Source organism: Odocoileus virginianus, chromosome 19, assembly GCF_023699985.2.
Source record: "Odocoileus virginianus isolate 20LAN1187 ecotype Illinois chromosome 19, Ovbor_1.2, whole genome shotgun sequence".
Taxonomy (NCBI): domain Eukaryota; kingdom Metazoa; phylum Chordata; class Mammalia; order Artiodactyla; family Cervidae; genus Odocoileus; species Odocoileus virginianus.
The window spans coordinates 36,067,135-36,130,488 of NC_069692.1; the positions used below are offsets into that span (position 1 = coordinate 36,067,135).

Here is a 63,354-nt window from a genome sequence, read left to right on the forward strand (position 1 = left end):
GCGCAGCCCACGCATGCTGTTATGGTAGATAAGAGAATTTAGGATGCTCAGAGCTGTCTGTACTCAGCAATAGGTTAAAGTAAAGCCTTCTGCACTTTTGAGAGACACAGAGAATGCACTCTGGAGTTTAAGCAAAGTAAGCACAATTACATTTCCAACTGTAAGCACATGATCCAAAACTTGCTGGCCGGCTGACTCCATATTTGGCAGGCGTATTTGGGACGGTCTGGCTTGACATAAAAGCTACTCTGCATGCAAAATCTATTTTGAGGAAAGAGGAAACTTCAAGTAAAGAATTATTATCCAGGGCACCTGAAGATTAAGTGTCTGAAGACACCCTTGTGAATTCTGGTTGGGACAAGTGCATCCTACAGATCAGTAGTCTCTGGACAAAGGAAACAGTGATGTCAAAATAGAAAATTCAGAGCTTGAAGTTGCAGGTGCTGATTTTCAGTCTAGCTGCTTCTCACATGGGCAACTTCATTTCACACAGTCAAGATGAGAAGCAAAAAGGATTTACATATTTATCATGGTTACTGATAACATAAAATATTATAATAACTCTTTCACAACTAACATTTAATTCAGTGAGTATTTATTGCTCTTCTACCAAGTGCCAGACATTTTGTTAAGCTCTGGTTTATAAATGATGAATAAAAGCGTTATCTAGGGGCAGAGCAAGGGTAGAAAGTAAGGTGACAGTAACTGATATTTAATTTTTTAGTAAGTGAAATGATTTAGGTAGATGTGAAGCAGCTTGCATCTATTTCATTTAATATTCAGAGCAGCCTTTTGAAGTTTATATTACAGATCCCCAATTCAAGATGGGAAAATCGAGACTCAGAGAGGTTAGTAGCTACCGAGTGTCACACACCAAGGGAAGTGGCAGGGCTGAGACCTCTACCTGGTAGGTCTGGCTCCAAAGACCATCATCTTTTAGTTAGATTTTCTCCCATTTCTGACTGTAATGTAAGTCGTTATTTAAACTGCTCACAAAATTGGAAAAGAAGTTGAGGAAAATGGTGAATTTTTTTCTAAGGGATATCAGTGAAGATTTGACATAGGCAATAACTTTGGATGTTGGAGGGTGATTAACATTTTGACAGGCAGGAGACTCCTAGGCATAGGAAGCATAAAGGAATGAAGCTTGTGGAGAATGACAAAAGCTTGCAAGGGAAAATTTTTAAATTGTGGCTTTTCTTATGAGAATTAGGTATAAGGGATTGGGGAGTGGGTGGGATCCAAGGCAGATTAAAAAAAATAGCTTTATAAGATGTACTTTAGATATCAGATAATTCACTGATTTCAAGGATACAATTTAATATTTTTTTAGTAATTTTACCAAGTGGTGGTGCCACCACCATCATAAATCAGTTTTAGAATATGTTCATTCCCCTCAACAAAGATCCCTCATGCCCTTCTCCCTGCCTTAGGAAAACATGGCTCTACTTTCTGTCTATAAATTTGCATTTCTGACATTTTGTATAAATGAAATCATACATATATTATCTTTTTTGTCTGGTTTCTTTCACTTAGAATGACGTTTTCAAAGTACATGTTGTGGCATGTGTCAGCACTTCATTCTTTTTTTATGGTTGACTAACATTCCATTGGGGAAAAAAACATTCCATTGAATGGTTATGCTGTGCTTGTTTATCCATTCATAAATGGAATGCTTGGGTTGTTCCACTTCTTTGGCTATCAGGAATAATGCTACTAAGCACATTTATGTGGATGTATGTTTTCATAGCTCTCAGGTAGATAACTGGAAGTAGAATTGCTGGGCTGTTAGATAGTTTTATATTTAACCCTTTGAGAAACTGACAAGCTATTTTCCAAAGTGGCTGCATCACTTTACATTCCTGCCAGCAGTGTATGAGTGTTCCTATTTCTCTACATCGTAACAGCACTTGTTGTTGCCTGACTTACAGATCACAGTCCTTCTAGTCCTTGTGAAATGGTACCTTGTGGTTTTCATTTGCATTTTCTTAATGACTAATGGTGTTGAGTGTCTTTACATGTGCCCAAGACATAACATCTCAAGACTCTGTTTGGATGATACATTTAACTAAGATGCAGAACATAGTAAGTGGAATTTGTAGGAAGAATAATCAAGTTGTGAGCTGTTCATGTGATACTGAGTTGCGGATATTCAGAGGCAGAGGAAAACTCAGGCCTGGAACTCAGAAGAGAATTGAAGGCAGGACATGTATAGTTGGGCTCAGTTACACAGAAAAGGCAATTGAAGTCAAGAAACTATGAGTTCATTGACAGAGAAAATGTAGGAATATCTTTTTTAAAGAAATGGATAAAGGGAGGTCTGACTTTAGGAGACATAAGAGAGACAAGTACCATGGATGCCACTGGAAGACAACTTTTAAATTTTGCTGATGTTCATATTTTATTGTACTTCCTTGCAGTGTTTTTCTTCACACATAAATTAATAAATTTAGTAACATGGACATATCATACATATTTAATAATATTTTATTTATACTCAACCTTGAGTCATGAACGTTTTCATGTCACTAGTCTTATTTTTTAATGGCTAATTTAAAGTATTTAATTATAAATAGATACCATAATTAATTTATTCTTATTTTGGACCTTATTAAAGAATGCTGAAGTAAACCTTTCAGTACAAAATATTTGTGTGGTTCTCCAATGATTTTCCCAGTATAAATTCTTAGAAATTGGAACTTCTTGTTAAAAGCATATAAAAAAATTAAGACTCTTTTATATACATTACCAAATTTCTTTCCAGAAGTACCTCTCTCCCCCCCCAGCAGTGTACAAAAATAATGAGCCAAATGTATCAAATATGAAGAGAGTATCTTATAGATGTAAGGAAAATATTTAACATTATTATTCTTTTAGGAGATCTGTTTCCAAGATTGCCATGAGCACCTATTGATGGCAACTAACTGGAGAATTTTGTTTTTAATTTTTAAAATTATTTAAGGTGTATTACATGGTAATTGGATAGATACATATAAAAATCAGCATCTCTCTATATCCACACACACACACACACACACACACACACACACACACACACACATATATAGTGAAAAGATTACTATAGTCAGATTTTGAAGGAACAATGGAAGACCAATAATAGTAAATACCTCACAACAGCATTGGAACTGTGAATATTATTGACTTTGGTGACTGTGTATCTGTTGGTAGTATTTGAGAGTAATTTTCCCTTGAGAGAGGTTATGCATGCATGCTAAGTTGCTTCAGTTGTGTCCGAGTCCTTGTGACCCTATGGACTATAGCCCGCCAGGCTCCTCTGTCCATGAGATTCTCCAGGCAAGAATGCTGGAGTGGGTTGCCATGCCCTCCTCCAGGGGATCTTCCCCATCCAGGGATCGAACCCGTGTCTCTTACGTCACCTGCATTGGCAGGTGGGTTCTTTACTACTAGAGCCACCTAGGTGACAGATATCAAATTGTAGTTCTCATGTCAAATTTTATCAAATTTTCTTTTCCTTTGTCCATTTACATTGCTTTCTTCAAATGCCTTGTGGTTTTGAAAATGTTTTATTATACTATAGGGAAAAATGTCTTTAAAATAAATTAAATTTTCTATTTTTTTTAGGAATGTTAATTTTTTATCACCACTCTTTTTTTCTTCATTTCTTCTTTATTCATACTCCCTCATTTATTTCCTTGGGTTAGAGTTCTCAGATAAATAGTTTCATAAATGATGCTACAGAGGCAAATCAGGAGTAGGTTGTCACTTGTATAAATAAAGAATAAACCTTCGGGATTCGGTGTGTGGACTTCCATAAATGTCAAACCTAATTTTTGTTTTTAGATGTAATGGGAATAGCATTTAATGTCACTGTTTGAGTCATTGGATGGATGTCTGTTGAGCTCATTAACGTTCCTCATTCAGAGAACCCTTTATGGACATCCACTCCATAAGTTTATTACCATTCGTGGGAAAATATTTGACCCAAATACTCTTTGCTTCTCTGTGGCATGGATCATAATTCTATCACAGTGAGCTGTTTCCTTTCTCAACCACAGAGATGTACAATCCAGGCATTCTGAGTACGCATAAACTCTGTTATTTCCTGTATAAACTGAAACTTGAGCTTGAATTATTTTTATTCCTTTCCCCTCTTTTTTGATTATCAATTTGAGGAATATCTCCTCCAACCCCACATTTAACAGGTGTGTGTGAGTGTGCTCGGTCGTATCTGACTCTTTGCGACCCAATTGACTGTAGCCTGCCAGGCTCCTCTGTCCATGGGATTCTCCAGGCAAGATACTGGACTGGGTTGCCATTTCCTTCTCCAGGGATCTTCCGGATCTAGGGGTCAAACCCACCTCTCCTGCTTTGGCAGGCAGGTTCTTTACTGCTGAGTCAGCAGGGAAGTGTGATCCATCTCCTTTTCTTCTTAGAAAGAGGACCACAAAGTTCCCCAAACATTTCTTTACAGTTGTTCCAGCTGACTTTTGGAATGTTTCTGGTAAGACAGTGAAGATCTAAAGATCTGATAGTTCGGGGGGAAGAGCTTCATGATAAAAGTACATCCCTTCAAGTATAAGTTCTACTAATATTCTCACCATTTCATTGAAGAAACACCATTCCAAGACGTAAATGTTTATTGAGGATCCATAAGAATTTCATCATATTTCAAAGCTCTATGGCTTAAAAAAATGCACTAGAAATGGTGAGAGATATTTTTCTAAATGTTTTTTTGTGGAATACATTCTGACATTAAATGAATCATCTAATGTAACCAGAGAGAATTTAATGGATGCTTGTAGTATGGATTAGCTGAAGTTACGTGAAGTCTATTACAGATGCAGATTTTGCTTTAGACAACATTAATAAGAGATTAAAAGCAATAAGAGTCTTACCAATTTCTCCAGTATATAAATGAAAAGAAATTAGCAGAAGACTACCTCAAAATAAGAAATAAGAAAATTCAACTGAAGTGAGATATCTCTGATAGAATATGTTTAGAATTACAGATATAGTAATTAAAATAATTCTTAGTTTAGAATATTTTAAAATTTGATCATTGTAAGAACATAGATATGGAGATATTACTGTTTGGGTCAGACAGAATTGAATTATGCTGCAGCAGCAGCATTCCTGTTTTAATATTCTGAAATGATATTTGAACAAATGGCTAATTTAGGTGTTGTAAAAGTGAAGATAAAATTCATGACTACTATGTAATAGACATATAAACACTATAAAGTTACTCCATATCTATCTTGCTTACTGCACAGTTAATCTAAAAAATAAATCTCTAAATACAGTTTGAGAATATGTACTATAAAACTTATTTAGCATAAGAAAATTTTGAAAATCAGAATTTATGAAACAAGCAAAAATGATATTATTGTAATAATGAACATCTATGATTGTATTTGAGAATAATTTCTGTGCTCAGTGAAATACACCTCAAGCATATTATAACCATCTTTTCCTATTTAAAACATGAATTGCTATCAACATACCAAAAGTAGGTTAAAAAGTAATTTTTTCTTAAAAAATGTTATTAATGCTAACAACGGACATACATTTTTAGGTTAATTTTTCATTTGTAGGACGAAATTTTGCAGTGATATTTAACCAACGTCTTTTTTGCAGTGTGATTCATTTTTACCATGGTTGAGCAATCTTTCCCTCCAAAGTACAATTTAATGTTTCTTTTTTTTTTAAAGTAAGTTTTCAACCCATGATTGTAGCTCCATTACACTTCACTTAACCAGTAGGCCCTAGATTTTTCCAGTATAGTGTGTTATGGTTTTGCTGAGTGAAAATGAAGACTTGGGCACCCTTCCTCTTATGATGAAAGCAGAAATTCTTTCTGCATTTTCCTTTTTCACCCCTAACCACAACATGACAGCAGTTATTTTATTTTATTAAATATTTATCAAATATTTTTGATAATTATCAATTATCAAATATTTTATTATTCGATTCATTGACTTGTTCGCTCATCTATATCATCAAATCTAGCTGTTGGTTTGCATTGCCTATTGCTGCCCCCTTCTTCACTTCTGCAGCCATTAATCAAAGGTATTACTGGGGTGAGATATCTTCACCTTCAGAAACTTGCCCTCTTCAGTTCTAGGCCACATGCGATCATTAGCACAATGTTCTTTACACATTGTCATAATGCTTAGCACAATGTTCTTTACATGTTTTTCTTCTCTCTTTAAGAACAGTAACTAGCTTTCTCTTTCCTATTCTATTAAGTGTAAACCTTTTATCCTAAGAGTTCATACTCTCCCTTCATCTGACCCTTTTCTTTAGCAATCCCATTTTTTCCTCCTGTTGGGCCCAGTTGCTCTGCTACTTCCAAGCCATTGGGTTGTTCTCAGCACACAGGATTGGTTTCTAACTGCTTCCCTATTTGGGCAGATGTCATGCCCTGAATCTTGGGAGCCCACTGCTTTCTGAGACAGTCCATTCCATCTTGTGATAAGTCAGTCACAGGGGTTTTCTTTTTATTGATCTAAACCACATATCACACATTACGTATGATTTTTGCTTTTATCTTTATGTGTCAGTCTAATTGTGTCTTTTCTCAGTTGTTGCTCTGTGTGTGTTTTGTCTATAGTGGCGCTTTTTATGAGCTCTCTGCATCTGGCATCCAGTGCTTCCATACCCTGATCTACCTCCCCACCATCCCAGAAGCATAGCAGCTTGAGCTCTAACTGTGCATTGTACATGTTTAATATGTGTTTGATGACTAAGCTACCCACTAAATATGGAAGAAATGTCTTCTAAAAATAGAGATAATTCCACGTTTAGAAGGTAGCTTAGTGATATGATATACTTAGCTATACTTATCAAAGGATGACAAAATCTCTGTTTTGGAAATGATTCTGTGAATTAAGTAAAAACTCCTGATCATGTGCATACTCACATCCCCCCAGTCTCACACGGCAAAATGCCTAAGCGATACCAATTGTTGAAGAAAAACCATTTTGTATGTTTACTTCTAATTGATTAATTGAGACAGTATTGCATATTGTATATCCACACAGATTCAGAATGGCTTGGCTTTCTAAATATATGGTTCACTGTTATTATATTCTAAAGCATTGAACAACTGGCATTTTCAGTTCTACATGTGCAATTTCAAACAATGCAGGAAGAATATTGATATTTTTGCCTGCATTTAAATGTTAATATGAGAAAATATCTTGGCATTGTTAATACCCAAAAAAGGACAATTATATCTTTCAAATAGCCAATGAAGCCTGAACTTTTATTTGTATCTCTAAATTGCTAACATTTCCAAATGTTCTTGCATTTTAAAGTTTTTCAAAAATTGTGTTTCCATAACAATTTTAATTGAATCTTCTGTGATGCTACTTTAACCATTGTAGTCAATCACAGCATGTAATCAGACTTCAGTCCGAACCTTTCATGCACTAATATGGGAGTAGACAGTTATAAAAATGTCGTGTCAAGTCTGGATTTCCTCTCCTGACCTCTCTGTCTGCTGCACCCGTGACGCTATAACCAAGGGTCGTAATGAACGAGAGCAGAGTTTGATTTCCATTTATCCTGCATAATGTAGAAATTCTTGTCCAGGGGCCGCTAGTTATGGTCATCATCAATAGATGTGTGGTATAAAAATAAACACATAGTGATAGGTTTTCATCAGGCCGTGACCAGTAAACACACTGGTTTATTTGTAGAGTGTCTCCTGAAGGTTGCGAGTGCCCCTCGGAGTCCGTGTGAGACTGAAGCGCTCTGTAGGCGCGGTGACGTAAGCAGCATGGGTGACGTAAGCAGCCCCGGTGCTGTGGGTAGCCCAGGTGTGGAGGAAGCCTCATTCCCAGACCTTATTGCTCTATTGTGCTTCTTCACAGGTCCTGAATTACCAGCAGTGAGTTATTCTTTTTCGGTTGTTATTATTACTAGATTTCTTTAAAACTCACTTCTGTGTCTTCTCATTAATCATCTGTGAAATGTTGGAAGGCAAAATGCATGAGGCTCAGAGCTAATTATGCATTCTATTATGCCCTTAGGTATCTGGATGAAAGTCATGTTCCAACACACAATCCCTTCCCTAAAACTCATTTCCACAAGTGATGATTTAGTGATCAGTTTACTTTAAAGGTTTGCCTTTGCGGACAATGATTATCCTGGTTTGCTCTTTTGAAAGAATAGACTTTTCTTTCAGGGAATATGTAAATATTTAGAAAAAAAGTTTCATTGTGGACTTTGAAATGCTTTTAACACAAAATGTGTTGAAACCTATGCTTCAACTATCCCTGGGGGGAAAGGATACCATACCGTTGTATCTATGCAGAGAATGAGAAGCAAGGTGCCCAGAATTCTCAAATTCCTTTGATTAAATATAGTAACCAACTAGTTGTGGAAGCGGGGAGGATGAGTGCAAATTGTAGCTTTGTTTTTCAACTCCAAAGTTAGTACTTGTGAACAATAAGAGAATGATAAAATGGTAAAATACCTAAATATGATGATTACTGATGTTTTCCCTGACCATCTTTGTTTTTTACCATTCACAGCTAAGCATGTTACGTATAACTGATGAGGAATGCAAACCTTAGTCTCATATATTTGTATTTCAATTTGATCTCTTGATATCCTTCTTACTCTGCAGTTTTGAAAAACATCAGTTTTTAGTAATAAAATCCATGACTTGTAGGTATAGGTTATACATTAGATTACAATAAAGAAATATTTTCCTATATTTTCTAACAGCAGAGTGCAGTATTTTGCAAGGAAAGGTGTCTTTGTGATTTAGAGTATATTCATTTCTGTTAGACTGTGCTTTTTCTGAGCCCTTATAGTTCAATTAGAATGTGTGCAAAAATACTTGTGCTATAAACTCTATAAGAATTTTTTCTAAAAATTAAGTCAGAAGTGCAATGTCAGTTGAGTTTTGGATTTAGTGAGAACAAAAGCAAGGTGGATTTCCGGTGGGGAGGGACTGTCTCCTTCTAGATGTCAGTGTCCACCCCAGAGCCACATTTGCGGCAGAAGATTTCCTTGTTGTGAGTCAGGAAGCCTTCCCCCACCAAGGAGACCGAACACTTCCCACAGTTAAAGCATTCACTGTGCCACTGGCGGTCTTGAAAGCAGATAAACTTGGCACCTCTGAGACCTGTAAAGCAATTGGAGAAAAAGAGTAATCTATTCTTTCAACAAATAGATGGAGCATTCTATCAGGTACACTTCTGGGAGCTGGAGATAAAACAGTAAGACCACATCAAGAAAGTACCAAGAAATGATGCCACCCCCAATAGCCTGTGTCCATTCAGGAATGCCACCCACAGTTTCTTCCTTTGAGATCCAGCCAGATACCCAGTCAATTTTGTCCCATAATCTACATAAGTAGGTTGAATTTGGGCATACAAAGCACATATTTTTGGAGACAGTTCCTGATTGCCTAAGACGTAAGGCTTCCCTTGTGGCTCAGAATCTGCCTGCAATGCAGGAGACCTGGGTTCGATCCCTGGGTTGGGAAGATTCCCCTGAAGAAGGGAAAGGCTACTCACTCCAGCATTCTGGCCTGGGGAATTCCATGGATTGTATTAGTCCCTGGGGTTGCAAAGTCCTATACGGCTGAGCAATTTCCAAAAGATATAAGGAAATATAGGGTAGTGCAATGAGAAGAAGGAATGTTTTGAAGTCAGACTTCAAAGTAAGTTACTTATCTTACTTATCTAAGTAAGTTACTTGGTTACTTGCTTATCTAAGTAAGTTACTTACTTATCTAAGTAAGAATATTTTTTCCTTCCTCATGACCCTGTTTACTTTGAAGCAAAGTTAAGGTAAAATAAATGAATACTTCCCAGCCTGGTATCTGATATTTTAATGACTTTTAGTTCTCATTTCTCTTTTCTCATGTTTAATTTTATTGAAGATAAAAGGTCATATTGTGGCTTGAAACACAATTTCCAAAAGCCTCCAATAGAGAATTTCATGCGAACTGTCCTTAGCTAGCCTCATGTGATAACCTTGTTACCTTGCCCAGAGTTGACTGCAGTGTAGGCTTGCAACAAAGATGTGTGAATCTGATTCCTGTGGCCACTGAAGCCATGTTACCCAATGACATCAGCTCCCCCATTTCAACTTGGGCCTTACTTGAGCCATAGGATTTCTATTAATCAGAAAAGGTATGAGAATTTGAGTCTTTGATGAGACTCTCTCTCTCTACCCAAATATGAATCCAGGGTACAGTTCAAGGAACTGATTTTGAGGAGCTGTAAAAAAGGAGAAAAGGTCTAAGGTCTGGTAAGGTTTTGGGATGCCCTAGACTTGAATCTTCATTTGCCAGGTTTTCTCCAAGTGATCTTAGTGCTATGGAATTCTTGTGGTTTGCTTATCACACTATTTTAGTGAGGCTAAAATAGTTCATGTGCTGATTCACATATAATTTCCAACTATTCCATTTGGGATGGTAAAGCAAAAAAGGTGAATAAATATTTTATTTCAGGTAAATTCTCCTTAGATATGATAATGAACTTTTGTTTCCTTCCTGGAAATGTTTTTTGATGTCTTCACATATAATTTACTAGTTCAGGGATACATTTACATCATCAAATTCTTGTACTTTCCTTGATTAAATTATAGTTTATTTATGATGCCATCACTACTTTCTAATGAGAGTAAATCAATAATGTACCAATTAATCTCCTTAATATTATTCAAGATGTTAATAAGCTGATTGCAAGAATAATGTTCTATATATACATAAACCACCTCTGTTTGTGAATTTAATTATTACACATCTAGCATTTTGATGCACATGAAATTTTCTTGATTTTATTATTAAGCTTTGTACAGGGGGCAAATGTAAAAATAATTCTTCTAGAATTTTACAAAAAAGAATAAAAAGGAAGCATTTGATAGCAGAAATATAAGAAAGTCTTGACTTAACATGTGAGATGGTTATAAATTGTTTCGATTTTGGGTGTGTTTACTCCCTCAGATCTTAGGGGTCATTTTCAATAAGAAAGTCAACCAGGAAATAGGACTCTGACACCTGTTTTATCTGGTTTCATTTATTCCTGAAAATTCAGTAAAATAAGAGCTGGCCTTTGTTGAGCTCCTAAAGATGAATCAGTCACTATTCTAAGCCCTTTACTTCATACAGCTCTCACCTCACTCCATGGGGTAGTTATTACCATCAACCCGACTTTGCAGACAGTAATTGTCAAACAGAGAGGTTAGCCTCTTGGCCAAATCACCCAGCTGCTAAGTGGCAGATCTGGGATTCAATCCTGGGCCATCTGTTTCAGAGTTTGTGCTTCCAACTTCACCAAGTTAAGTCTGAATTTTCTTTCTTAAAGAACATAACCAGAAATATTAGCATTCCTGTCTGAAGAAGTCAACATTTGAAACTCACTTTACTGAAAATAAACAGAAATAGAAAACAGCAAAGATGTGATCTTATTTAATTCCTCATTTTTCAAAGAAGGCAAATGAGGACCTTGGAGGTGAGTTGCATACTTATAGTCACACAGTATTCAGGGGCAGAGACAAGGCCATGGTCTTTTACTCCCTAAATCAGTGCTGTTCCCACTAGGTCAAACTGCTTCATTATCCCCTTAGAAAGGTAAATCCTATCTTAGAGGAGGAGAAAAAAATTGTAGTTACAGCTTGAGTTTGTTCCTTATAGATCTAGTTAATTTAAAATGATGTTTTAAAAACAATTCTAACATAGTTTCTGGGGATGACATATTGTTTGCCTGAATGTACAATTTTCAGAAGATAAATGTATGGTATTAATAGTATAGTTCCCTGTGGTACATTAGTTCAAATAGCTCAACTCTAAAGAAGCACTATTACAGAGAATATATATATATTTGTGTGTGTATATGTATTTAAAAGTGTTAGTCGCTCAGTCATGTCTGACTCTATGACCCCATGGATTGTAGCCTGCCAGGCTCCTCTGTCCATGGGATTCTCTAGGCGAGAATACTGGAGTGGGCTGCCATGCCCTTCTGCAGGGGATCTTCCCGATCCAGGGATAGACCTCAGGTCTCTCACATTGCAGGCAGATTGTTTACCATCTGGGAAGCCCATATATATTTAAAAATCAGATCAAGACATACTAAAGTGAGTTGGAAGTTTTTGCAGACATTTAGTTTCTGGTGTGTCTCAATCACAGAGCCAAAAGAAGATTAAGATAATGATCAACAGACTGATTATTCTAAATATATATCCTGCATTTGGATTACTTTTGGGACAAATCTTTGGTTCCTGATCATCCCTGTGTTTCATGTGGAAAATGTAGTTTTTCTGTCTGATTTTTAAAAAGTTGGGTTCAGTAATTGACCTGCAGCCGTCCATCAGAAAAATCACTTAGACACATGCATCTGTGGTGATGCATCAGAATGGAAACTCGTCAAGTTCAAAGTTTGAATAGGCTCTTTAAGATCCATACTAGCCATCTGAGTCCCTGGAAAGTTTTCAAACATTTTTAAGTTGTTGAAATCTCTCATTTCTTCATGGAAATCCACCTCCAACCCACCCCCACCCCGCCTTTTTCTGGCCAATTCAAGAAAAGTGTCGTAGAATAAATTGTCTGAGTCCATCAAGCTGTGATTGCATATTCTACGAAGTTTTTGGAGCTCCAGTTACTGTTCCATTTTTGGAAGTTTCATTTCTAACTAGCACCAGTAGAGAGGGAGGCGTATTACCCTTGGCTGCAGGAGTTGCCAGATATGCAGAAGCAGGAGAGCAGAGTGATTAAGAGCCCAAGCTTTGGAGCCCTATGTTCTAAAATCGCCAGCGGATGGCCCTGGAAGGAATGCAGAGGTGACATAGCTGAATGACTGTGGGAGGAACGAAGGGGGCACGCCCTCCACAGTGGGCCGGCCGCTCGACAGTGACCTGGCCGGGAGTGTGAGCGCAGTGCGCTCACCCCGGGCAGGCTCTTCGTTTACTTTTTGGCTGAAGAGAGAGAGTTTACGTTAGTTGTTTCCAAGCTTATGCAGGCCAAACAAAACATGCTTGCTGGCCAGATGTAGCCCATGGGCCAGTGTGAGATTCTAAAAAGTATGGTGCCTTGTATGGAGAAACAAGACCATGCTCTGCTTATCTAGGAAGCTTCCTCCCTTGCAAGAAAGTGAAAGCCTATCAAGCTGGGCTTGCAGCAAAACTCTTTACTTGAGGATAAATAAATATTCAATTTTACTTGTGATATATCTGAAGATAGAGGAGGAAAAAAGGGAGAAAATAATCTGTAATAATCCTATGTTACATAAACTGAGCCGGAAGTGAAATATGATCTAAGAGTACTAGGAATGGAGAACAGAAACACAGTTCTGCCATGTTATTTGGTGACCATACCTGAAAGAATAGCTATTGGAATGGAATACTACTCAGCCATAAAAGGGAACTTATTTGAGTCGGTTCTAATGAGGTGGATGAACCTAGAGTCTGTTATACAGAGTGAAGTAAGTCAGAAAGAAAAAAACAAATATCATATATTAATGCATGTGTATGGAATCTAGAAAGTGGTACTGATGAAATTATTTGCAGGGCAGCAATGAAGGCACAGATGCAGAGAACAGACTTACAGATTCAGGAGCGGAGGAAGGAGGGAGAGAAGGGACATATGGGGAGAATGACATGGAGATGTACATTACCATATGTAAAATAGATAGCCAGTGGGAATTTGCTCTATGAGTCGGGAAACTCAGATCGGGGCTCTATAACAGCCTAGAGGGATGGGATGGGGCTGGAGGTGGGAGGGAGCTTCAAGAGGGAGGGGATGTAGGTATTCCTATGTCTGATACGTGTTGATGTTTAGAAGAAACCAACACTATACTGTAAAGCAATTATCCTTCAACTGAAAATAAATACATTTTTAACAAGGAGAGAAAGAAAGAAGAGCTATTGGGTTTCTCAGGGATGAGAGGGTCAGTTCTCTTATGACAGGATTAGCATTTCAGCAGTAACGTCTGAGGAAGATACAACGTGCTTTTTACCTTGAAAACTCATTTAGCACAGATAGATTTACCATTTATGTTGTTTTCAAATCATATCACACACATTTTGTTCAACAGAATGCTATCTTGTTTTATCTATTCATAATTAAAACTTACTGTAAGGGAGCAGAATGAAAGAGAATAATACATTTGCTAGAATCATCTTAAATTGAGGTTTAATTAATTCCTCACCTATGCTATCACAATTATTATAACTTCTGATTTTTGCACAGTACTTGTATTTAATTAAGACTTTTTCTATTTTAAGGCCCCTTCACTCTTGGGTTAGAATCCAGCAGCATTTTGATTTATAAGTATCCCTTTTCTCCCACTCACTTTCTTAAAGTTCTACCTCAGCTCAGGCCTCCTTGTGAAAATCTTCTTTGTTCATCTTACTCTCCTTCTTTGCTAGACGATTACTTTACTTAGAGTCAGTACCATGAAGTTTAGTATTAATGACCCTCGACAGAGCCTAGCTGCCTTAATTATACGCTATACTTACCTTGAGGGTTCTGTGTAATATTCATATTGATATACAGGCACTCATGTTTGTTTCAAAAGGAAACAAAGGGACGATCATCCTTTTTTAAATGACATTTCCTAAATCAACCGTATAGCATTTTCAGAACCGTACTTTTTCATGCTAGGACCATGTTAAACTTACCAGTAATAGGCTTGGTGCAGGAGGCACACTTTTTGGCGTACAGATGGTTGTAGCAGTCCAGACAGAATGGGTAGTCATCCCTGGACATGAACTCTTCCTCACAGAGCTCTTTCCTACAGCCGCTGCACAGAAAACACTCCTTATGCCATGGCTGGTCATGGAACGTTATCCCACCTGAAGTTATCACCTGGCAAATGATCACAAAAACGGCGATGACCCTGGAATGTCTTTTGTGATTCTCTTCTTTGTCCACAAGTGGTACTTCGAGCTACCCTATCACCTTGTGTCAGAGGGTGTCTTTTTCCTGTGATTTTTTGGAGCCAAAGTAAAACAAAAGGCTATCTCGATCAAATAGAACTGATGAGAATTATCCTAATTTTTCTCCTACAGTGGTATAGGAAAGAAGCAGGGTCATGATGAGCTCAGGAAGATGAAAAAGGTATAAGCCCTTTATTTCTTTGCTCATCTTCCTCTTTCTTGTTGGTCTTCAAAGATCTGCCATTAGACTTAAGATACTTTCTATGCTATGTTCTTATGTTCATATGTAACTTCTAAGAATCCTAAAAAAAAGCGGATTTTTCCTGAACGCTTTATGCAGCAGTAGCATCCCTGAAAGGATTTGCTCAACACCATTCCCAGGTGGTGCTAGTGGTAAAGAACCCATATGCCAGTGCAGGAGCTCCAGGAGACTCAGGTTCAGTCCCTGAGTTGAGAAGAGCCCCTGGAGGAAGAAATGGTAACCCACTCCAGTATTCTTGCCTGGAGAATCCCATGGACAGAGGAGCCTGGTGGGCTACAGTGCATGGGGTTGCAAAGAGTTGGACATGACTAAAGGGACTTGGCATGGCATGCATCATCTGCTTATAATGGCTAATATTTCTAAGCTGTTTTTTCAGTCTTCAGTCGTGCGCTTAACCTGTTCTTAACATTCTCAACATCCTGACACAGTATCTTCCCTATTTAGAGATGAATCACTCCAGAGAGTTAGAGCAGTTACGTCTCTTGCTCGGGACACAGAGTGAGAATTCAAACCTGCAGTCTGATTCCACAGTCTGTGTGCCCAACAATGACCGTAGCACTGAGACGAGATTACTTTGTGCTGATAAGCCACTGACAGATCTTTGTTGAATGAATGAAGAAGCACCAAGGGAAAAAATGTTTGGAAAGCAATTCTAGTATTGTGCCTAGCACAAATGGGCTGACTGTGGGCATCTGTGAGTTTTCGGCACCAGGATCCAGTCATCGGTGCCATACATTGACCCTTAATGTATGATGTGTTAGGGTTTTGCAGAGATGCTTGTTATTCCTCCGTAAAATATTTTCTAACCCAGTTTAATCCATGGATTCTACCTTTTAAAAGACAGATATCTCTATTTAAAAATCAGATGGAAAAATATTAGACAACTTGTGTAGCAATTTTTAAGTCCTAGCATCTTTCAAATACATGGCTATTGAGCTCTTGGGGGTGGCTGGGTAACCTGGCAAGTGTCATAGAAATGTCTTCCAATGACTGAAGCAAAGTGATATCTGAGATGGTGCCATAGTCTTTGTATGCAAATTAACTAAAGAAAAAGTCTATTCTAAGCTGTTCTATTGTGACAAATTAAATAGCTGTCTATGCTCCAGGCTTTTGAAAAGATTACCCCAAAGATATTTAAAACTTTTCCAATGACTACCTTAATAATTAAAGATATTTGATAGAAAGTTATTTTTTGTAAATGAGAAAAATATATATACTATTCTAAATAAGTAAATGGGAAACAAAATGGTGTGTGTGAACTAAAGCAATTTAAAATACCCCCTACTGACTTCAAATGCCTTACAACAGGCACAGCAGAATTCAGGATTCTTTTGATTTGTTTGGTCAAATGATTAGCAGGCAAGGCTTAAAAGATTCAAAACTTGAAAACTGTATTCACAGCAAAATGAAACTTGATGTACACACTAAAGTTTGTTTCATCAGCGAGAAGAAACTCTGGAACATTAAAAATAGCTTGTTTGTGATTATATTTCTTTTGAAGAGGCAGACAGGCTAAGATGAAGTCTAATATCCAAGCCTGGTTTTTGATACTGATTGATCCCAGGATTTAGAACAAGTTTCTTCTCTGGCAAAGTGGAGGCAACAATGATTTTGCACTCAGTTGATCAATTTTAGAACACGTGAAACTTGTGGAGTTTGAATTTAAAAGACTTGTTTGAGGTTACTTGCTTTCTGGTAGAAAATACATGTTAGTTTCACAAAATAAAATCTATGAAAAAATTCTATGGGCTGGTTGTCAAGTAGTTTTTGCTTATTTTCTTTTGTTTTATATTTGGTATTTGGCTTGGGTTGAAACAAATTGTTTTTCTTCAGCTTGGATCATCTTGATTAGAAACATTTATATCCAGTTTTCCTTAAAGGACTTGCGGTTTTAAAAAATTAAATAGAAAATAATCTGGCATGTTATGATCTGTCTACTACCCAATACAAACATTTCATAAATTTCTGGGGACTTAAAATCATGTCCTAAATATAGGGCAGGCTCCTCTAACCTGGGAAACACCAGGGCTTTGGCCCCAGACAGTGCTCAGCTCTGATATACTAGAGAAGATATTTGAATCTTGAATAGCATTGAAGGAAACTTTGCATCCTGTGCCCAGCAAATGATTTTAAGATGACTCCTGTAAGTTTCATTTTAGTGTAAGTCCTTAAGAAACACAGCCTAAAAATGGCCAACTTAGTTGTCCCTCAAAACAATCAGGTCAATCTATCCATTTTATTTCCATCATCTCTTTCTAAATGCATTTCATTGACTGATACTTTTGAAAGCTTCATGTTCATCTGTCTCAGTTTCATAGAGTCTGTTTCTTGTAAAGTCATTTTCTAAGTCAGTATTTCTGATAGAGTAATGGAAGTCTCCATGATTGAGATGGTTTTATGTCATGTTACTTTCAGTTATAATTTTCAGCCACCACAATCCTAAAGGAAATCAGTCCTGAATATTCATTGGAAGGACTGATGGTGAAGCTGAAGCTCCAATACTTGGGCCACCTGATATGAACTGACTCATTGGAAAAGACCCTGAAAGATTGAGGGCAGGAAGAGAAGGGAAAGACAGAGGATAAGATGGTTGGATGGCATCACTGACTTGACGGCCATGAGTTTGAGCAAGCTCTGGGAGCTGGTGAAGGTCAGGGAAGCCTGGCGTGCTGCGGTCCCAAAGGGTTGGACATGACTGAGTGACTGAACTGAACTTTCATGTAATTTAATAATTGTAACTTAGGAGTTTATCGATGCCTCCTCAAATGCAGTATCAGTATTTTAAATATATGTAGAAACTCACTGTGTGTGTTAATTTGTAGAAAGTGGTAATGACATGCTAGCTGTCCAGATGCAAATATACAAATAGTCTTAAGAGGTCTGCTGGAGTAGCCTGTAGATCAAAAGTGTTTAGAAACCACTGTAGTGAATTAGTTTCCATGTTTCCATGATTCAGGCTTTCTGATCACAACTTACAGGGGTGTTTGAAACTTATGATACCTCACAGTCAAGGATTTATTTGAGAACATCAATATATTAATGAATTACAGACATGTTATCAAGGTGATAGAGATAAGTGACTTTTTCATATAAAAGCTTAGAGGATAAAAAAAAGAATTGTACCAACTTTACTTGAAAAAGGAAAAAAAGTTTCCAGTAGGAAAAAAGTTTGAATGGGTATCCAAGTAAAAAGGCCCTACGTGAAGCTTTGCAACTAGAGGCGAGGGAAACCACTTGCAATGCTTATCCTTCTTTCTGTCTAATGAATGTTTCCCTAATGATCTTGTCACTCTTGAGTGTCATTCTCTTATCTGTCTACTGCTAGAAATATAAAAGCTTCAAGCCAAGAAGACATTTACAGTGCTTGGATATAAAGTGAGGAGTGAAATATCCTGTTTAAATTGGTTCCCTTAGTCACTCTGTGAGACAAATCCATCTCCCTCTGAAATTATATGGATCAAAAATTTTCTAAGAAATATTTGTATTCAAAGAGAGATGTGGGTCCTTCACCAGAATATGTGAAATCTTGCATAAATAGCAGTGAATGGAACTGGAATATCAAATCACTTGAGCTTTTGGAACATTAAATTCATGTTCTGGGTGGCATTTTATGGTGGTAAAAATAGATGGGCTTCCTCACTGTGACAGGTAGTGCTTTTGAACTTGTTGGAATTCAATACTAACGTGAGTGTGCAAAGATGGCTATAATATGATAGCATCAGTTCATTACAAATATATCATGTAGCTAAAAAGCACTGGTTTGGAAGATTTCATAAGCTTATGCTCTATAGATATTTACCTTCTTACAAAAGCTGCAGTAGTGAGCAAACTCCTTCTCAAAACACGGCACGCAGTAATTGCCACTCTCTTTGGAAATCAAAGGTTTCGTTCCTATTGGCTGTCGGCAGTGCTCACACACAAAGCAAGTTTCATGCCAGTAGTTACCCTTAAATTCCATTTTGCGGGAACCTGGACCCCAAAAGTAAGAGTCTATTAGTACAAATCAAGTTTCATTGTTTTCTTTTAAGCAGTAATACATCAAATCACTTAAACTATATGTTAACGTGATAAACTAATCAGCCACATAGAAAAAAAATAGTGTTTGGTTTCCAAAACATTTATCTGAAAAGAGAGGTCAATAGAGTTCAGCCACAATAATGGTGAATCACTCTTTCACTGGAAGTTCTTGTGCTGTTTCATAATTTTATGGTGTGAAAGGACTATAAAAGTAGACTCTGAAAGGCTGCACATGGTTTAGATAAATTGGGCCATAATAAGAATTACAAGGATATTAGGAATGTCCATGGCACAGACTCCTGAGATTGATGTTGTGCAGTTATAGTCTCCTAGAAAAATCTTTGAATCTATAATAAGAAAATGAGAGTGAATTGTTCTTATGCTGCTGTCCATAGGTATTGAAGAGGATCAACAAAGAGGATTATTACTTGCCTAAAGGTGTAACTATTTACATGGATCCTTGTTTTCCCTGAGAGAAAAGAAAGACGACTGACCCTCAGACCAGTGTTTGTTGAGATACAAAATGATGCGTGATTCCATTCTCCTATGATGGGCTGTGCTTTTTGATGTTATTGGTTCTGCCTAGGACAGGGTGTTTAATGCAGTTTTAGCATTATTAATTGGTGTAGATTTTATTTCCTGGTTCAGTTTCTGGTTCAAAATGTTTCTATGAATTATGTTTATGACAATATATAAAAGACAGTACACTTTGCCCACTGGAAACAGAAAGTATAATCTTTTCATTTCTAAAGCACACTAAATGAGATAAAGAGATAGAAAGATGTCTTTCTGAAAAGCAGGGCTTTGTGTAATAGTCCCCTTTATCTGTGGGGGATGCATCCCAAGATCCCCAGTGGATGTGTGACACTGCAGATAATACCAAATCTTGTGTGTGTGTACACCGTGTTTTTTCCCCTATACATACAGACCTATGTTAAAGTTTATAAATTAGGTATTGTAAGAGATTAATAACAATAAAATAGAACAATTATAACAATATACTGTAATAAACATGATGTGAATGTGGTCTCTCTCTCTGAAGATATCTTGCTGTACGAATTTAGTGCCTTTTCCATCTTATCTAAGTACTTACATGCACTGTGGCTGTAACTTTTGCAGTTTGAGGCATGACAGCAAAACCAGCATAAATTTCTTTTTCCTTCTTCATGATTTCATGGATGGGGAATTTGTTCTTACATTAGATCTTAGTAACCTCAGCATGCAGTTTATTTCCTTATTAAGTCAAGAACTGTCTTTTCATTTAAAGGAAGCACTTTATGGCTTTTTTCGGCATACCTGAATTGCCAGCATCACTACTATTGTACTTTGCGGCCATTACTAACTAAAATAAAGGTTTCTTAAACACAAGCGCTGTGATACAGCAACAGTCTGATCTGGTAACTGAGATGGCTATTAAGTGACTACTGGCCAGGATGTTCTGGACAAAGAGATGATTCATGTCATGGAACAGGCGCAGAGGGGTTTCATCACACTACTCAGAACAGTACACAATGGAAAACTTAAGGAACTCTACTGCTGGTATTTTCCGGTTAATATTTTCAGACTTAACATTTTTGACCTTGGGTAACTACAACCATGAAAAGTGAAACCTTCCAAAATGGGGGTACTGATGCACTACACTCTTCCTGTGCTTGGGTTTAATTGAAAGCATTGTAGCTTCAGTTACAGACCAGAAGGCCTTGAGGTCTTACCAGGCATGATGGTCTTCTTACAGTGAAAGCACTTGGAAGAGCACTCGTTAGAATAGCATTCCGAGCACAGCAGCCGCTCATCCTTGGCAGCAAAAGGCTTTTCCACCAAAGAGTGATTGCATTTGGTGCAATTAAAGCATCCTTCATGCCAGTGACGGCCTTTGTAACAAAGATCCTTCGAGACAGTGAATAAAAGTTAATTAAATGCGTTTGTGATCAAACAGGCCATTTTGTAAGACAGTACTAAACACTCTGGGGCTCTGGTGCTAGTAGGTTATGCTGGTAGCTTGAGGGCATGATGTTATTGATACTACTACCTGGAGAGAGGAGACTCTGTGGCAATTAAGAGCTAGAGCCTGGGGCTTCCTTGGTTGGTCTCCAAAGACAGATGGAAAATAAGGGGACTCTCCTATTTCTTCCAATTTCCTGAGATGATTTTTATTTTTAGATAACATCCTATTACTGTTTAAGTAAACAAAATCTCAACACTACTTAACTAAAGCAAAGATTAAAAAAAAGAGAGAAAATATACAACAATATGCATTCTGGTAGGAATGGGCTATATGTATGAGAGGTGTCAGGGCACAGTGTCTTTAATGAAGATGAAACTGATTCAAAGTTAGGAAATAAAGGTTTTTGAATCTTTATACTTTCAATGTTTATATAGTTAGTCATTTATACTCTTGTCATTCTAGAAAAAACATTTTAGCTGTGTAACTTTGGTCAAATAACTTCTTTAATCTTTAGCGTCCTAAGCTGTCTCCTAAGATCACTGTAAGGATTAAAGCGTGTGTTATGTTTCACAGTGCTAAGCATAGTGCCTTGAACATCAACTTGATTGATGATAGCTTTGAAAATCCTTTTATCTAGTAGCAGAGCATTAGATTATTAAAGAAAAAGAGGCATCCCAATGCATTTTTCTGCTGATCATATGCAATAATTCTGTGAACTGAACCTACCTTGGAACCTGATTCAATTGGTTCTTTGCACTCCTCACAATAGTTAGAAAAGATACGATCGTAACAAGAAACACAGTATGGATTGTCATCCTTTAGTACATACTTCTTCCCAAGAAGTGACGCCATGCAGTATTGGCAATAAAATCGAGCAGTTGTCATTTTGCCTTAATCCTGTGAATAGAAAAATAATTCACATACATAAAGGCAAAATTTTTGATAAATTATAAAACCTCAATACAGCATGAGTGGAGCACTTGAATGGATTTATATCTTCTTATATGAACACCCACCAGTTTAGGAAATATGCTGTCATCATGGTGACACTTGGAGGGATTTAGGAAAGGCTACTCTCCCATCTTGGCAGTTCCTGTGTATTTTGCTAGCAAAATGTGTCAAGCCAGCAGCCAGAGTGTTAAAAAAACATCTTGTATTCATCATTCACTAATGTGGAATTCAATGAAAAAGTGATATTTGTTGAAATAGGATGGTTTCACCTCAAGGATATAAATATGAACTGTTGATAGAGCTTTGACTAACTGTCATCACTTACTAGCTTGTTGTAGAGATCTGGAGGTGGAGTTCCATGGAAATAATTTTTTTTTTCCTAACTGAAATAGAAATTACTAATCAAGTACATTGTCATTTTCTATGCCATCCTTTTATTTATTTATTTATTTATTATATGCATCCTTTGGGAAGCCCAAAGATTAGGTGGTGCTAGGGTAAAGAACCTGCCTGCCAATGCAGGAGACTCAAGAGATGTGAGTTTGATTTCTGCACGTTAGTTAGTTCTAAGGTCCCTTGAGACATCCTCCTTACCTGTGGCTTCACCCTCCCCAACTACACTGTTTCACCCGCCATTGAGCAACATCCCATATGTAGACACGCAGTTAAAACCACCAGCGGTAGAAAAGAGATATAGGCTCTTTAAGGTTGTAGGGCTAAACTAACATGTACACAGAAGGAGAAACAGCAGCAGCATTTTATAGAATGAAAAATATAAAGCCAAGGTTAAGAGAAGAATTATAGTTATTTTGTAAATTTAGGAAAACCATTAAACAAAATTTATGGATTTCAAAAGGTTTTTGTTCAGTCGTTCAGTGGTGTCTGACTTTTTGCAACCCCATGAACTGCAGCACGCCAGACTTCCCTGTCCTTCACTGTCTCTCAGAGTTGCTCACACTCATGTCGATTGAGTCAGTGAGGCCATCAAACCATCTCATCCTCTGTCATCCCCTTCTCCTTTTGCCTTCAATCTTTCCCAGCATTAGGGTCTTTTCCAGTGAGTTAGATCTTCACATCAGGTGGCCAAAGAATTGGAGCTTCAGCTTCAGCATCAGTCCCTTCCAATGAATATTCAGGGTTGATTTCCGTTAGGATTGACTAGTGTCATCTCCTTGCTGTCCAAGGGATTTTCAAGAGTCTTCTCCAGCACCACAGTTCAAAGGCATCAATTCTTCGGCACTCAGCCTTTTTTTTTTTATTGTCCAGTTCTCACATTCATACATGACTACTGGAGAAACCATAGCTTTGACTATACAGACCTTTGTCGGCAAATTATTATGTCTCTGCTTTTTAATACACTGTCTAGGTTTTTCATTGCTTTTCTTCCAGAGAGCAAGCATCTTTTGATTTCATGGCTGCAGACACTGTCCACAGTGATATTGGAGTCCAAGAAAATAAAGTCTGTCACTGTTTCCATTGTTTCCCCATGAAGTGATGGGACTGGATGCGATGATCTTAGTTTTCTGAATGTTGAGTTTTAAGCCAGTTTTTTCACTCTTCTCTTTCAGCTTCATCAAGAGGCTCTTTTAATTCCTCTTTGTTTTCTGCCAATATGTGCTGTCATCTTTGTATCTGAGGTTATTGATATTTCTCCCAGCAATCTTGATTCTAGCTTAGTGATTCATCCAGCTCAGCATTTCCCATGATGCACTCTGCATGTAGGTTAAATAAGCAGGGTGACAATATATGGCCTTGACATGAAAAGTGAAAGTGTTCCACTCCATTGTTCCATGTCTGGTTCTAACTGTTTCTTCTTGACCTGCATATAGGTTTCTCAGGAGACAGGTAGGGTGCTCTGTTATTCCTATCTCTAAGAATTTTCCACAGTTTGTTGTGATCCACACAAAGGCTTTAGCATAGTCAATCAAGCAGAAGTAGATGTTTCTCTGGAATTTTCTTGCTTTTTCTATTATCCAACAGATGTCGGCAATTAATTAGGGATTAAACATGAGGTTTTTGTTGTCACCAAAAGCAGTACCACCGATTTTCTTGGAAAATAAATATATTATGAACTAAAGATATTTTCTAATTCTCCATCTCAGAAATCTGTTTCTTTTTTTTTTTTTCAATTTTAGCAAAATGAGAAAATCCACTATTGTGATGCTTTTTATAGGATTTTTAGTGCTAGTTTTAATTTACTATATTTAAATTGCATTCCCACATAGTTTGCCTTCTTTTATTTTAATGGTAACATTTTCAGCTGAGTGTCTTGCTAAATGTACACTGTCATTAATTCTGTATATAGTAGATCTTCAGTAACAGAGAAAAGACAGGATTTGGAACATGTGTGTCTTTTCTAAGGAAGGACGAAAATTCAGACTAGAAGTTCTCAATGGAACATGCCAAAATTATCTGCGAAGAATATTGAATCCCCTATTTGCTTAATTCCACAGAAATGTCCCTTTTTAGCAAATACAACACACAGTAGAAGGATTGTTGAGGGCTTGGAAACAGGAGGAAAATAAATGTGAGTCCCTTGAAAGGTTTTAAAGCTCAAATTTTGTTCATGGTTACAGTGATCAAGTGTTTTATAATAAAATATATACTTTTAACTTTCATCACTTCATATGGAAAATGCCATTTTCATTAGTTATGTATTCTTTAGTCCTAGATGTGTATAATAGCACCATGAATAGCCTCTCAGGACTTAGAAACTCCCAGGCTACTTCCATTTTGTGAGGCTTTTAGTATATTATAAAATGAAGAAACAACCAAAGGGATCACAAAATTGGCAGATTTTCAAGTTTTTATTTTAAACCACACTTTAAATACAATAATACTTGTACCTCATTTGGTCATCAGTTGTCTAAATATAAAATGTAAATCTCTAAATATTTTATAAATATTGACATAGAAGTATATATCAATGAATATAAATACTTATCTAAATGTAAGTACAGGAAGATATGGTTCTGCCCCATCTCCATTATAATTACATAACAGGTCTTGCTCCATAAAAATTCTTAACAAAATGGACCATATTTTCTCCAGTTTCTTTTAAAAGAGAAAGTATATCTTATTCTACCTGTTTTTTAAAGAACATGTCAAGAAGCTGGGGAGGGTAAAGAGTCAGTCCAATATCTCAAAACTGTATAATTTTGCATTTTATAGAATGATACAGTGGGAGTAGGCATTTGGTCCAGGTCAATGTGTATTGAACTATCTACTCAGTAATAGCTGAACTCTCTGCCCTCAAGAAGTCTGTATCCTCTTAGCTCTTACCTTGGTAATAATGACTATAATTTGAGATAGAACAAACTGAATGTTCACTCTCTTATTCTTGGTTGGGAAAAGTACACTAAGAAATTCAGCCCTCATTTTCATGAAGTCTGTCATTTAATTATGGGTATAGGGATACATCCATGTAGAGTTTTCTTAAACAGGAGTGTTATAGCCATAGAGAATATGATACACATTCCACCAGAACCATAGAATTCTTAGTGACTTTAGAAAGGAGTGAGGAGCTACAGCATAGGAAGACCTTCTTAGTAATATTTTAAAGAAGTTAAGCTTTTGAAAATCTATTAGGGAGGAAGGAAGAGAACAAGGATCTTGATTAGCAGGGAAGGAAGGAGAAAAGACAATGAGAGAAGGCATGGGATTACATCCAAAGTTGGGGAATGGTAAGGCTTGCCAACAGATTTTTCACCCAGGTATATTCAGCATAAAAGAAGACCTTCCAACTATTTAAAACTATTTGAACCTTTAATACAAACAGTTCTAAATGGGGTCAGGGGTAGGCAAAAATGCAAGAGTATGAATTTATCCAATTGGGTCACATTTTACCGCCTTATTCTCTCCTAAACATAATTCTGTACTTCTTTTTTTTGCCTTTTTTCCCTCCTCTTTATCCCTTTCATTAATATTTCTGAATAATCAGGGAATAATTTGTACCCACAGTTCAGTCACTCAGTCCTGTCTGACTCTTTGCGACCCCATGAGCCACAGCATGCCAGGCCTCCCTGTCTATCACCAACTCCCGGAGTCCACCCAAACCCATGTCCATTGAGTCAGTAATGCCATCCAACCATCTCATTTCTCTGTCATCCCCTTCTCCTCCTGCCCTCAATCTTTCCCAGCATCAAGATCTTTCCAAATGAGCCAGCTCTTCGCATTAGATGGCCAAAGTATTGAAGTTCAGCTTCAACATCAGTCCTTCCAATGAACACCCAGGACTGATTTCTTAGGATGGACTGGTTGGATCTCCTTGCGGTCCAAGGGACTCTCAAGAGTCTTCTCCAATGCCACAGTTCAAAAGCATCAATTCTTCTGCGCTCAGCTTTCTTTATAGTCCAACTCTCACATCCATACATGACCACTGGAAAAACCATAGCCTTGACTAGATGGACCTTTGTTGACAAAGTAATGTCTCTGCTTTTTAATATGCTATCTAGGTTGGTCATAACCCACAAGAACAGACCAGATGACTTGTTTTCAATCATTTTCTAACAGGTAAAACTATAGGAAAGGGGATAGGGACCATGTGATTCTTATCTCAGGAGCCCCCATCTAAGGGTTAATTTGGCAAAGATATTTTAAAATGTTTGCTTCCAAATATTTAAAATCCTTGAACAGAGCTGATTTATGAGTCATAGGAAATCTTAATATTAACAGTAGATCCCAATTGGATAGCATTTAACTTTTCTAGGCATGAACTTAGAAATGTTAGTATCAATATCAATTAGACATTCATGTCGAGCTTTTCAATGGGATAAGATTAGATATATTCTTGTCAAACTTCTTTCAAAGTCATTCTGCAGTTACACAACAGTTTAAGTGCAGAATTTTTATCACTGTATACTGAGGTTTTAGAATATTGATTTAGAGGTACACTGATACATCTAAGAACCTATGAAGATAAGATAAATAGCTCAGAAGTTCAATGTTATGGATGGATGTGGCTTTCTTCTTAACAATTCTCTGCTTTAGATTTTAGATTTTTGCCTAAAAGGATGTGAGTCTATGATCATAGCTTTCATGGATGAGAATGCTGTTGGATACATGTTATTTTTAAAACTAGGAATAATTTTGTGTCAAGTAATGCTATATGGTGAGTTAATGATTAGAAGGCAAATGCTGTGAGCAATATACTCACTTATATTTTTATTATGCTGAACAGAATTAATAAATTCACAAGAAGTGTACTTCAGAGAACATCAAGCAGGAGAGAGGCAGGGACTTGAGGCCATGCAGGTCATCTTTAACATGCTTGTGTTTGCAGGGCATCACATACCATTCACTCATTCATTATATAAACAAGTAAACCTTTTTTATTTGCAAAGTAATCAGCTAGAAGTCCGTGAAGGACATAAAAATAGACTAGACTCAAATTTATCCTCAGAGAGCTTGTAATCTAGTAGAAAGAATAAGGACATTTTATAACTAAACAAAAGTTTGGAAGTGATAAGGAGAAATGAGAATTTGTAATAATTTAGAGCGATGGTTCTAAACACGATACATATTAGAATTTTAAAAATTTCCCCCAAAGTGCATCTGTATCCCAAACCAATGAAATCAGAATTTCTTGGTGGGTAGGGAAGGAGAACAAGTATCTTTAAGCTCCAAGGAAGTTCTAAAGTTGAGTGAAAATAAAAAAAGCCCCAGTTAAGAAGAGGAAAGGGATTACCTTTAGCTTGGAAAAATTCAGGAACTTAGAGAAAATGGCATTTGATGGATCATGTGGTAGATATTAAGGATTTGTTCTCCCAACCTGGTTCTATCCTCCTCCTGGTTGGAGAGGTCAGGCAGCTAGAGATTTCTCCTGGACTGTCTTACAGCTAATATTCAGGATGCAAATTTAGCTGTTAACTCCAAGCAGGTGTGTGCATTGGCAGCCATTAAAAAGAATTCATTTGAATCAGTTCTAATGAGATGGATGAAACTGGAGCCCATTATACAGAGTGAAGTAAGCCAGAAAGATAAAGACCATTACAGTATACTAACACATATATACGGAATTTAGAAAGATGGTAACGATAACCCTATATGCAAAACAGAAAAAAAGACTCAGATGTATAGAACAGTCTTGTGGACTCTGGGAGAAGGTGAGGGTGGGATGTTTCAAGAGAACAGCATTGAAACATGTATATTATCTAGGGTGAAGCGGATCACCAGTCCAGGCTGGGTGCATGAGACAAGTGCTTGGGCCTGGTGCACTGGGAAGACCCAGAGGGATCGGGTGGAGAGGGAGGTGGGAGGGGGGACTGGGATGGGGAGTACATGTAAATCCATGGCTAATTCATTTCAATGTATGACAAAAACTACTGTAATGATGTAAAGTAATTAGCCTCCAACTAATAAAAATAAATGGAAAAAAAAAAAAAAGAATTTGCAAGGGAGCTATCAGTTGCTGGGTAAAATGTATAAAAATCAATTGTATTCTTATAGCAACACAGACAAAATGAAATTTTAAAAAATATATAATTTATGATATAATTAAAAGACCCTCAAATAAATTTTAATCTAATAAGAATGTGTGAAAACTCTACATAGAATACTTTGAATGAACATAAAAAAAATCAAAGAAGTATAAAGATATACTATGTTGATGGACTTCAAAATTTACTTTTGTGACAGTGTTATTCATCTTTTAGCCCTTTCAAAATATATAGGAAAATGTTTTCATTAACTTGTAACAAGGAAAAAGTTCTTAAACAAGATGGAGAGAGTACTAGCCAAATAGGGGAATTTTAATAAATTAGACTACATTAAAATTGAGAACCACTATTTTTCAAAGGGTTTTCTTGGTGGCTCAGTGGTAAAGAATCCATGTGCCAATGCAGGAGATGTGAGTTCAATCCCTGGTGTGGGAAGATGCTCTGGAGAAGGAAATGGCAACCCACTCCAGAATCCTTGCCAGGAGAACCCCGTGGACAAAGGAACCTGGTGGGCTATGGTCCATGGGGTCCCAGAGAGTTAGACACGACTTAGTGACTGAACAGCAACAAATTTTTCAAAAGACACAGAGAGAATGAAAATGCAAGAATCAACTAAAGAATCATATCCAGAACACACACAAATTCTACAAATTAGCAAGAGAAAACCTAGACAAGCCAATAAAGGAGAGAAAAGCTCAGACACTATACCAGAGAGGATATTCAAATAACTGATAAACATGAAGTTGTGCTCAGTATCATTAACAGTCACTGAAAGAGAGTTTAGCAAGTTCTTTGATACAAAACCAATATATAAATCTCACAGAATTTCTATACCCCAGAAATACAATGTTAAAAAGGCTTTAAGATAATAAAAATTATACTTGTACTAAATGTCATACAATATATCTAAAAATTTTGATAGTAGGAGGGCTTGTCATGAAAACCAAAACTTAAAGTAGTTAAGGCAAAGTACTAGAGCTGGATAAACCGAAAGATCTGTGCAATGTAATAGAAAATCAAATCAAACATTTATACACATATAATAATAGTTCAGTAAAAGAAAAAGTATTCAATAAATGGTACTGAAGTAATTGGTTATTTACATGACAAAAAACTAAATTGGGTCCTACGTTACACACAATTCTACCATCAACATAAAAACAAAGCTTAAAATATGGGAGTAAATGTCTATGATCAGGTTAGGGAAAGTATTTTAAAAAGATGCAAAAATACTAGCTACAAATAAAAAGATTGATAATTTAAAAATTTCACATTGAAAGATACTATTAAAAATGAAAATACAAGCCACAGAATAACAGATTAATGGATGATATTTGTCACATATATAACTGACAAAGAATTACAATGCAGGATATATAAAACATTCTCATGAATCAATAAGAATTAAAGGTAAACCAATAGAAAAATAGCAAAAGACATAAGCAAAAATTCTTTCTAAAATACTTTAAAGGAAGGTCAATCTACTCAGTGAAATTTTTGACCTGTTCAGCAAACAATGAGATAATTTATACACACAAGGTCAGAAAAAACTATCAAGTCTGAAAATACGAAATGTTAGTGAGAATAAGGAGCAACGAGAACTCACATACTGAAATAAGACTGAAGTATGGATGGACAAAACTACTTTGAAAAGCAGTTTTTTTCATTGTATTGTAAAGTTGAACATGTACCTTTCAAATGACTCAGTGATTTCTTGCCTAAGTGTGTGAATCATAAATCTTGCAGGGATCGCCTGAAAGAATGAATGCTCATGGCACAGTTTATAGTAGCCCTAACAGCAGGAAACTGAAAATCTATCAAAGGAAAAGTGGATAAATAAGTATTAATAGATGTATGGTCATATAACATACTGTTATACAGCAATAAAAACAGATGAATTACAGGTGCCCTCCTTAATACAGATAAATTTCACAGTATCAAGTGAAATAAGTTATAAAATAGTACATACACCAGGATTGCATTTTTATAAAGTTAAAAAGTAGCCCAAGTTGATTATTTGGAATTATAATAAATATGTTATGTTATTAAACATAATAAATATTATTAAGGCTATTAAAGCACAGAGATGATAAACACAAAAATCAGGATTCAATCGGGTGGAGAGGGAGGTGGGAGGGGGGACCGGGATGGGGAATACATGTAAATCCATGGCTGATTCATGTCAATGTATGACAAAACCCACTACAATATTGTAAAGTAATTAGTCTCCAACTAATAAAAATGGAAAAAAAAAATCAGGATTCAGTTTAAGGTTAACTTCTGGAGTTAGATTGGAATTGGGAAGAGGCAGAGGGTTTCAAATATATAGAAAATACTTGATTTCTTTAAGCAAAATTATTTCTTATACTTTGCATATCATGGAAATAGTTTATGCATATGTTTTATTTTTAAGTTAAAAAATGAGTGGGTAGTAAATATGCAGAAGTATCATAATATATTAAACCATTCTTATGTTTGTCAGCAGAGAAGTAATCCAGATGCATGTAGCAATATCTTGAGGATATTTTTGCATGCTAATGGTGGTTATAGAATTTGTTGTCCAAACAGGGAAGATATGAGTATAGTTGAGGGCTGATTCAAAGGGCAGTTGCTCAGGGTGATCATTTTATTTATTTATTTTTCAAGAAGAAAAATGAAATTGAATTTAAGCCAACCTGAGAGTGATAACCTAGGAGATAAACTGTCAGGAAACTCTGAGAAATGTCCCACTTGTTACAAGTCTAATACGCAGTTATATATATTCTCAAGACAGAGGATTATACATCCAAATGCTGTACTGATATTTTACATAAAGTTCACTAGGAATACATAGACCAAATAAGCATGTACAAAGTGGTCAGCAAATCACCATGACCCCCTGCTGAGTTGGGAGTGACCATTTAGATGCCAAAGGGTGGAGATGGAGACAAAATTTTCTCTCAATACTCATTTACCATGAATTGTGCAAGGCCAAAGCGTGGTTCCAGTGTGCACGAGATTCATCTCATTACTTGGCAGTAAGGCATGAGCTTTGTCTTATTACTTTCCTGCCAGAGATTACAAGCTTCAGAAGTGAGAGGCTTTTATCTTTTATGGTGAAGTTGAAACCTGTTAGTTTTAGTCTCTCAATTGTGTGTAAGTCTTGGTGACCCCATGGACTGTAGCCCATAAGGCTCCTCTGTCCATGGAATTCTCTAGGCGAGAATACTGCAGTGGGTAGCTATACCCTTCTCCAAATTATATCCCCAATTATATCCTAGAAGTTGAAATGTACTAGGATATAATTTGGGTCGTTAGGTTTCCAACAATGTCTGTATGTTGGTTTGGTTTTCAGGAATTTTATTTAGTTAAGGGAGTTGAATTATCATGTATCCTTTATTCTAAATAATAAATTCTAAATTCTAACAAATGTAAGTTGTTAGATTGATTTGATTAAAGCTTTTTAGTTCCACATGGAGGCAGGAAGTACTATATAAATTCATGAAGTTGATTATGTGTCTTGGTGAAAGGATATACAGTAAATGGTAGTTAAGATTACTTCCATCTTTACTACACGATTTGTAAATTTTGCTAAATAGATGAAAATAATGCCACAATCATGGAAGGACTGATGCTGAAGCTGAAACTCCAATACTTTGGTCACCTCATGTGAAGACTGACTCATTTGAAAAGACCCTGATTCTGGGAATGATTGAAGGCAGGAGGAGAAGGGGATGACAGAGGATTGGATTTTTGGATGGCATCACTGACTCAATGGACATGACTTTGAGTAAACTCTGGGAGTTGGTGATGGACAGGGAAGCCTGGTGTACTGCAGTCCATGGGGTCACAAAGAGTCCTGAACTGAACAGTGTACTATTCTAATTAATTTACTTTATTAAAAAAATTTTTTTTTCATTTATTTTTATTAGTTGGAGGCTAATTGCTTTACAGTATTGTAGTGGGTTTTGTCATATATTGACATGAGTCAGCCATGGATTTACATGTATTCCCCATCCCGATCCCCCCTCCCACCTCCCTCTCCACCTGATTTCTCTGGGTCTTCCCAGTGCACCAGGTCCGAGCACTTGTCTCATGCATCCAACCTGGGCTGGTGATTTGTTTCACTATTGATAATATACATGTTTTTTTTTTCCATTTATTTTTATTAGTTGGAGGCTAATTACTTTTACATCATTGCAGTGGTTTTTGTCATACATTGAAATGAATTAGCCATGGATTTACATGTATTCCCCATCCCGGTCCCCCCTCCCACCTCCCTCTCCACCTGATCCCTCTGGGTCTTCCCAGTGCACCAGGCCCGAGCACTTGTCTCATGCACCCAACCTGGGCTGGTGATCTGTTTCACCCTAGATAATATACATGTTTCAATGCTGTTCTCTTGAAACATCCCACCCTCGCCTTCTCCCAGAGTCCACAAGTCTGTTCTATACATCTGAGTCTCTTTTTCTGTTTTGCATATAGGGCTATCATTACCATCTTTCTAAAGTCCATATATATGTGTTAGTATACTGTAATGGTCTTTATCTTTCTGGCTTACTTCACTCTGTATAATGGGCTCCAGTTTCATCCATCTCATTAGAACTGATTCAAATGAATTCTTTTTAATGGCTGAGTAATATTCCATGGTGTATATGTACCACAGCTTCCTCATCCATTCGTCTGCTGATGGGCATCTAGGTTGCCTCCATCTCCTGGCTATTATAAACAGTGCTGCGATGAACATTGGGGTGCATGTGTCTCTTTCAGATCTGGTTTCCTCGGTGTGTATGCCCAGAAGTGGGATTGCTGGTTCATATGACAGTTCTAATTCCAGTTTTTTAAGGAATCTCCACACTGTTCTCCATAGCGGCTGTACTAGTTTGCATTCCCACCAACAGTGTAAGAGGCTTCCCTTTTCTCCACACCCTCTCCAGCATGTATTGCTTGTAGACTTTTGGATAGCAACCATCCTGACTGGCGTGTAATGGTACCTCATTGTGGTTTTGATTTGCATTTCTCTGATAATAAGTGATGTTGAGCATCTTTTCATGTGTTTGTTAGCCATCTGTATGTCTTCCTTGGAGAAACATCTGTTTAGTTCTTTGGCCCATTTTTTAATTGGAGTATAATTGCTTAGTGATAGGACGTTAGTTTCTGCTGTACAGAGGCGCGACTCCACTAGATGTGCAGTTGTAGCCCTGCCCTTCCGCCCCGGTCATCAGAGCACTGAGCTGGGCTCCCTGTGTGTGTAGCTTTCCACCAGCTGTCTATTTTACACGTGTGTGTGTGTGTGTGTGTGTGTGTGTCACTGTCGTGTCCGACGCTTTGCGACCCCATGGACTGTAGCCCACCAGGTTCCTCCGCCCATGCGATTCTCCAGACAATGACACTGCAGTGGGTAGCCCTTCCCTTCTCCAGGGGATCTGCCCCACCCAGGGGTCGAACCCTGGTCTCCTGCATTGCAGGGAGACTCTTTGCCATCCGAGCCACCAAGGGATCTGATATAGTGCACGTGTAGCCATGCTGCTCTCTCAGTCCATCACCCCCTCTCCTTCGGCGCTGTGTTACCCGCGCCTGTGTCTGTTCTCTACGCCTGCCCTGAAAATAGGTTCATCAGCACCATTTTTCTAGATTCCATACATATCCGTTAATACATGATATTTGTTTTCTCTTTCTGACATACTTCAGATTCTGGGTTCATCCACAAAGTGCACTGTTCTTTATTTTTTTTCTTATTGCACTGTTCTTTTAATTCAAAGTTTGCTGGACTTTCTGGCTTAATCGTCATCTGGTTATTCATAGTGGCCTTACTCAGCCTGTGCTAATCCATCTCTGCTCATGTGGGAGTGCTGCATGACTGCTTCAGATGCCCATTCCTGTCTTTCACTGATTCTGTAAAGTAGATCTGTTTCTCCTTTTCTTTAGGAAAGAAGTTGAAAGAATTTAAATCCAAAGGGCATAAGGAATGTTAAAATGCTCTTAAAAAATATTAGTTCAAAACACTGAAGTCTTTGAAACGTGTGATTGATATACAGAGCTTGGATGAAGACTAAAAGTGGATGAAGAATCTTAATTTGAACTATGCTGAGATGAATTTACCTGGGCTTCATTTCACCGTTTTGTATTTTAATTTGAATTGTTGCTCTGAGGGCAGGTAGTGTGCTGATGGTCAGTACAGAGCATTTTGGAAGCCTCATTGAGTGAAGTATATTTTTCTATGCTCTAAAAGGAGTTACAGAAACCATGGTGATACATGTATAACCATGGCAGCTAGTCTGCCAATGCACTTGTTTCAGTTATTCTCTCCTCCCTTCCTGCCTGTTCCCCACAACATATCTTTATTGTGGTGGTGGTGTTTAGTTGATAAGTCATGTCTGATTCTTTTGTGACCCCAGGGACTGTAGCCTGCCAGGTTCCTTTGTCTATAGGATTTTTCCAGGCAGGAATACTAGAGTGGTTTGCCATTTCCTTCTCCAAGGGATCTTCCTGACCCAGAGATCTAACCTTTGTCTCCTGCATTGGTAGGCAGATTCTTTACCACTGAGCCATCAGGGAACCCATACCATATCTTACTGATTCCATTTCAGAAGCATTCCTTAAATCATTGTGTACCTCCCCCCTTATATCTCTGATGAACAATAGTGGCTTACATAGAATTGAAGATATTATTTAAAATTTCTCATTCTATTGAGTGGAAGCAAGCACATTTCTACTAGCTGACTTTTGCTCTCCAAATAAGATCAGTTTCCCTGGGAATTCCAGAACATCCTTCACAATGCTCAAGAAAATTCTTTCTCAGACTCATGATCATCTCCTTTCCCTGGAGAAAAACATGACAACTCTTCTTTGACTATAAAATCAAGCCCATTGCTTAGCATAGAGACCATTTACTGCTTTGTCTACTTTTCTCACTATCTCTTTATCCCTTCCCTAACCTTGGGCCATGTGGTACACACACACACACACACACACACACACACACACACCACCTAAGCTTTAGCCATTTCCCATGGCCCAGTGGTAAAGAACCCGCCTGCCAATGTGGGAAACATGAGAGCCTTGGGTTTGATCCCTGGGTTGGAAAGATCCCCTGAAGCAGGGCATGGCAACCCACTCCATTCTTCTTGCCTGAAGAATCACGTGGACAGAAGAGCCTGGTGGACTACAGTTCATAGGGTCACAAAAAGTTGGACATGGCGGAAGTGACTTAGAACACATGCATAACTCCCTATTCTTCAAATGCACTGTCTTTTTACACTTTTGAGCCTTCACACATGATTTTTTCTTCTATCTTTAATGACCTTCTCCTTCTACCCCCTACCTTGCCCACCCCCTCATGGTACAAGGTCCAGCTAAAGATCCTTCTCCGTAGCTTTCTCAGATCTCTGAGGACGCAGAAGTTGCTGTCATTAGTTCACACGTGTGTGTTTCCCCCACATTCATATTGTGTCTTTCTCGCTTCTAAGCTCCTCAAGGGAAGGATGATGCCTACTTCTGTGTGTCTCATGTATGAGCACAGCAGGGCTTCAGCACATGCTTTATGACTGAAGAAATGAATGAATGGAAAGCTTCCTATTTCCCATGAGCTTGGAATCCAAGACAAGTACTAATGAAAACACAGAGGATTCTATCAACAGCATAAAAGATAAAGGCTCAAGAATAAAAAAGTTAAGAATTTGCATATGTTGACTTCAACAGTAAAATTAATTCATATCTATTATATCTTTGGCAAATATATCCAAGGACTGAGATAGAGATTAGGGAACAGAAGGTGAAGCTCCAAGGAAGCTTCTTGTCTATGGCAAGGAGGGTCTTTTCACTTTCCCTGAAGAAGTCAGCTAGAATGCCCTTTAAATCCCAGCTGAGGAAGGTATCAAGGAAACAGCAGAAGGTGGCTAATCTATTGATATTATTAAAGGGTTTCTCTCTAAACTGTGGGTACCAGTAAACTTCCATTAACAGTTTTTGAACTGTTATGACAGATGCTTCAATTCTCTCTTGGAAGCTGCACTAGCCTGTGAATATGATTTTCACAGACAAATCATGTCTTTACCAAGATTGCAATGTCATTGTCTTCTGAAATCTGTGATGTTAGCTGAAGTATTGTTTCACTGCAGTGTTATCTGAGTAACTGAATTTGACAGAACTTGGCCAGAGTTAAGTGAGATATATGAAGAAATATATCCTCCACAGTCTGTGTAAACTAGGGCAGATGAAATAAGTATTAATACATGTTCTACAGTAGAAACTTTATTTTTTTGGGCTCCAAAATCACTGCAGATGGTGACTGCAGCCATGAAATTAAAAGACACTTGCTCCTTTGAAAGTTTGTCATAGGCAAACCTAGACAGCGTATTGAAAAGCAGAGACATTATTTTGCCAACAAAGGTCCATCTAGTCAAAGCTATGGTTTTTCCAGTGGTCATGTATGGATGTGAGAGTTGGACTACAGAGAAGGCTGAGTGCTGAAGAATTGATGCTGTTGAACTGTGGTGCTGAAGACTCTTGAGAGTCCCTTGGACTACAAGGAGATCCAACCAGTCCATCCTAAAGAAAATTAGTCCTGAATATTCATTGGAAGGACTGATGCTGAAGCTGAAACTCCAATCCTTTTGGCCACTTCATGTGAAGAACTGACTCACTGGAAAAGACCCTGATGTTGGGAAAGATTGAGGGCAGGAAGAGAAGGGGATGACAGAGGATGAGATGGTTGAAAGGCATCACTGACTCGATGGACATGAGTTTGAGCGAGTTCTGGGAGTTGGTGATGGACAGGGAGGCCTGGTGTGCTGCAGTCCATGGGGTTGCAAAGAGTCAGACACAACTGAATGACTGAACTGAACAGTAGAAAAATTTTAATTTTCAGATTTGAAAACACTAAGGAGTTGGAGTAGCTAGTAAAGTTATACTCTTAGGTTTTTCCTTTGTTTCTTTTCCTAGTTCTGATGGTGGAGTTGAGTAGACCTGTGTGTCCTTTATTATAAGGATTTTGCTTATAACACAACACACAATATACAGAGAATATTGGGTTGGAATGCAGAGGGTATAGTTTGTTGCAGTAGTTGCTTTAGCCCTAGCATAGAAATGAGTGCTATGGAAACAATTTAATCTTTCTGGCACTTACTTTCCTTAACTATGAAATGAGAACATCATTAGCAGCGTATGATCCCACTAAAGTATCAAGTGCGATTGGGATGAAAAAGGCATGAGTGAGTTGACTATAGGTGTACTTGATTTGATGGAAAATGTGCAATTATAACTGTAGTTCCCATTTTGAAGAAGGAGGCTATTTTCCTAACCCCTCAAACACTACTTTTGAAAACTCAACAAACAATTTTAAAAATAACTAAAGCCATAACTTCAGGCCATTAATCAAAAATAACCTAAAACAAGCATCATAGAATTGTGGTGGAATGTTTGATATTAGTCTCTAGGGATGTATTCACAAGCTCAGTTTGTTGGAAGCTGAATGTTCTGTGTAGAGAGGTCAGAAGAGAATTCCCCTGAGAGCTGATACCACTGCTCTCCCATGAAACTAAACAGCTGACAAGAGCTTTCCATCTGGTTAATTTGTCCTGTGGATACTAACAAAGAAAACAACTGCTTTGTATGATTTTCTTGGAGGGATTACATTCAGAATCATGTAGTTATGGCATCTATTACTGATACAGAGGTAAAATGTAGTTCATGGTACTATATAAGAATAACCATATTTTTATCAAATGTTATATTCTTTACAAAATAGAAAAAATAGAGGACTCTTAAAAATACATGGTTTTAATACCATCCTTGATTCTTTTCCTCACTGGGATATAAGAAAAATTTCAAGACATAAAGAATACCACCTTTAAGGTGAAACTGCATTATGTAGGCCTGTGCCTATTCAAATACCAAACTTCCTGCTTTTAAATCCATCATTAGGCTTGTCTCAGTTTTCATCCTAAAGGAACCACCATCATTTCAATAGGTATAAGTTGTCTTCCCTTCTACTCCTTGTCAACTTGCTGTTATTTCTGTAAAAGTTGTTCTGGAAAAGCAAATACTGTTCCTAGGTTGCCTGAGGATCTCCTCAAAAAATCGAGTTCTCATTTAGTACTGGGGTTTGGTATATACAAGGACTGAACTAAACGTGGTAACTTATGTAAATATGTTTCACGTAGAGTCAGCACATGGTAGCGGCAGGGTATTTCCTGCCTGTGAACCCCCCCAGATCAGCCTCATTTCCTGGAGGTGGATTCTAATCTAAACATAACTGCAGATCTGATGTAAATATTAGAGAATATTTCCTTCACCCACTTCTAAGCTTTTTGAAAAATTCAAGTACTCTATGGAATATTGAAGATAGTAGTTGTGATCGTTTTTTGGTTCTGTTTTGTTTTGCTTTGTTTGGTTGCTCTTCTTTTCTGTTTGAGGTCGCCTTCTTCATGCTCAGCAACCACTCTCAGCATCAGCCCCATGTGCCGTGCTGTGCGAAGTTGCTTCAGTCATGTCGGACTCTTTGAGACTCCATGGACCATTGCTGGCCAGGCTCTTCTGTCCCTGGGATTTTCCAGGCAAAAAATACTGGAGTGGTTGGCATTTCCTCCTCCAGGGGGTCTTCCTGACCCGGGGACTGAAACCGTGCCTTTTATGTCTCCAGGACTGCTGGTGCATCCCTTACCACTAACACCGCCAGGGAAGCCCCATCTGAGCCGGCGTAGTTTTCTCAACACTGGGGAGGGTGCTCAGTAATTCGTCTGTTTAACACTGTTTCTACCTGCTGCTTCTTGCATCTGTTGACAAATACAAGTATATTTAGCAAGAAGTGTGACCTGCCCCTGCAGAAACTATGTCTGCTCTAGAAGGACTGAATCTCTAACACATGCTAATCAGCTGAATTCCTTACAGGGCCGGGTGTTTGAGGTCACAAGACCACAGGAGAATTTTGCTGTGGCCTAGTGGAATGTGCTTCATCAGACAGCAAATGCACTGTCTTTTGTACCTTTTTTCCTTCAATTTTTGAATTCAATGTCATGTGTTATAAAGACATTGTGATTTGATCACTATAAAACCAAGACAGCTATTTTCTTTTCTTGGTGTTTTAAAATAAACTCTAATTTCCTTCCATAATTAGTAATGAGAAAACTCTATCCTTACTCTATTAATTCACCTTAAGAAGGTGATAAACATACTCACTTTACACAGTGGCTTGAGAGCAGGTTAGGGTGATAACTACGGACTCAAGAATTTAGGAAAGATGAGCTGAGTGCTCTAATCACAACAGTCTGGTCGATGCATCTTAACTCCATGTAATCTTGAAAACCTAAAAGTAATGCTACTCAGAATATAGAAGAATCAAGCAAAAAATGCTTTCCATGATTTTTCTTCCAATAAATATGTTTTTAAATATGAGAAACTGCTTCTATTCTGATGAAAAATAACATTAGAAACTCTCCAATGAAGTGAAGAGTATGCTTTATTTGGAAGGTGGCCAATGTAAAATGATAAATATATCCTTTATCTAATAGACCCTATAAAGTAGTTTTCTAAGTCAAAAAATGGCTTAAAAATGACAACTCAAGTTAAACAAATTAGGAAGAACTTTCAGTCATTTAACTAAGGGCACTAAATAAGAGTTCACAATTAATCACACAGTTTTTTCCTGAGAATAAGACAAGTCTAACCATATAATATACTGGTTTTATGTATCCTGGCATTAGTGTATATTATAAATTCTTTTGGTTTATGACCTTCTTCTAATTCATAAAACATAATGATGGAAGAGGAGCTCTTTTCTGGGCCTTCTGAAGTAGAATCTATCAACAAGTTCTATTTCAAGTAATTAAAGCTGCAGACATTTTTGCATTTTAAGATATATGAATTTATATTACAATGTATATATAAAGTACATGAGTTATATTTACAAGTTGTATTACAATATGTTCAATGAAGGCTCTTTTTTGTGTTTCTCTTAGGTACTTTTTATATTCTAACTTCTATTATAAATTATGGAGGAGGAGGAGGAGGTTATTGTACTCCTTATGACCATAATGTAGGCTCACTGAGGGCAACCACTGTATCTTTGTTGGTGTTCAGTCACCAAGTCATATCTGACTCTTTGCAACCCCATGGACTGCAGCACGCCAGGTTTCCATGTCCTTCACTATCTCCCAGAGTTTGCTCAAATTCATGCCCGTTGAGTTGGTGATGTTTTCTAACCATCTCATCTTCTGTTGCCCCTTTCTCCTTTTGCTTTCACTCTTTCCCAGCACTGAGGTCTTTCCCAGTGAGTCAGCTCTTCACATCAGGTTGCCAAAGTATTGGAGCTTCAACATCAGTCCGTCCAATGAATATTCAGGGTTGATTTCCTTTAGAATTGACTGGTTTTATCTTCTTGCAGTCCAAGGGACTCTCAGGAGTCTTGTGTAGCATCACAATTTGAAAGCATCAATTCTCTGGTGCTCAGCCTTCTTTATGGCCCAACTCTCACATCCATCTATGACTGCTGGAAAAACCATAGCTTTGATTAGATGGACCTTTGTTGGCAATGTGATGTGTCTGCTTTTTAATATGCTGTCTAGGTTTGTCATAGCTTTCCTTCCAAGGAGCAAGTGTCTTTGAATTTCATGGCTACAGTACTGTCCACAATGATTTTGGAGCCAAAGAAAAGAAAATATGTTACTGTTTTCACTTTTTCCACCTTGTGTTTGCTATGAAGTGATGGGACCAGATGCCATGATCTTAGTTTTTTGAATATTGTTTTAAACCAACTATTTCACTTTCCTCTTTCACCTTCATCAAGAGGCTCTTTACTTCCTCTTCGCTTTCTGCCACTAGGGTGGCATACCTGAAGTTGTTGACATTTCTCTCGGCAATCTTGACTCCAGCTTAGTGATTCATGCAGCCTGGCATTTCACATGATATGCTCTGCATATAAGTTAAATAAGCAGGTGACAGTATACACCCTAATGTACTCTTTCCCAGTTTGGAACCAGTCTGTTGTTCCATGGCTGGTTCTGACTGTTGCTTCTTGACTTGCACACAGATTACTCAGGAGGCAAGTGAGATGGTCTGGCATTCTCATCTTTTTAAGAATTTCCTACAGTTTATTGTGATTCACACAGTCAAAGGCTTTAGCATAGTAAATTAAGTAGAATTAGACATTTCTGTGGAATTCCCTTGCTTTCTCTATAATCCAGTGAATGTCAACAATTTGATTTCTGGTTCCTCTGCCTTTTCTAAGCTTGTACATCTGGAAGTTCTCAATTCATGTACTGCTGAAGGCTAGCTTGAAGGATTTTGAGCATAACCTTGCTAGCATGTGAAATGAGACACAATCGTACAGTAGTTTGAACATTGTTTGGCATTGCCCTTCTTTGGGATTGAAATGAACACTGATTCTTTCCAGTTCTGTGGCCCCTGCTGAGTTTTCCAGATTTGCTGGCATATTGAGTGCAGCAGTTTATCGGCATCATCTTTTATGATTTGAATTTAGCTCAGCTGGAATTCCATCACCTTCACTAGTTTTGTTCTTAGTAATGCTTCCAAAGACCCACCTAACTTTGTATCTTACTCATTTCTGTACTCCACATGGAGCCTGGAAGTGTCCAGCACTTACTGGATGATCTTTTAAAATGTCTCAGATAAAACTTACAGTCGTTTTTTACTGAAAGTGATGATGACTCAAGAAAATAAGCTGAAGTACCTCCCATCTTGAATATTCTGTTGGAAGTCATCCTTATGAATCTCTAGTGACTAGAAGCATGCCAGGTATAAACTATCTTCCCTTAATTTCTAGGGAGGAGACACCAGATGCTCTTTCTTTTCCTCTGAACTGGTAGGGCAAGTCAGAGGCTAGCAAATGTCTATGTCTTTGCAAGTCTACCAGCAGTTTAATAGATGGAAACGGGTTTGGAGTAGATGTCTCTTTGGACCTTCTAATTCTGTTTTCAACAGTAATAGTCCCTGCAGCCTTTATACTCCTGTGAACTTCTGGTAGGGATTCTCCTTGGTCCTTCACAGACCAGGGGTGAGGGTGGCAATCCCAGCAGTCCGCCACTGAGGGCTGACCATAAGGCATAAGTGTCCCTTTTCATGGGAACACAATTTCCACTCATTCTCGAAATTCTTAACTCTCAGTTGATCATTTTCATGACTTTTGCAGGCACAAGTCAAAGAACCAGTTTATAAAACTACTCTAATCAGCCTTCCATTTGGCATTTTGGCAGCATCTAAATACATATATGGCAAAAAAAATATGACATTTGTATTCTGCCTTATAAGGTAGAGTATTGTAAATCATACCCAAAGATGGTGCTTTGGAGCAAATTAGATAATGTATATCAAAATACATTAAAATAGTTATGAGTTATGGGAAAATAAACCTTGCTGAAATATATAGGAATTAATGGTAGATAGAAAATTTTAAGAATATATATAATTTGTTATCCTAAAGCACTATAATATTTGGTACTGATAAAAAAAACTTTGCTTCAGTTCAGTTCAGTTGCTCAGTTGTGTCCAACTCTTTGCGGCCCCATAAATCACAGCCCACTAGGCCTCCCTGTCCATCACCAGCTCCCAGAGTTTAGAGTTTACCTTTTCATTAATCAACATTTAACTTAAAAATACCTAATCACTCTTGGAGAAACTCAAAACAGTGATGAACAGACTGGGAAGGTAGTGAGATTTATTTTCTACTTGTATGTAGTCTTTTGTACCTTTTGAATTTTGTACCAAATGACCTATTTTAAAAACTAAATGAGATCTTAATACAAATCAAAAAACTAAACTTACTTATTTTAAATCACTTGTGTTTGATGATAGAACATATAGGACTAGAAGAGATAGATTAATTTTAGCTCCTTATTTTACAGGGATAGAAACAAAACTCCAAAGAGGATGTTTATAGATCTAGTATTTTTTCCAGAAAAATGGAATATATCTTCCAAATAAAATTTTGTAAATACTTAAAAGGAAATATCCACGTTGTTAATCAAAATGAATTTTAATAAAACTTCTTTTCAGACAGATTCCTAGTTAGTAAAGATTGAACTTTAGGACCAAATTGTTAAATAGAAATGATATTTTCTTTAAAATCAGCCAAAATTTAATGCCAGTTTAGTGACCCATTTAGAGTCTTACATGTACCACCGTTTTGGTAATTTCACACAATTAGTTTCTCAACTTTGCTCTGCACGATCTCATTTCTCTAAAGGAAAAAGAAAGAATTGACTTCCACTTTCCAATATATTAGTTGTACAACCAACCAATCTTTACTTCAATAGTTTACTAAAATAGTTAAATCTCAGTCATTATGACAAGGATGAAGAAAGATAGAGAAAGAAGGAAGGAAGATGTGGGGACATAGAAGAATTATAGAGAAACTTGGGGAAAGGAATCCCCTATAGATACAATAAGATATTTAGAGAGAAAGCCTCTAATGCTACAGTCATTTTGATATTGTTCATTCTCTTTAAAAAATGATTCTGATTTCAGCCCATTTACACAGTACCACTAGACCACTAGATCTAGGAGCTGAGAGGCATTTTTGAAATTCTCTAGTTTATTCCACTCATCTATCAAGTGAGAAAAACTGAAGTCCAGGAAGGCAAATTGACTTTTTTTAAGCTTACAGAGTGGTCATTGAAAAAACTTCATCCAGAATTCAGATCTCCAGCCTCCTTATAGAGGCCATTTGCTATGGCTGTTTTCATACAAACACAGGCAAAAACTTTGTATGAAATGACAGCTTTGGTTACCACTGTGATTTTTTAAAAAGGGAAAAGGTGAAGTTCAGTTCAATTCAGTTGGCTCAGTCATGTCCAACTCTTTGCAACCCCATGGACTGCAGCACACCAGGCTTCCCTGTCCATCACCAACCCTCGGAGCTTGCTCAAACTCATGTCCAGTGAGTAGGTGATGCCATCCAACCATCTCATCCTCTGTCACCCCCTTCTCTTGCCTTCAATCTTTCCCAGCATCAGGGTCTTTTCCAAGGAGTCAGTTCTTAGTATCAGGTGGCCAAACTATTGGAGTGTTAGCATCAGTCCTTCCAATGAATATTCAGGACTGATTTCCTTTAGGATTGACTGGTTGGATCTCCTTGCAGACCAAGGGACTCTCAAGAGTCTTCTCCAACACAACAGTTTAGAACCATTAATTCTTTGATGTTCAGCTTTCTCTATAGTCCAACTCTCACATCCATACGTGACTACTGGAAAAACTATAGCTTTGACTCGATAGAACATTTTTGGTAAAGTAATGTCTCTGCTTTTTAATATGCTCTCTAGGTTTGTCATAGCTTTTCTTCTAAGGAGCAAGTGTCTTTTAATTGCATGGCTGTAGTCCCATCTGCAGTGAATTCGGAGCCCTAGAAAATAAAGTCTGCTGCTGTTTCCACTGTTTCCCCATCTTTGCTATGAGGTGGTGGGACCAGATGCCATGATCTTAGTTATCTGAATGTTTAGTTTTAAGCCAGCTTTTTCACTCTCCTCTTTCGCTTTCATCAAGAGGCTCTTTAGTGCTGGCACTGTCTGTATCTCTACCTTTTCACTGTGTCCAGGTTACAGCCTCACATGCGTGAAGAGAGATGATCATTTCATGCCTGAAGGCAAGCTGCCACTAGCTGTACGAAACCATGTCATTAGCCTCAAAAGCAAGTACATGTTCCCCCCAACATTGCAGACAGTTCAGCTTCTATTGGTTTTTGCTATAGTTGTGTGTGTTAGTTCCTCAGCGTGTCTATCTCTGCATCCCCATGGACTAGAGCCAGTTAGGCTCATCTGTCCATGGGATTTTCCCAGGCAAGAATACTGGAGTGGGTTGCCATGCCCTTCTTCAGGGGCTCTTCATGACCTAGGGATCAAACCTAGATCTCCCACACTGCAGGCAGATTCTTTACCTTCTGAGCTACCAGGGAAGGCCTTTGTTATAGTTATTACTGATCAGCTGTGCAGTTGGGAAGAAAAGCTTTATCTTCCGCATCATCACCTAAAAAATTGAGGTAGTGATGTGTGTGCATGTGTGGGGTGTGTGTGTGTATGTATGTGTGAGTTTATGTGCCCTGAAGAGGGGGTTTGGGTTGGAGAAGGGGTGGAGATTAAGGCTAACTAGTTTTCCTAGTATTTATACCTGAAGCAAAATAATCTTCCTACCCAGAATGTCATTTAAAAAGATACAAGGCAGGGTTATATCCTGGACTTTGTTAATAACACTAATCAATAATTACAAGCTACTCGCTTGATAGTTCCAAATTTGTTGGTGATGGAGTGGGTGGCCACTGAAATAGTTATAGGGTAATCTTTAAAATCAGCTTTAATTTTTATCTGTTCTCAGTCTCAGAGATTTAACCAGAGTCAGTTCTTGGTATCTGTCAAAGGAAAATGATTGGACCCAAAGTATTCATGGCCTTCACTCAGCACTTGTGGGTTACAGCTTTGGCAATACAATGTGTGGATCTCAGGTTGCTTATGCTAATTCTGTGTATAAAGCAAAGGGGAAAATCTGTTGTCATTCCTTTGAAAACCAAATGTTCACAGTTTTAGTTGACAACTACTGGTCACGATTTAGTGTTATTTTCATTTTCACCCCAGGCCTCACTCAGAGTGTGGACTTTTAAGGCCTGCCAACCTGTCGCACTAGCGGAGGCGGTGTCCTCTGCCTTGTTCAGGGTTGTGTCCATGGCACCTGGAAGAGAGCCTGGCCTAAGAATGTGTTGAATGAATGCAGGAAGAAAGTCGAAGCTTTGGCCGTAGGATCTTAACCATTTAGGGTCAAAGCGCCACTGCCCTCCCACTTTAGAAATCGGACTGATCCAGAGTCTTTAAATGACTGTCTCTGAATCACATTGCTTTCTGTGACCTATTCCTGGTCTACGTCCTTTAGCATAGAGTTTCAGACCTTTCAAAATCTGGCATCTGCGTTGACCTGGTTTCTTCAGTTTTAAACCCAACAACAGCAAACGGTTCTCTGAACATGGTGAACTTTATTTCTGTAGTTTTCACAAAGAGGTCTTGAGTGCCTAACATAGTGCTTGACAGTGAAGGTAAAACTGGGTCTCTCCTTGTGAAAAACTTCTACTCTGGCATGGGAGAGACTTACAAATAAGCACTTTACTGATGGAGTAAAGACTCTGCCCCCAGACCAGAGTCCTGGCTCTAGAACTCCATGGCTCTCTGTGTGTCAGCACACACTGGGCACCGTAGCCCTAGTTAACCATCCTTTCTGCTCAACAGGGAGCTTCAGGCAGGACAGATGCTATGTCGGCCCCAAACTAGCTCCTGTCTAGCATGTTATCAACACATGCTGGGCACTCACTAAATATTGTGGATGGGAGGGAGTGAGAGGAGGCCCTGGCATCCACAGGATGCCCTGGAAATTTTAGGAAATTTCTAGAATATGTCAGTTAAGGCTTCTTCCAGAGCTGTAACTCAGTGGTAAAGGATCTACCTTCCTATGCAGGAGATGCAGGTTCCATCCCTGGGTAGAGAAAATTCCCCGGAGGAGGAAATGACAACCCATTTCAGTATTCTTGCCTGGAGAATCCAATGGACAGAGGAGCCTGGCAGGCTACAGTCCATGGGATTGCAAAGAGTCGGACACGCTGGGCACCCATGTGCATGTTTAGATCTGTAGCTTGAAGGTGGGATAAAAGTGAGTCTCTAAGTAAAGGTGGGGAAAAGCAGAAAGGACTCCGCACAGCTGTGTGGGAAGCAGTAGGTGGGGGTGTGGACTAGGCCAGAGATCATCGCTACAGCTGCTGGGACCACGCTTGGGGGGTGGTCCATACCTGGGTAGGTGAAAGGTCACTCACTGTTACTTGTCGGAACTTTGAGAACTCAACCACACGTTGCTATGAATAATTCTAGCCTACTGTTTTCTTCTTGGTCAGCTGAAGACCACACTGTTAAGCAGGCCTGAGACGTATACCATCAACTGAAAATCCCTCTTATTTGGCATTTCAACAATTTACATTGATGACTTAAGTTTATGCTAAACTAAAATTACAGTTGTTATTGTTGTTCTGTTGCCAAGTTGTGTCCAACTCTTTGCAACCCCATGAACTGCAGTAGGCCAGGCCTCCCTGTCCCTCACCATCTCCTGAAGTTTGCCCAAGTTCATGTTCATTGCATCAGTGATGCCAACAAGTCATCTCAGCCTCTAATGCCCTCTTCTCCTTCTGCCCTCAATCTTTCCCAGCATCAGGGACTTTTCCAATGAGTCAGCTGTTCACATCAGGTGACCAAAGTACTGGCGCTTCAACATCAGTCCTTCCAAAGAGTATTCAGAGTTGATTTCCCTTAAGATTGATTGGCTTGATCTCCTTGCAGTCCAAGGGGCTCTCAGGAGTCTGCTCAACACCACAGTTTGAAGGCATCAATTCTTCGGCTTTCAGCCTCTTTACAATCCAGCTCTCACACCAATTCATAACTGTTGGGAAGACCACAGCCTTGACTATATGGACCTTTGTTGGCAGAGTAATGTCTCTGCTTTTCACCACACTGTCTGGGTTTGTCATAGCTTTCCTGCCAAGAAGCAATCATCTTCTGATTTCATGGCTACAGTCACCACCCACAGTGATTTTGGAGTCCATGAAGAGGAAATCTGTCACTGCTTCCACCTTTTCCCCTTCTATTTGCCTTGAAGTAATGGGGCCAGATGTCATGATCTTAGTTTTTTAACATTTAGTTTTAAGCCTGCTCTTTCACTCTCCTCCTTTACCCTCATCAAGAGGCTCTTTAGTTCCTCTTCACTTTCTGCCACTGGAGTGGTATCATCCACGTATCTGAGGTTGTTGATATTTCTTGCACCTATCTTGATTCCAGCTTGTAACTCATCCTGCTCGGAATTTCTCATGATGTGCTTAGCATATAGGTATAAGCAGAATGGCAGCAGACAGCCCTGTCATACTCCTTTCTCAATCCTGAACCAATCAGTTTTTCCATACAGCATTCTAACTTGCTTCTTGACCCGAATACAGCTTTCTCAGGAGACAGGTAAGATGGTCTGGTATTCCCATCTCTTTAAGAGTTTTCCACGGTTTGTTATGATCCACACAGTCAAAGGCTTTAGTGTAGTCGATGAAACAGAGGTAGATGTTTTTCTGAAATTCCCTTTCTTTCTCTCTGATCCAGCGAATGTTGGCAATTTGATTTCTGGATCCTCTTCCTTTTCTAAGCCTAACTTGGACAAGTAGAAGTTCTTGGTTTGAGTAATGCTGAAGCCTAGCATGCAAGATTTGGAGCATGCCCTCACTAGCATGGGAGATGAGTGCAGCTGTCCTATGGTTTGAACATTCTTCAGTGCTATCCTTCTTGGGAATTGGGATGAGGATTGACCTTTTTCAGTCCTGTGGCCACTGCTGCGTCTTCCAGATTTACTGACATATTGAGTGCAACACTTTAATGGCATCATCCTTTACAGCTTTGAATAGCTCTATTGGAATTCCAGCAGAGCTTACATTTATACAAAGAAGCAGGAATATTTTTGAATTAAAAATTATATTAAAGAATCTCTCATTTCTCTCAGATTTCTATACTGACCATGTGAAGGAATCTGTCTTTGGAAAGTTTTGGAGGTGAAATGTTTGCCCCTTCGCTTGCTGATTCTGTTCTACCTGGGGAGTCACTTAGCTGAGAAGCAACTGGGCAAAGGACCCCACTCTAGTGTCCCCCACTTCCCTCCAGTGGGATTTGCCAAGGCGTAGGGCTAAACTCTGCTCTCCTGGGGGGAGCCCACTGCAGCCGTTCTCTGCCTCTCTGCAAGTAAGCTCAGTTCAGGCTGGGAGGCGCAGGCTCAGGGAAAAGCTCTGTTTTCCAACCCAGCCTTAGCAATAAAAACATTGATGATAAACTGATTCATATATGACACTGTGTCTATTTCACAATTGTCCTAGAACTCTGAAAGGAGAGGCTCATGTGTAAGTGGGACTTTCAAATCTGTACATACATTCCAATAAAGAAGGCTTTATTCCTTAAGTCCTTTTGCTGTGCTGTGTGCATATGCATGTGGCAGGAGAGGAGAAAAGACAGAATGTGTATACAATATATATATATATATATACACACAGGCTAGTTTTTATTAATAAGAGTGGTAAATTAGGATTCTCTGATTATTTTAACTAGTAGTTAAAACTTAAAAAAAACAAAGGAATGAATAGTGTTATTTTTAAGCTCTTGGCTCAGTCAAAAACAGACAAACAATAAATATTTTAATTACCTTGATCAGAATAACCATTAATTATATTTTAAATGTCTTTAGTAATTTAACTTGTTATCTGGTCCCTCTTTAGATTACAGTTGATAAGCTTTTTTCATTCTGAGTATCAGTTTTTCAGATAGAATTCTGATAATGCCTATTTATTTTCATTAGTCAACTTTTTTCAGATCACTTGGTGTCTGAGTGGAAAGTATAATCAGCAAAGTACTAATAGATATTTTAATAATGATTTATAGTTTATAAGGGCTTCCCTGGTGGTTCAGACTGTAAAGAATCTGCCTACAGTACAGGAGACCCAGGTTTGATCCCTGGGTTAGGAAGATCCCCTGGAGAAGGGAATGGCAACCCACTCCAGTGTTCTTGCCTGGGAAATCCCATGGACAGAGGAGCCTGGCGGGCTACAGTCCATGGGGTCACAAAGAGTCGGACACGACTGAGTGAATAACACACATGCGTGGTTTACAAAAAAGTGCTTTCGGGTCTATTATCTGGGACAGTAATTCTTAAACATTTTTAGCTTAAGAATTTCTTAGCACCTAATGAAAGTTATTTACCTCTCCTTAAGAATATATTCACATTTCTGTGTTCATGGAACTTTTTCAAACTTGGTGAAGCCAAGGTTCTTGGAACTAGGCTGCTGAGTGGAGGCTGCCAACTACATCTCAAGAACAAAAATCCAGCCACAATCTGTGTTTGCATGGCTTGAGGCCTAAAGATAGCTTTTATATTTTTAAGTGATCAAAGAAAATCAAAAGAAGGATCATTTTTCTGATACGTGAAATTACATGACATTCAGTCTTCAGTGTCTTATAAAGTTTTACTGAAACACAGCCTCTTTCATTTACCGTCTGTGGCTACCTTTGAACTATCACTGCAGGGCTGAATAGTTTTTGAAATCTAAAATATTTACGTCTCTTCCATTTACAGAAAACATAAAATACATTTTGTGTTTTTTAGTTATATTTTGTTGAGTGTCTATTAAATTATACTTAACTAGGGTTTGAAAAGAACTTCTGCACACTGCTTAAAAAATATAAAATTATTTACTAAATGACTTTTAAAGTAACACTGGAAAGTATGGTGTTTGGAAAATTCCTTAATGACATGGCAAAATGCTCCTAATATTGCTTTAAGTGGAAAAAAAGTAGGAATTAAATAATCAGTGTGATCTTGACCACATAAATATTTTTGAAGAGTAGAAAACAAGTTTAGAAGAAAATATGCTCAAATGTTAAATTATTGATTAAGGTTATGGATTTTTAAAAAGATTTTTTACTGTTCATTACTTTTTAAACTGTACAATGCATACTATATCACTTTGAAAATAAGGAAAAATATTGAACAAAATTAGATTTTAGTAATACAGTTTATTAAAAAAAACTCTCAGTGATTAGAATCTTCTGTAATAGTGTAAGTGTAGAAATGTTCAAGGCATCAAATTAATAGAATGAATGTAATTACAAGACCAGAAATAATTTTTACACCTTACTTCACTTAAGTGATGTGATAGCTTGGTGTTAGATGCATTTTTTCTCCCTGCATGCAAATTATATCTGTGAACTGCTAAAGAAATGTTGAATTTAATGTGAAGAAAAAATTTTGACATAAAGTCAAGGCATTGTTCTATACTGAGAAGCTTTGGTCAAAATGTATCATAGGCATCTCCTTGTTCACCCATGAAATGGTTATCAGCACAGTGGAGAGATTCCTGATATAAGAAAAATTGAACACCTTGACCAGTATTTCTGTAGATATTAATACTATACTGACTTTATCTACTTGAATGAATGAGTGAATATGTGAAGGAATGAACATGACTTTTTGACTCTGTCAGGAAAATGATAAATTGTTTGATACCTTGACCAGGACAGCTATTAGTAGACTTTTAAAAAGTATTAGGAATTGCATGATAATGGCATTTTACTTAAATTGTCTTAAGAACAGCAAGAATCATTAAATATAAAAGATCTTTAAAGAGAACAGACTCAAGCTGGAAAGCAAGAATCCCAGAAGCCGATTTCCCCATTATCTTCAGTGCATGTTATCATTGCAATTAAATTGAAAATAAAACTCAAAGTATATTCTTAAATAATGAGAGGGGAGAACCTGATACATCCAAATGGTCTACTGCAAAATAAAACTTAAGGTCCATTGATAATTCTGCTCTGGCAAAATGAATAAGCAAAGGAAAATCTTAAGGTCCAGTAGCAGCAGAATTGTATAAGCAGAATTTGAGAAGATATAAAAGTAAAAGCGACTACTGGTAGCATTATTCTAAAACAAAATTCTACAAGATGGGTGTTTTTATTCCATCTTTAAGGAAGTGAGGCAAACTAATTTGCTCAGGTTCACAGAGGACTCAACATGGACCAGACTTCAAAGCTTCGACTCTTTCCTCTGTATCACACTATCACTCTTGCACTGACTTTTTAGCCTTGCATATTTATTTAATGAATTTAAAACTTTTTCCCCCTTTCCAGTGGGTTAACAGTGCAACCCAGAGGCAGCATTTGTAGAGAAGCTCATTCTATTACATCAGAGCTTAAATCTTTGTTCCCTGTCTCCATGTCTCATTTTATGGTCTTTGGAAATGTGTCTATAAAATGCATTCTTTCTTACTGATCATCTGAAACTTGCAACAGTGTGTAGAATGCTTGAAATTCAGCAGTAATTGCCATAGTCCCTTGCTCTAATGGAGCATGCAGTCTTATAGAAGATAAATAAATGAGACTACAATGTGAGCCCAAGAGGGTACACTGGCAGTTTGAGAATATGAAGAAGTGGTATCAAACAGAGATTTGGGTAGAGGGTGGTCTGTAAGCTCTTTCCAGAGAAAGGAGCACCTGAATACGAGTAAGGTGAGTAGGTCTGTAGGCAGAGAGCTCTGTGGAGAAGCGCCCATGGAGGCCTGGCAGAAAAGAGGCATGTGCTCACTTCCTACTGTGCTGAAGGTCGTTTGCTGTGACTGAGTAGAGCGTGTTGTGTGTGTGTGTGTGCACACGTGTGCATTCCTGGGTGTGCCCATCAGTGCAATAGTAAAAACTGTTTTGGAGAAGACTATGGAGGCTACATTATTCAGGGTCTTGTGCTCAGGGCTCAGTTGCTCAGTCGTGTCCAATCTTTGCAACTCCACGAACTGCAGCCCTCCAGCTTCCTGTCCCTGGGATTCTCCAGGCAAGAACACTGGAGTGGGTGCCGTTTCCTTCTCCAATGCAGAGTCTTAACTAGTAAGAAAAATACCTTGTGCTTAATACTTATTCTGTGCCAGACACTATTGTAATTTTATTATAGCACATTTATTCCTTATTTTAAACCCAAGAGAAAGTTATACTGTCATGATCTTCACTTCATATACAAGGACATTACACACACACACACACGTGTGTGTGTACGTGCACTAAGTGGCTCTTCTAAGTTATCCGATTTAGTGAGGAATACAACAGAGACTTGAGCTCCAGCCAATCTAGCTTGAAAAGTATGGTCCATGAACCAGTATTATCAGCATCACCTGGGAACTTATTAAAAATGCAAAAACTGCGGCACCAACACAGACCTACAGAATCAGAATATACATTTTAACAAGGTGGTTCCTGAGCTCTTTAAAGTTAGGGGACATCTGCTGCAACCCACTGAACTCTACTGCTTCTCTTTAACTTTGAGAAGGAATCTGGACACTATCCTAAGGCCAGTGGAGAGTCAGGAGAAGGCTTGCACTAAGAGATGGACAGAATCAAATCTGTTTTTAGACCAGTAGTTTCACGTCAATCACTCCGGCTTCAGTATGGGGAGTGAAGCCAAAGAAGGCAATTCTGGAGGCAGGGAGACCCATGAAAGGACCACTGTTCACCAAATAAAGGAGGATGGCAGCCTGAATAGGGTGATGGCAGTGACAGAGGAGGGAAGCTGGTGAGTGGATGAGGTGGTGGGGGCAGAATTTGGAGATTCTTTGGGTACATAAATTGAGGGAGAGGTGGAGTTAGTTCACATCCAGTTTCTGGCTTGAGCAGCCAGTTGTATCATGGTGTCATTTTCTGTATGAGGATACTTGGGGGAAGCAGGGTGGAAAGTATGAGAGGCAGTTGATGAGTTTACTTTTAGATTAAAATGAGACTTGAGAGGACTGTGGGAAAGTCAAGGAGAGCTATTCAGTCAGGTCCAAAGAGCGAGTGCGGGGAAACCACATAAGTTCCTTGGACATTTTGAAAGGGATCCCAGGGCAAATTCTAGGTCAAAATTTCTACCTGGCTTGCCCTTCATGTCCCTCCACTTACTCCATTGGATTCACTAAGGTCTACACCTGCTCTGGGAAGTCCTATATGCAGCAGACAATCAGACATAGAGGTTTGTTGCTCAGAAAAGATATCTTAGCTAGACATAAAGATTCCGGACTCCTAAGTATACAGAATAGACTGTAAGTGAAGCTGTGACATTGCTCAGAAAGAGAAAAGGAATGTAGGATATAGGGAGGAGGAAGACGAATCTGTGAAACTGACTGAGCATAGTGGTCTTAGAGGTGGGAGGAAAACTAGGAGGTGGACATCATGGAAGCTCTGGGTAAAGAGTGTGTTTCAAGATGGGGAAAGTGGAGACTAAGGTAAAATGGTTCTGAAACAGTAAGAAGAGAATAAGAAATTTCTGTTGGATTTAGCAATACACTAGCGATTGATCACCTCAGTGAGAGCTGGGGAAAACTGATGAGGGTCAAAATCAGACAGCAATAGATTGAGAAGTGAGGACTAAGAAAGTCGGGATTCTTTACAGAGTGGAGACAATACTTTCAGGATTTTGGTCTATAAAGCTTAGGAATGAGGGTAACTGGAAAAGCTAGGTAATGAAGCAGAAGGTTTTCAAGATGGGGGATTTGAACATGCTTAAATGCTGATGAGAGGCGCCAAGAGAAGGAAAGATTAAAGTCCGTGATCCGTGAAGTATAGGATTTGAGATAATGGGCACTGGTTTAGATCTTCGCTTTTATGCCCCAGTCTACCAACAGGTCGGTATGGGGATTCGGGAGAATGGCCAGAGAATAGGTAGGTCCCCCTGCAGTCACCTGTTCCACATTCTGGGGGTCTCTAGAGGCTTAGTCCTATCACCTTCCCATTCTAAGCCTTAGTCGCCACAGAAGAAACTTCTGATGTTTGAATCTTCCACTTTTAAATCAGTGGACATGCTGCCCAGAACAAGTATGACTATGGATTAACTATGTATCTGCTTCTAAAATTAACCCTTAAATGTCATCTTCAGCTAAAATCCTTGCCTTAACCTTACCTGTCCTCGGGTAAGTTGAGAGAGACAGACATACTTCCACCTTAATCCATTTAAAGATTGCATAAACCCACCAACTCCAGGTTATGTCTGGTTTTGTGGTGAATAGTAGTTCATAATCAGGACACCTCAAGAATACTCAAGGACAGGTTTCAAGTGTATATCAATCCCAGAAATGTTAAGGAAAAAAAATCTATATACAATGTGCCTTGTTTCTTCTGAGACACGTCCACTGATTCTCAGATTGTTAAGAGAATCTGTGATCCCAAGTCTAATGTGGAGATAGTGCTCAAGCTGATAATTTTGGAGGGATTTGAGCTGTTATGGCAGGAGGGAGTCCCCTTTTCTCCTTCTCCTTCCCCTCCTATTCACAGTTCCTTCCAGGGGGCCAACAGGTAACCAAGAAAAATGATGACTATCAGGAAGGATAAAGAGAATTACAAGAACATGGAAATGTAAGGTTGTTTAACTGACATCTGATTCAGAACTCTCCATGTGAACCCAAGTATTTGGTTTTCAGTTCTAAAGAGATCATTTCCTAGATTGAAAATGTGAAAAAACAAATCTAAGCTTATGCAGCATGTTCTAGAAAAAATTTTATTTTCAGTATTATAGTAGAAAATTGCTACCCTTGCTTAAGGAACCCAAATTAATCCGACTTTACTCAGAATGCTGTTGGCAAATATAATAAAAATAAGAGGTAGGCTTGTCAGTGAGGTGATGTTACATTAAAGCACAAATCTGCTGCTCTTGTTTAGGTAGAACAGTCCCAGAATTGGCAACTAATGACAACACATGGGAATAAATAGAACAAGTGTAGAAAACAGATGTCAGAGTTTACCTTTCCCATCAAGCAGTTTGGATTATGGCTTTAGGCACATATCATAACAAATATGTTAAGAAATATCTTGTGCAATGTGTATATTTGCAACTGTTTGTGCTAAATTTTAACCCATATATGTTGCTAATAAAAATCCTAGAACCTATACATGATAATATTGTGAATGTGAAATGACAGCTAAAATGACTTGTTACATTTTATTTATAAGAATTACACATTTTTTTAATGATTCTTTTTGGTTCCCACATTTCCAAAACCCAGATTGACAAGTTGAGGAGTTGCATTTGGTTTTCAGATGGATGACAGGCACCAAAAAGAATCTGATTAGAGAGGGAAAAAGTATAAACACATATGGGAAGCATACTTCTGCTTTCATAATACTATCTCAGTTTCAAGAAGCAATGCTTTAGATTCATTCAGCATATTACACATGGGTCAGACACACAGACATTTTAATTCAATCTTAGAAAGCCTAAGATTAGGAATTGTCTTTATGTCTGCTTGTGAAAAATAGGCAGTTTTTCTTTTTTTTTTTATAGCAGGAATCTCACTAATTCAAAATCTGTAAATGACTTTAAATTGTGCTCTGGCTATATAAATCCAGTCATAAAATATCCTTAGTGATAAAGTTAGTCATTCAAATAAATTAAGCCAATTAAAACCCCAGAATCAAGTCATTCCTTTTCTTTATGAATACAGTGAAGCTGTATCTCCAATTATAGACAATTTTCAGAACTCAGGAGACAACTCAAAAGAGTTATCTGGCTACTATGTTGCCTTTATACACATGGCATCAAATTGAGAAATCTGAAAAGCTCAGCATATAAAGTTTGATAACTGCTGGCTCAAATGCCTTTTAAAAAGTTTCTAAGAAACTTCAAGATGTATACTTGCTTGCCAAGTAAAACCAAGTCACCACCAAGTTTCCTTTAAGTAGCCATGAGAAAGTTTATAAGAATCTCCTGCACTTAAAAAAAAATTAGAAATGCAAAGACAACATTAAGAAGAAGAAAACAAAACTTACTTTTTCTTAAAGCCGCTTCTTCCAACAGTTTAAACAGGATGAAAGGAGAATATATGATGGTTTACTTTCTCCTCCAACACATTCATATGTTACCTCCAAGAGGTACAGAATGGGCCACCAAAACTATCTAAGGGTCCCTCCCAACTGCAGCCTTTGTAACTTTGAGGGAGAAAATAGAAGTATGTGGGTTTCCTCCAAGTCTTGTGACATGTACATAGCTGACTCCTACTGGGCTGAAAAAGCACTCGTCAATTTTTACTTAAAATTATGAGTAGCAAGTTCTCTGCAGGACATCCTTAAAGGGAAATCCTGCCAGAATTAGTACATGAAACGTCTAGATAATCCAGAAAATTTAAAATATAAAGTGCACATACAGACATTCACATACACTCAAGGAATTTCCACTGCCTAGGCTAAATGGAGGGTATACGTAAATTAAAAATTTTTTTCTATGAAGGATGATGTATTTCCTGTTTTTTTTTTTTTTCTTGTTCTTGTTGCTGTTATTTCACTGACAGAATCCTTCTTATGGGTTGCTGTGTTCTGTGCTCAGTCGCTCAGTTGTGGCCGACTCTGCGACCCCATGGACTGTAGCCCGCCAGGCTCCTTTGCCCATAGGGATTCTCTCCAGGCAAGAATACTGGAGTGGGTTGCCATGCCCTTCTTCAGAGCATATTCCCAACCCAGGGATCGAACCCATGTCTCCTGCATTGCAGGCAGATTTTCTACTGTCTGAGCCACCAGGGGAGCCCCCAAATACTGGAGTGGGTAGTCTGTCCATTCTCCAGGAGTTCTTCCCATCTCAGGAATCGAACCAGAGCCTCCTGCATGGCAGGCGAATATTTTACCAACTGAGCTAAAATCAAACCTTCTCATAGGTTAGAAATGGACAAACTACAGAGTTTTTCTGTTGAAATATCTGGAAAGAGATGAGGCCCGATGTTCTCACCTGTAGCGTTTTTGGTAGCTTGAGAGATGAATCGTGGGGTGTGGCCTCTATCACTGTCTTCCTGGGAAACTGGTGAACTTTTAGCCTTGGATTTGACTCGGATAACTCCAAGAAGTTACCTGCTTCCTGCACCTGTATTGTGGACCTGGCATTCCCTGCTGCTGCCTCATTCCCTATGAGCTGGCAACAATTGTTAAGTCACGTCCACGGCTGTGTGACTTCATCTAAGCACAGACTCAGTCTTTTGAAATCTGAAGTCAAAACTTAAAAAGTGGCCAGATATTTCAGGAGTTGGATCTAAAGAAATGTTTGAATACTGAACTAATCTACAACTGGAATTCTCAGTGGGTCATATTTATCTTAAAGCAAGTAACATTTACTTTTAATCTCTCTAAGGCCATTTCTTCAGTTTGTAAAGGCGGGTGAGGAAGGAAATGTTCTGCTTTAATTCCATCTATTCCCAGACCAAACTTGAACTGTCCTTGTTCCAGGTGGCAAAGAAATATGTTAATGTTTTCTGAGGTCAAACTCAGTTACATACAATCAAAAAACTTGAGCTAGGGAAATATATAAAGGCAATCAATTCAATGCCTTGTTATTCACCTGACTTTGATGATAAAGATATTATGAAAATGAAAACATTGTGATGAGCAGCAACAAATTGATTCAGTGAAAGGACACGAGAACATTCAAACTATTATAAAACATTCAATCTCACATAAAATCTATTATTAGTAGTAGCTTTTAATTCTCATAACGCCACAGATAGACCGGCATTAATTTTCTCCTTTTAAAGGTGAGGAAGTGGAGTCTGGGAGTTATAAAGTCGCCTATGTCCCCATGAAGTTATGGAACCCCCTTTAGTGCCCCCGTGTTTTCGTGAGAGGGTCATCTTCATTCACGCATCCAACCTGAGATCCTCCTGTTCCATTCTCAAACTACTCCACATAGCTCCATTAAGCCCATAAAATATCTTAGTTAACACTCCTGTCTTTAATCTTACCTGAAATTTCTCATCTCTGCCATGTCCATTTCTTTTTGAAGCTCTCTCCCCTTGGTTTCACTAAGTTATTCTCCTAATTTTCTCCTTGGGCTTAGCATCTTCAGCTTCCTCTCCCTTTATTCACCTCACCCTTCCTTAGAACTTCATTCTCAGTTCAGAATGCTTCTCTACACTCTCCATGGGTTTTCTCATGAAAACAATTAACAATATATTATGACTCCTAAACCTGTATTCTCAGCTGGTATTGCTCTCTATGGTTCTAGCCTGTATCCTGTTGTCTCTTCGCTGTCTTTGCACAGAGGTCCCTAGGCATCCCAAACTCGGCAGTCCCAAACAAACACCTTCATCTTTTCCCCACCTCCCACTGTACAGATGAGGTCTGCTGTATTTCCTGTCTCAGGACATGGCACAATCACCTAACCCATCATACCTTGGACTTCTCACTTTCCTCAGTTAGTCTCCACCATCCCCATCATTCATCCTCATCTGCAGCTTCTGGTGGTCCTACTTTTTAAGTATTTCCTAGATTTGTCATTATCCCTGCATTCTGGCCCTCACATTTCTCACTTGGATAGTTGTTATCAGTCATAAAACATTTGGCATCTGCCTCAGTCTAGTCCCCTTCTATAATTTCTTTATATCACTATAAAACAATACTTAAAGATATGTTTATTGAATTATAAAATACATGCTTCTTGCAGAAATCTGAAATAATGAAAAAAATTGTTTAAAATGACTTGCAATTCAAGAGACAGTCACAATTCATCATTCAAATATCTTTGAAATATTCTGTATGCACACATGTAGTTATACAAGGAAATGTTTATGTAAATATTTTCATGCAAATGCTTACACAGTTATAGTTAAATATGTTTAATAAGAAAATCAAAACCATACTGCATATATCTTTTTTACTTAATATACTGTGAATGATTTTCCAAATCAAATATTTTTGAAGTGGCTGCAAATAATGGCTGCAACATAATGAAGTATGTGGTGGAATAATGCTTCCTCTTTTTTCTCTATGATCTGTTTTCTTCAACACCACAACTTAGCCCGAGCATTTATAATTTATGACTCACAAGACTTAGATTTGGTGGGAAAGAGGGAAGAAAAAAAAAAACAGAACACTCTAAGTTCATTAATTTAAACTTAAACATTTAAGGCTGCACTTTACTAGTAAGTAAAGACAGTTCAGTAGGAAAACAATTTGCTAAAATGATTTTTTCTTCTTTATAATGAATAATAAACACAGGAGAAAACCTGTGGGGATTCTGTCTTAGCTTGACTGGTCAGAGAAAGGACTTTTCTTTGGTGGAAGACTGCTTCCTCTCCTTGAGAAGAGGTATCATCCACATTTCTCTTCTATCAGAGGCTGGGGGAGAAAGATTTGTACATGTTTTTAAGTTCACGTTTTCCTTCTCAGGAGACATTGATCTCACAAATAATACATACATTTTAAAGGATTTTGGCAAACTGTCAAATTGCCTTTCAGAATGGATGATCTCTTTAAAAGACAATCACCTCACTTCCCTGGTTAATCTTTAAAGGCAATCTCTTGCATTTAGGAGAATGGCTAACTTCTCATCTTAGCATGTAAGCCATTTTGTGATTCCTTCTTCTCTAGTCTCTCCAGCTTCATCTTACACTACTTCCCAAATCATTTTTCATATTTCTCATACTTTAGGGATTCCAACATTTCTCATTTCATTTTCCGCTGCCCAGAAATGCCCTTACCAGGCTAGTCCTACTTTTCTTGAGGGTCGCCTCCAGCTGGTTCAGTTCCCCTCCCTGCAGTGCAAGAGTTTGACTTCCTTCTCCTATTACACCCTCTGCTTGCTGCTCTCCAAACACTGTATTGAACTAAAACTGTTGATTCTTGCCATCACCTTGAAAGCAAGACACATTTTTAAGATTTGTGTTCTTATTCTTTGTACTTAGTTGTCTCACAGGATCCAGGAGATTATTGAGCCAAGGATTGAAACTCACCATGTCCTCCCTTTCCTCCCTCACACCCCAATATAATCCCTTCCTTCCTGCTCTTCAAACACACATCCAGGTTAAGTCTTACTACTAATCATTGAAGAGGAACAGAGGTGCAAATAAAGACAAGCCTGGTAAAACAGATGAAACACAACATTGGGAACTTTAAAAAATTTAATACCTGTTTAATGTAGTCGTTCCTTCTTTTTGTGTGTGATGTAAATGGAATAAACAGTTTTTGAAGGTCCAGAAGTCAGGCTTTCTTTCTTAATGGTTTGGAAAAAGTATGACCTGGGTTCTATTTTTTTTTTTAATTTATAGTTGATTTACCATGTTTCAGATATATAGCAAAGTGACTTTTTAATCATACATATATACACACACACATATACATATATGTGTGTACACACACAGACACTTCCCTTGTGGCTCAGATGGTACAGAATCTGCCTGCAATGCAAGAAACCCAGGTTTGATCCCTGGGTCAGGAAGATCCCCTGGAGAAGGAAATGGCAACCCACTCTAGTATCCTTGCCTAGAAAATCTCATGAACAGAGAAGCCTGGCAGGCTACAGTCCATGGGGTCACAAAGAGTTGGACACAACTGAGCGACTAACACTAAAACACACACATATATACCTTTCAGATCTTCCCCCATTATTGGTTATTATAGGATATTGAATATAGTTTTCTGTGCTATACAGTAGGTCTTTAGTACCTATTTTATCCCAAACTCCTAACTTATCTCCCCTCTACCCACTGCTGTCCCCTCTGGTTTGTTTTCTATGTTTGTTTGTTTTCTATGTCTGTGAGTCTATTTCTGTTTTGTAAATAAGTTCATTTATATGGGCTTCCCGGGTGGTGCTAGTGGTAAAGAACCAAACTGCCAAGGCAGGAGACATGAGACTGCGGTTTGATCCCTGGGTTGGAAAGATCCCCTGGAGGAGGAAATGGCAACACACTTCAGTATTCTTGCCTGGAGAATCCCATGGACACAGGAGCTGAGAGGGCTACAGTCCATGGGGTCACAGAGTCAGACACAACTGAAGTGACATAGTATGCATGCATTTTTTAGATTCTATGTGCTACCGTGTCTCTCTGACTTGATTCACTTAGTATGAAACTCTAGGCCCATCTGTGTTGTTGCAAATGGCATTATTTCATTCTTTTTTAATGGCCGAGTACTATACTGTATGAAAAGTGAAAGTTGCTCAGTTGTGTCTCTTTGCAACCCCATGGACTACACAGTCCATGGAATTCTCCAGGCCAGAATATTGGAGGGGGTAGCCTTTCTTTCTGCAGGGGATCTTCCCAACCCAGGGACTGAACCCAGGTGGATTCTTTACCAGCTGAGCCACAAGGGAAGCCCAATACACTATATATCTGTGTATAATATAGATGCCACACCTCTCTCCATGTATCTTTTGATGGACATTTACAGGCTTCTTTTATGTCCTGGCTACCATAAGTAGTGCTGCTGTGAACATGGGGTGCATGTATCCTTTCAAATTAAGAGTTTTTGCCTTTTCAGGGTATGTGCCCAGGAGTGGACTGTGAGATCATATGGCATTTATATGGGCTTTAGTACTTAAGAAACCTCCATACTGTGCTCAATAGCGGCTGCGCCAATGTATATTTCCACAAACAGTGTAGGAGGCTCTCTTTTTCTCCATATCCTCTTGAGCATTGTTTATAGACTTTTTGATGGCCATTCTGACCAGTGTGTGGTGATACACCTCATTGTAGTTTTGCTTTGCGTTTTTCTAATAATTATGATGTTGAGCATCTTTTCAAATACCCATTGACTCTCTGTATGTTTTCTTTGGGGAAATGTCTATTTAGATGTATTGCCCATTTTTTAATTGCTTTTGCTTTGTTATTGAGTTGTATGTTTGTATGTTTTGGAAGTGAATCCCTTATCAGTCACATCATTTGTAAATACATTCTACCTTTTGAGGGTAGTCTTTCCATTTTCTTTGTGGTTTCTCTTGCTGTGCAAGGCTCTTAAGTTTAACTAGGTCCCTAACAATGAGAAAACAGAAAGAGAAATTAAGGAAACAATACCATTCACCATTGCAACAAAAAGAATAAAATACTTAGGAGTATATCTACCTAAAGAAACAAAAGACCTATACATAGAAAACTATAAAACACTGATGAAAGAAATCAAAGAGGACACAAATAGATGGAGAAATATACCATGTTCATGGATTGGAAGAATCAATATTGTCAAAATGGCTATACTACCCAAAGTAATCTATAGATTCAATGCAATCCCTATCAAACTACCAACAGTATTTTTCACAGAACTAGAACAAATAATTTCACAATTTGTATGGAAATACAAAAAACCTCGAATAGCCAAAGTAATCCTGAGAAAGAAGAATGGAACTGGAGGAATCAATCTGCCTGACTTCAGACTCTACTACAAAGCCACAGTCATCAAGACAGTATGGTACTGGCACAAAGACAGAAATATAGATCAATGGAACAGAATAGAAAGCCCAGAGATAAGTCCACGAACCTATGGTTACCTTATCTTCGACAAAGGAGGCAAGGATATACAATGGAAAAAAGATAACCTCTTTAACAAGTGGTGCTGGGAAAACTGGTCAAC

At 38.2% G+C, this 63,354-nt stretch overlaps 1 protein-coding gene across 5 annotated transcripts; it reads right to left on the bottom strand.

Annotated features, from left to right (window-relative positions):
- Window positions 1-8,888: 8,888 nt before the first annotated feature.
- Window positions 8,889-59,087, bottom strand: FHL5 (four and a half LIM domains 5). 5 transcript variants are annotated; one of them, XM_020903398.2, is made up of 7 exons: window positions 57,752-57,921; window positions 39,650-39,776; window positions 21,831-22,001; window positions 20,872-21,046; window positions 18,942-19,111; window positions 14,623-14,809; window positions 8,889-9,121 (listed from the first exon to the last, which is right to left on the bottom strand). In XM_020903398.2, exons 3-7 carry the CDS (start codon window positions 21,987-21,989, stop codon window positions 8,958-8,960), a joined length of 855 nt encoding a protein of 284 aa, XP_020759057.2. In that variant the 5' UTR covers window positions 21,990-22,001; window positions 39,650-39,776; window positions 57,752-57,921; the 3' UTR covers window positions 8,889-8,957. The 5 variants fall into 5 exon arrangements, with proteins under 5 accessions (XP_020759057.2, XP_020759065.2, XP_020759052.2 ...); XM_020903406.2 differs by lacking the exons at window positions 39,650-39,776; window positions 57,752-57,921 and adding an exon at window positions 58,755-59,087; XM_020903393.2 differs by lacking the exon at window positions 39,650-39,776.
- Window positions 59,088-63,354: the final 4,267 nt, after the last annotated feature.

Excerpts from the sequence above, each read along its gene's own strand:
- FHL5 (XM_020903406.2), bottom strand. The coding sequence starts at position 21,989 with ATGACAACTGCTCGATTTTATTGCCAATACTGCATGGCGTCACTTCTT. Across the intron at positions 19,112-20,871 it reads TAAGAAGACCATCATGCCTG|GTTCCCGCAAAATGGAATTT; the intron begins GTAAGACCTCAA and ends TTTGGGGTCCAG. Across the intron at positions 14,810-18,941 it reads ACTGCAGCTTTTGTAAGAAG|GTGATAACTTCAGGTGGGAT; the intron begins GTAAATATCTAT and ends ATCATTTGCCAG.